This window comes from Chenopodium quinoa, unplaced genomic scaffold, assembly GCF_001683475.1.
Source record: "Chenopodium quinoa cultivar QQ74 unplaced genomic scaffold, ASM168347v1, whole genome shotgun sequence".
NCBI lineage: Eukaryota > Viridiplantae > Streptophyta > Magnoliopsida > Caryophyllales > Amaranthaceae > Chenopodium > Chenopodium quinoa.
Genome location: NW_018743792.1, coordinates 2,202,842 through 2,274,930, shown reverse-complemented (window position 1 = coordinate 2,274,930; position 72,089 = coordinate 2,202,842). Strand labels below are relative to the sequence as shown.

General features: G+C 39.2%; 1 protein-coding gene across 2 annotated transcripts; it reads right to left on the bottom strand.

Moving 5' to 3' along the window:
• Positions 1 to 20,493: 20,493 nt before the first annotated feature.
• On the bottom strand, positions 20,494 to 51,507 carry LOC110685197 (two pore calcium channel protein 1B-like). 2 transcript variants are annotated; one of them, XM_021861678.1, is made up of 24 exons: positions 51,393 to 51,507; positions 47,081 to 47,224; positions 46,821 to 46,928; positions 46,632 to 46,727; positions 45,675 to 45,805; positions 38,157 to 38,217; positions 37,787 to 37,953; positions 36,518 to 36,623; positions 36,343 to 36,420; positions 34,681 to 34,742; positions 31,958 to 32,030; positions 31,763 to 31,828; positions 31,521 to 31,664; positions 31,344 to 31,401; positions 30,119 to 30,226; positions 29,575 to 29,638; positions 27,142 to 27,310; positions 26,563 to 26,627; positions 26,317 to 26,407; positions 24,391 to 24,477; positions 23,066 to 23,143; positions 21,250 to 21,284; positions 21,047 to 21,152; positions 20,494 to 20,880 (listed from the first exon to the last, which is right to left on the bottom strand). In XM_021861678.1, exons 1-23 carry the CDS (start codon positions 51,504 to 51,506, stop codon positions 21,047 to 21,049), a joined length of 2,211 nt encoding a protein of 736 aa, XP_021717370.1. In that variant the 5' UTR covers position 51,507; the 3' UTR covers positions 20,494 to 20,880. The 2 variants fall into 2 exon arrangements, with proteins under 2 accessions (XP_021717370.1, XP_021717371.1); XM_021861679.1 differs by having other exon boundaries at positions 20,494 to 20,769; positions 51,393 to 51,506.
• Between the last annotated feature and the right edge of the window lie 20,582 nt (positions 51,508 to 72,089).

The following is a 72,089-nucleotide window of genomic DNA, read 5'->3' as shown; positions in this document are numbered from 1 at the left end:
AGCATGAGCCACAACAGACTTGCCGTGGCGCGGCAAGATCCTCCATGTCGCGGCAGACCTTCCGTGGCACGGCAAGGTGCACCGTGGCACGGCAAGATCCACCGTGTCGTGGCAGACCTCCTGTAGCTCATGTTTTGCCCACCGCGGGTGCAGCTATGTTCACCACGGGCACAGTGCTGCTTTTTTCTATATTTTCCTACTTTCCTGTAGATGGTCCCCAACCACTACAGGCGTAGTTTTCTAGGTTTTCTTCGCGTTTAATCTCCGATTTTTTTCCTTTTTCTTCTTTTTATATAAATAGTGTTCGACCCTATTTCGAAGGGGGACTTCTTTTAGCAGATTTTTACACTTTCTCTCTCCTCTAATTAGGATTAGGGTTAGATTAGGAGTTTCTCTCTATAGTTTAGGAGTAGTTTTATAGAGAGAAAGCTTGGGATTTCAATGGAGATTTGAGAGCTTGAAGAAGCAATTATGTGGATTCTCTTCTCATCTATTCAATGATCTTTTTTAACTTTCTCTCACCTTTATTTCTTTCTTTTATTCTTGTTTTTTCTTAATTATTTGTTGATTAGAATAGATAATTAGAGTATTAGGTATTTGATTCTTGCTTTAATTCTTGTTTTACTTTGTTTTCCATGTTTTTATTTTATTATGATTGCTTAGATTTTGTTTTAGGGAAATGGATGAAGGTTATGTTGATGAATTGAATGATTGATTATGATTAGTATGCAATTGATTCTTGATTATTGTGTGTGGATGATGTTTTACATTGCTTAGAGTCTTTTTAGCAATTGATTCTAAGTTTCTAATTGTGCTTTCAATCAATTGTGCGGAAGTGAGTTGATTGAGAGTCTAGATCCTTCCCTACCTATGCTAGGCTAATTACATGGGAGTGAATTAGCTTAGTAGGATAATTACCGGAGTGAGTTGAGTGTGTTAATTGTTCCTAATTGAGTTCATGATCATCAAATTGCAATTTGTTGTTGAATTCATTTGTAATTGGATTCTCTTTCCCTAGTATTTTGTTGATTGCTTTAAGTAGTGTTTTAGTTATTCCTCTCTCTATCTCACAACCTTCCTACTAGTTTAATTAGCTCAAATTGATACACTTAGTCCTTGTAGTTCGACTCCAAACTTGCCTCTATGCTTGCTTAGTGGTTAGTCAGGAATTTATAAATATTGTTTGATATTAGGAGGTTAGTCAACGACCTAATTATTACCTTTTATCAGTCTCAGTCTAGTATAGCCTTGTAATGTTAGTTTTCATTTCTTACCCCTTGTCGGCCTAGCTTAGTTGTTGATAACATTTGGTGGTGTTTAATCGTTCCCTGTGGTTCGACCCCTATGCTTACCTTATACTCTTATTAGGTTTGCTTAGGTTTTATAAATTATATTTGATTTAGGGATATTCGTTTGACGATGCGTTTATTCCCTTATTAGTCTACCAACCGGCCCACGTAACAGCAGCCCCGCACTAGTAGGCCACGCATTAGTGCGAGCTGCTGTGTGCTACTGGGCGGTGTTATCGCAAGCCATGCCCTTGCAACGCTGGCAGACTGCTGCTTGCTTGCGGCAAGGGCTGCCCGCCTAGCCACGCAATGATGCGTGCTAGTGCTTGCATGCGAGCGGCTGGGCGTACCAGCCTGCATGCACTTGCTCGGGCATGCTAGCTTGCCTTGCCTGCATGGCTGCTCGGCCAACTCGCCCAGTTAGAGCATGCGATGCATGCTGGGCTTGCAGCCAAGCCTAACCTTGCGGCAAGGAGCCCGGCTAGGCCATTGGGAGGCTAGGATTTTCGGCGCGTTGACTTGTTGTTTGACTAATTTCTCACCTCTTCAATTGCATAAATTGACTCGATGTTCAACACTTGGCTTCGACGCTCTAAGCTTGGAATCCGATGTCTTAGTTCGTGAAATCTCTATCAACTCATTTAATCCTTCGGATTAATTCATCGCCTTGGTTCGGTTACACGATTGGGTGTGACCCGAAGGGTTCAGTCAAGAGCAAGCTGTAATATTAATTGTACATTAATATTACAGATCGAAAGCGGACTCTAGCTAGGCATTGCGATCACTTGACCTCACTGAATAATTAGCTTTCCTAATTCCGAACACTCTATCGGAATAATACACTTGTTCGAAGGACACCATTCCTTTCAATCTAACACTTATCCTTCCGAACAAGTGTGATGTATGCGTATAGCCTTTTTTTCTATGTCACTTTATGCCTCTTCATGAACTATAAGGTAAGATTCTTCGTCATCCTTATTACGTCCAGGAGTGTTTCTCGATTTCCGAGTTCGACTGTCAATAAGCAGATGATTTTTAAAATCCATCTGAGCACGACCATGCATTGTCATAGTCTTGCTCTTCAAGAGGCCTTGTAAACAACAAAGACATGTTCCCTACTGTTAATAGGGGGACATTCCAAGTCTTGCATTGTTAGCTTCCCTTACTAAGAGGCTCTAGCCGCCTGAGTGTTGCCTTGATAATGCCCTTGTTCGGCAGACGTTTGACAACATCAAAATGGACTAGTACTCAAACAAGAGAACTTACAATACTCATGGTTGAGGAAAGGGGTTCCGATAGCCATAATAAGTGATATACTTATGATGATTGTTAAATCTCCTAAAATATTCTCATAGGTCGATCTGGTATAGTTCCAAAATAATACATGTGCAAATGATTCATGACAATCTTGTCCTTATAGCACAAGGAAATGTGCTATAAATCATACTACACACTAATCTTGCGCGGTCATTAGTCATCCAACTTTCAAATGACCTCGATTAGGGATAATTTCGATATGACATTCAATGTTCACTTAATAGGTGTTTCTTTATCCAAGACTTGTCTTGATACCTATTTTGAATGTCGTCAAATAGAATGGACTCATTATTTAATTCTAAACCACAATTAAATAGTTTGTGGAATAATCAATAAAATTTTACTCCACTATGAAACTTTCCAACGTTTCATCTTATGATAAATGGTCTTCCCAAACGTTTTACGAGTAATACTCTTTACAATCTCATTTATAGAAATCACACCCATATCTAATATACTTGATTTCTTTTATGCAATTGTGAATGTTGTGGTTCACTTATTGCATAGGTTTAGTTACATTACTTTGCAAATCTTAGCACCTTCATTATCGAACACTTTCATAATAAGATGATAAATTCTAGTGTGTTATGGATTATATGTGATTTAGGATTTATTGTCTAAGTGATGGCTCCCACTCATTTTCATGATCTGAGATCTTCAACTTGACAACCTAACATCATCAATGTTCAACAACGAACTATCCATTGAACAAGTTCCTTATTATTGCCTTTAAGGCAACAATGTTCTCAACATATATTTTAGTAGACTTCCTAATAATTCTTTGCTTGGATTTTACTCCAACCGATTCACAATGATTTGGGATCATTTGTGATTATGGAAATTTACCTTAAATTTCCATACATCACACATGGATGCGATTCCATGTTGCCATGCTCAAGCCACGACGCATCTAAGCTCGTACTTATAAACGACTTTCTTATTAAGGATCCAATCCATGCTAAGGTTGTGCTTGCAACATCAAACTCAAATTATATTTGTTTCCATGCATCAAGAACTCATCATCTTTACTTATCCAAGTACTTTGGATGTTCTTGATCATAATCTAACGATCCATTTCTTAGATTCAAGTTGATTGGTACTTTATATTTCACACTCTCTAAGCATGCAAGTTATGTGATGATTCCATATTGTAGCACACATGATGGACTCAATTGCAGATTATACCCAATTTTATTCCATTCATGTGACATTTTTAGCTCATTCAATTTCAACGGGTTTTGCTAAACTATTTGCTATATGATACGGTTCAAACTTTATACTAGAGTCTCTCTTGTTTGACTCAGTATTTGCCTAGCTTATACTTTGTTCAAGCATATACTTAGTTTTATACATATGAGTCAAAAGCTTTTCAAGACCTTCATGTTTAACACGGTAAATTCATTTACTCGTTCAAACATTTTATTAAGCCTATCCAATAGATCCTAATTCCCATTATGTACTAAGTATCGCCTTGGCTTGGTCTGTTGTCTAAATTACTTTCAAATCTAAGCATTTAACATTTGATAGTCATTTCACAACAGAGTTCGTAAACTTCTTGTTTGACCTTTACAAAATTGACTTTTTCTCCCACTAAACTTCTTATCTAAAAGAATTTCTATGTTTCTGAATAAGCCAATCCTTCTATTAACTTTATGAGAAAACACGTTCCAATTCCTATATGCAATGTTTCCCTCAATCCAACAATGGATTTCTTGAGCTTGCTTCAAAACTAGCATTTTTTCAGATTAATCAAAACCCTTAGACTACATCCATAGTCTCTTCCAAAATCTTATTTTAGGAAGGTGGTTTTGGTATCTATTTTTCCATATTTTATATGCACAATTTTGCTAGAATAATCACGAAAATACTTAAGCGTTCCGATTGGTGAATAGGTTTTTATTAATCAACGCCGTGAATTTAATTGTATCTTTTTCAACCAATCTAGCTATGTATGCATATACATTTCCATATTTGTTAGTTTTCTCCTTGAAAACTTATTTTCAATTGATGGGTCTTTACCCTTCATGCAAATTAATTAAGTTCCAAACCTGATTTTCAAATATGGAGTCTACTTCGGATTCTATGGTCTCTAACCATATTTCGGAGTTTGGATTTGTTGTAGCTATCTTAAAAGCACTATTCCCTTACTATCCAATAGTAATTAATATGCTTGTAAGTCTTAGGTTTATTTCTAACTTCATAATAATTATAGAATTCAATTAAAGCCTTTGGTGAATTCTATATCTATACGAAGTAATTGCATCAAAAGGCGCTTTTAAAGTCCTTTGATTATATTGATCTTACTCCAACACTTCTAAAGTTTTGTGAGTACTGAATTCTCATTTAAGGCACTTGTAAAGTCCTTTGAGTATTCTTGATCAATCATTCTCATGAAGCCTGATTAGGGGATTTTGCTCCCACCAATCACCATCTGACAAGTGGACCAATCAGGTTCCGCCATGTGTCCGTCACATGGGCCAATAGGAGCCTGCCACGTGTCAAGCAATGATTCATCCACCTTGCACCAATTACGACACGACACGTGTCCTTCCCATGACACCTGGGATAACCAGTCACCTAGGCCCAACTTCCGAGGGAAGCCCAATCAGCCCAAGGTTAACCTAAACCTAGATTGTCACGTTTCCCGAGGTTATAAATACCTCCCTTAATCCTCATTAAGGGGGATTACATGTTGAACATGCTAAAACGCAGATTACCCACAGTAAACACTCTCACCTAGAGAGACCCAATCACTTTAATTTCCGCATTAATTACTCCTTAATCAAGTACTAACTTGACCGTCGGAGGCGGATCTCCAACCATCCGGAGCATCCGTTTGTTTTGCAAGTACAGGCGTCCGGTTCCAGTCTCGGAATTGTAACTCTCCCGCAGGACATCAGAAAACCCCGAAACATTTGGCGCCGTCTGTGGGGAGAGTACTTCTGAGATGGCATCCACATTTGTACCGACTCCTGAAGGGAGGCGTCCCCTAGACGACCCTCAAGTTCAGTCGGACCATGATACTGAGAATGAATTTGAAGTTGAAGCTCACACAGCTTCAGACGGGACCCTAAGGGCCCGACGTACCCGTCATACCGAAAGGAGGGAACGGGAACATCTTCAAACTGGTAGTGAGCCAGCAGGCGCACCGCCTGTTCGGCAGCAGCCGATTGATGGGTCTGCTCCCATCACAAGGAACGAACTCATGACCTTCATGAGGGACTTCAAGGGAGAAATTCAAGAGTTGATCAACAAGAAGCCGCCTGCTCTGGACAAGGAGCAGTCGGCTAAGAAACCCTCCACTTCACAGAAGAGGAAGCCAGTTCAAGGGCGAGAGGCGACTCCTCATCCTAAATCTAGGAAGCGGGAGCCGACTGCCCTTGATTTCACAAAATACCGTTTTCCTACTTCAGGAACTAGGAAACCTGTTCGTCATATTCAGGCGGACGGGTCGAGGAAAACATACACAGACGCTCGGCTACTGCTAGAGCAGAAGAAGAGTGACCGATTGTCAGAGTCGGCCTCTACTTCAAACTTCCAAGACAGTCTGCGAAATACCTCAATGAGGCATACTCAGTCGTATCATGAGAGTCAGTCAGGCGGCACCTCCCGTCAGTCCGGCTTTCATAGCGACCAGGCGGTACCAAACTTACCGTTTGTACCGCAACAACGGTATTTTTTACAGCCACCTCCGTTTGGTGGACATGCAGCAAAAAATGTCCAACCTATGGACTGGCAGTTACGGTTACTTAGACTTGGTGAACAGCCGTCGGCCTTCTCCAAGGAAATTACTGAAGCCACTCAGCCGGCCAAAGTGAAAAATGTATTAGTAGGCGCCTATGACGGCCCTACTAACCCAGAAGTCCATCTGATGGCATTCACCAACCTGATGTACCTTCAAGGGTTGGATGATCCCACTTGGTGCAAGTGTTTCCCAGCGACTCTCAAAGGAATCGCACAACAATGGTTCGGCAACCTGCCGACTGGTTGTGTAAGTAACTTCAGGACGCTTGCTTACTTATTCACCTCCAACTTCGCCATGAACATCCCTGCAAAGAAGACGACCCTTGATTTAGGAACAATCCAGCAGGGCGAGAAGGAGGGGCTTCGTTCTTACATCAGGCGGTTTAACCTGATGAGAATACAGATTCAAGGGTTACCGGATGAAGTAGCCTATACTGACTTTTTCAGAGGTCTCAAAGACGGGTCGACCTTCAAATTTGATTTGGTCCGAAAGAGGGTGGCGACTCTTCAAGAGGCCTTGATTGAAGCGGAAGCCTATATACAGGCGACTGATCTTTGTAGTACGGTAAAACAGTCAAACGGGAAAAGGTCTGACAAAAGAGAAGGACGACAGAAGCAGTCATCAAACAAAGATGAGAAGAGAAAAGAGGTCTGGGCGGCTGATTCCTCTAAACAGCCGGCCCAGAAAAAGAAAAAAGAATTCAAACCATACTCCTCAAAGTATGCGTTTAACAAGGATAGCCAATTTATCCTAAAGGAAATCAAGGGACGGATCTCAATTGAGAAGCCGGTCCCCATGAAGGGTTATGCAAACAACCGGAACCAAGAAAAATTCTGTGATTATCATGAAGATGTTGGTCATCACACCAATGAATGCATCAGTCTCATGTGGTATCTGGACCGCCTGGCTGAGCAAGGTGATCTTGACACTTATGTCAAGAAATCTACGAGGAACACTTCCTCAAAAAAGCAGTCGACCAAAAGGAAACAACAGGCCGACAGCTCCGATACAGATGATGCAGTCGTCTACACCATTTCAGGCGGCTTCTCAGGAGGCGGCCCCACTATTAGGGGCAACAAAGACAATATCAGGCGGTTAGATGTAAATTCCGTTCACCAAGAACGGCCCTCCAAATATTCATTTCCTGAGATTGTCATCACTAAAGAAGATCTAGGAGGGGTAAGAGGGCCGCATGACGACCCTATCGTTATTGAATGTAAAGTGGCCAACCAGAGAGTTGGCCGAATCCTCATAGATACCGGAAGCTCCTCAGATCTCATCAGTAGCAAATGTCTGTCGAAACTAAAATATCAGACTGATTGCATACATCCGGCATCCCACCCTTTAGTAGGGTTTGGAGGAGGATTCGTCCACCCAGTGGGACGAGTGGATTTACCCATCCGCCTGGGCGAAAAAGGGGAAGGACGACACATGGTAGTCCGGTTCCTGGTAGTAAAAGAACTCTCGGCCTACAACATGATTCTGGGACGACCAACCTTGAATAATTCCAAGGCTGTTATAATCCCATCTCTTATGTTGCTCAAGTTTGAGAGGGATAATGGAACAGTCGGGTCCCTAAGGGGAGATCAGAGGATGGCCCGAGAGTGCTATCTCTCGGATGTCAAGCCCACTGTTATGGCCACTGGGTCAAGTGGTGGAATAACAGACCTTGACAATGTCAAGGAGAGTGCGCCTGTTCAAGAAGCAGGCGGCAAGAAGAGAAAGGCATCCTAGACAGAAGCTCAACCTGGATGGATCTAATCAGGGCATATCTGACAAACGGTACCCTGCCGAATGATCATATTTCTTTTGAATGATGTAAATAGTCAAGGGCTACTTAATAAAAGTTTGCATACTTAATATTCAATTTTGTACTAAGAGGGGCACGCCTACTAACAAGCAGTCGGCTACTCTCCATACTCAGTTTTTATTCTTACTTAAGAGGGGCAGGCCGCCTATACATTTACAGTCGGCTACTCTCCATTGAGTATTTTACTGAGGGGCATGCCGTCTGTACCTTTACAGTCGGCTACTCTCCAATGAGTATTTCACTCTATCTTCAGAGGGGCATGCCGTATGTACCTTTACAGTCGGCTACTCTCCAATGAGTATTTCACTCTATCTTCAGAGGGGCATGCCGTCTGTACCTTTACAGTCGGCTACTCTCCATTGAGTATTTTACTCTATCTTCAGAGGGGCATGCCGCCTGTACCTTTACAGTCGGCTACTCTCCAATGAGTATTTCACTCTATCTTCAGAGGGGCATGCCGTCTGTACCTTTACAGTCGGCTACTCTCCATTGAGTATTTTACTCTATCTTCAGAGGGGCATGCCGTCTGTACCTTTACAGTCGGCTACTCTCCAATGAGTATTTCACTCTATCTTCAGAGGGGCATGCCGTCTGTACCTTTACAGTCGGCTACTCTCCATTGAGTATTTTACTCTATCTTTAGAGGGGCATGCCGCCTGTACCTTTACAGTCGGATACTCTCCATTGAGTATTTTACTCTATCTTCAGAGGGGCATGCCGCTTGTACCTTTACAGTCGGCTACTCTCCATTGAGTATTTTACTCTATCTTCAGAGGGGCATGCCGTCTGTACCTTTACAGTCGGCTACTCTCCATTGAGTATTTTACTCTATCTTCAGAGGGGCATGCCGTCTGTACCTTTACAGTCGGCTACTCTCCATTGAGTATTTTACTCTATCTTCAGAGGGGCATGCCGCCTGTACCTTTACAGTCGGCTACTCTCCATTGAGTATTTTACCATAGGGGCATGCCGTCTGGACATATAGTCGGCTACTCTCCATAGAAGAGGGCCGACTGGTTCCAAACACACAACCACCCCCCTTATACTTAACTAAAAATGATCAGGGCCTGGCCGACCCTGTGCCTAAACAGGCGGCTACCCTCCTTTTACTTAGCACCTACGTTCACCAAGAACTAACCAAGGCCACAGGCCGAATGATTAGACCAGGCGCCAAGCCAACTGATCAAATCTTCAAAACTAATACGACCTGTCCCAACATCATAGCAGGCGTCCGACGGCATCCCTCCGGATGAAATTCGTCGCAGAGAGCAGCTCCCTTTTGGGTGGAACATTTCTCTATAAACTAATTACACGGCACCTATACGACTGTCCCCAAGGGCAACCACGTAGCCGTTTTTGAGACAAGGATAACTCTATCACTAACCAAACCAGTGGTAGCAGTTGACATCTGAGTCAGATGACCGCCAGTATTACTTGGGATAAATGCAGGGGGTACCTCTTGAGTTAATAGACAACAAACATTGGCGAATCAAAAGGATCAGCCGGTCTCCGCCGCCTGGTACCTTTACTACTCAAGCAGGAGTGACGGCGACTGAGTAACTCCAAAGTTAACTCATAGTCACTCTCTCAAACTTAGTATGGAGCCTAAAAGGTATGAGTCGTCCGCCTGTTTTTAGCAAACAGGGGCTCTCAACCACTACTCCTACTAGGTTAACAACTTATGAGTTAAAAGCCAACAAACATTGGCGAATAAAGGGGAACAACCGGTATCCACCGCTTGATACCTCTACTACTCAGTTACTTGGCGACTAGGTAACAACCATGTTTACTTGGTCAAACCACTTTCCTACTTGGTTAATTTGACAAATGACAGGACCGCCTGCCTAAAGGGGATCCAGTCTTTAAAATGGTTCGAATACTAATTGGATAAATGGCCGACTGATCGTCTAGCCTGGAAACAGGCAACCAGTCGTCCAGGGGCATAGGCGGCGTGACTAACTATCCGTACCTATCTTCAACTATCGGCCATGTAAAATAGTCGGTATAGTGTACAATTGGATATCAGAATATTCAATACTTAAACAAATTTGAAGCAAAACAAAAAATTCATTAAAAAGAAGCCGGTCATCAAAGACCGGCAAAATATTCAGAGCCCTGGCCCCCTGGCCGGGTAAATACAAAACAAACGGCACGCAGGCCGTGACAAGAAGACATAAAGCTTAAGAAGGGGGCAGATCTTCAATATTAGCAGTTGCCGCCTGGTCAGCACTCTTCTTGCTGGACTCGGCTTCAGCTGCATCCTTCTTTGATGCATTACCCCCAAGCGGCACAAGCGCCACTACCGGCTGCTCCTCCTCCTCCAACGCTTCCTCCAACGCCTCTTCCTCAGCAGCCGCCAGGATCTCTTGATTATATGTATCAGAACACTGGCGGTACGTTTTTTCCCATGAGGCAAAGTCGGCATTAGGGAAGAGGCGGCCCCAAGTCATGCGCTGGATTTGAGCAGAGTCTTCCATCATCTCCCGGACCAGCTCTTTATTTTCTTGCTCGGCCTTTTCCGAGAGCTCCTGAGTAAGACTCTTCTCCTGGGTCACCAGGCGTACCTTTACGCTCGCCAAGGATTTCTCCAAGGTTTCGTATGAGGACATCTTTTGGCGAAGAGGTCTCAGCTCGGCCTTGAGGCTGTTGATGGTCGCCTCCAGCTCGCTATTCCTCTTCTGGGCCGCCTCTAACTGAGCCCGGATAGCGGCGGTAGCCTGCGCCTGATAATAAAGAATATCAATGGTCAGAACTTCATTTTGGGCAATTTGAAACATTGCCTTATCACAGTCAGAGGCGGCCATAGCTTTTGCAGCCTTTACCTCCTTGTTCTTCCGGTCAAGCGGCTTGCGAAGGCCGTTCACTCGGAGCAGTGCCTAAGTAAAAAGGGGAACAGGCGTCAGTTTCCAAACAAAAAAGAAAACAGGCGTCCTGGAATTCAAATACTCAAAAATATGCTAAGTATACCTCAGCAAGGACCCCCTGCAATCCCGTCTAGGTCAAGGGTGCCGACACCCCTGACCGCCTCTCTTTCAGCTGGAGGAACGGCCTTGATCATAGACTTGGCCACCTCGACCAAGTCAGGCTCATGAGGGCCGGTTGCATCAAGCATAAACAAACGGATTAGACCTAGTAAAGAAGGGAGCAAGTCTAAAATTTACAAGGACAATTTCATACTTCTAGGTGGCCCAGCTGGAGTTTTAGAAGAAGTGGCCGGCTGTTTCTCAGCCGCCGCATGTTTCCTGGCAGAACCAGGAGAGCTCGCAACAGTCGTCCTCCGGGCCTTGGGGTCTGGCTGTTGGGAAGAAGAAGCTCTTGGAGCGCCCGTCTAAAAAAAAAAAAAAAAAAAAAAAAAGAAGAAAAAAGTCAGTATATGCATAAACACAACTCCAAAAAGAGGGTGAAAGGTTTGAAGCCCACCAAGGGTGCCCCCTTGTTGGGGGAGTCGGTTGAAGACTGTTGCATGATGGAGGCCCGCAACATGGCCGCCGCAGTCTTGGAGGCGGTAATTTTGCTCATGGCGTCCGCTGCAAAAACAAATAGCAAAGTTAATAAAAGTCATAACAAGAAATGCATGGAACAACAGAGTATTCGACAGGCCGGCTACCTCTGGAGCACCGACTGCTGAGGCCACAGGCGGCCAAAAAGTACTCGTCGTAGAGCCATTTGAAGCTCGGGACGCAGTGCAGGGGTACTTGCTCTCGTACCCCTGAAGTAGAGTTCACCTTCGACTCTACTTTAAAGAGTCCTTTATCTAGGATCTCTTTCTTAGCCTTGGGGGGAACAGGCGGCATGCTGCGACCGCCTGCAAGAAGGGGCGGATTCCTGTTCCACCTGTTGAAGCGCTTGTTCAGCTCTGTTTCTGAACTCTCAATGATAAGGAAGGTGCTCCGCCAGTCCTTCCATTTGTTTGCTTTACCTCTCGTCATGAGGTAGCCCCTGTGGCTCGTCAATTGATACTAGCCGGTACCGCCTGCCTTAGGGGTCCGGCTGAGGTAGTTCATGTGGGCGAAAGCCTCGAAGCTCGGCTCCACCCCGTGCAGTTCGCACCCGGCCACATAGCCGAGTACGTTGACCCAGGAGTTCGGGGCTAACTGCCATAACCCCAACTCATACCCATCCAAGATCCGCTGAACAGCCAGATGTAGTGGTAAGCGTAGCCCAGCCTTGATGGCCGCCTCGTAGCAGCCAAAGCAGGCGCTATCATAACTGGTACCAGCCGGCCAGACGACTGTGTCTTCTGGATCCGGCACAAACACTAAAAAGCCGGGGCCCATTGTGTGGTTTGCGATAAAGCTCTCCACTTTCTCTTGCATGGCTGTGATCCGGCCCCGAGGTACCGTGCAGTATTAGGGGGTATTTTGCTCTCGGTGAGAGGCGGATGGCTCCGCCCAATCGTCCCCCTTCTCAACTGCGTGAGAAAGCCTCGCCTCCTGCATGCGACTTTTTTTCTCTTCTGTGTCCAGAGAAGCATGGCCAGAAGAGCTAGACTCGGAATCGTCCTCTGACGAGTCCAAAGAGGACGACTCTTCCCCTCTCCCGGAGGGGCCCGCCTCCTCTCCTTTAAAAGGAGCAGGAGAGAATGAAGAATTGTCAACTGTAAAATGGGAAGGGGTCACTTTGACTCCTCCCTCAGAACTGCCGGCTTTCAAGCCGCTTTGTTTCACCTCCACATCTGGCGCCTGGTCAGATGTTTCACTAATCGGCACCCTGTGGGAGGAGCCGTCTGAGTTTGAGATCTTGGCAGTCTTTTTTGTCCTGGCCATCATGCTCTGCATAGACACAGATACAGTCGGACTTTGTATAAAGGGCAAAGATGGGTCCAGAAAAGGGCAGGCGGCACTCCTAGTCCTAGATTCAGCCGTCCCCGGTGACCGGCTGATCACTAACCTAGGCCGTGTCGTGTGCTTCCGTGGTGCCATTTCAAAAAAGAATAAAGTAAAGAGAAAATTAAGAGTAAGAGAACCGACGGTTACCTGAACGAGTGACGTTGATGGAGTTCTGAAAATCCTGTGACGTCGGCTTGTCAGAGCAGGCGGTAGGCAGAAAGGGTCCAAAATTTCAGAGCAAGTTCAGGGGTCCGAATGTTCTCTCACAAAGTTCTCAAGTGTGAAAATGACCGAAGTCAACACTCCTTTATATAGGCAAAGTGAGAAGGCGAAGGGTCACTTCCAGAATTCATAATTTGGGCGGGAGAATCTCTCGGCCTTTCGCCGAGTGACACCTGTAGCAGGCCGTCGCCTGTTACAGTGCGACACCTGTCACAGGTAACACGTGACCAGTCACGTGCCACCTGTGAGGGGCAAATGATTAGGGGATTTTCCTCCCACCAATCACCATCTGACAAGTGGACCAATCAGGTTCCGCCATGTGTCCGTCACATGGGCCAATAGGAGCCTGCCACGTGTCAAGCAATGATTCGTCCACCTTGCACCAATTACGACACGACACGTGTCCTTCCCATGACACCTGGGATAACCGGTCACCTAGGCTCAACTTCCGAGGGAAGCCCAATCAGCCCAAGGTTAACCTAAACCTAGATTGGCACGTTTCCCGAGGTTATAAATACCTCCCTTAATCCTCATTAAGGGGGATTACATGCTGAACATGCTAAAACGCAGATTACACACAGTAAACACTCTCACCTAGAGAGACCCAATCACTTTAATTTTCGCATTAATTACTCCTTAATCAAGTAATTACTTGACCGTCGGAGGCGGATCTCCAACCATCCGGAGCATCCGTTTGTTTTGCAGGTACAGGCGTCCGGTTCCAGTCTCAGAATTGTAACTCTCCCGCAGGACATCAGAAAACCCCGAAACAAAGCCCTTCTGAAGTCTTCCGAGATTCTCAGTTTTAGTTTGTTGCTAATCTCGATAGTCATCGAGTTCATTTTCCTCCCACTTGTCGTTTTGAAAATGTTTTACTTTCAAGAAAGACACCACTTAGAGCAACAAATACTATGTTCTCAATTAGGTTGTGGAGGTAATGCCCGTAGTCTCACTTTAATGCTTACAAAGAGACATATATATTGTCTTTGGGTAAGAGTTCGTTGTGAAACGAACAATTACCTTCCACTTGAGCTTCCCTAGCCCTTTTGAGCCACTTAGCTCATTGAGCCAATGAGCTCCCATTGAGGGTAAGAACCTTAGACATATACTTGAAAAGACTTTAGAAACTATTTCTAGCCATAACTGAATATGGTGTCCTTTCTTAGCTTTGACAATTTTGTTTAGTGTCACATTAGTTATTTGTGCAAATCTTTAAGAACTATATAGGAAGGGATGTGATCCATCATCGTTCGAGTCATTTTCACATGGCATCAAGGTCTTCGTCGAGACATACTATATTCTTTGTGGAGCTAATTATGAAATTCCGATTTCATAACTTTGAGATGATCACTCTTGGCTCAAGCAAACATCGATTAATCTAATCTACACGTTTTGATATCTTGCCTAGTCGATTCTATACTTCATTGATCTTTTGAGCTACTTAAGATCCAGTTTGTTCATATTTGATGAATATAGCCATATTCTTCAAATTCTTGTGATATTCTTCAAATTCTTGTGATAACGTTGAAGTAATGGAATCCTCTTTAGCTTTTGGAGTCAATTGTCTATACCAAGCACAATAGCTCCTTTCTTTGTCGGTTTCAACAAGTAAGACTTGCTTGCCTTAGAACGATTCTGAATCGATCAACTATCAAGAGTCTATCTAATAGAGCCTTGTGTACGTTCTTGTCGATGTGACATTGCTAAAGATAGTCAGAACACAAATTAAGTTCATGACTTGAACCTTGTGAGTCTATGTTAAAGAAATGTTTGTTTATAATCAAGCATCCTTGACTCATAGCTTAAACACCCATGTCATTCAAATAAAACCAACAGCTATTGCTCTTTTACTTTGAATGTGAGTCTTTTCGTGTGTAAACTTATCGTTTGCTGATTATGGAACACGATAACCATTATTTGTTCCAGCCTTAGCTTTAAAAGGTCTAATCAGCTCGCACACCACTCACACACCTGGCTCGGCAGCAACACCTGCTAGCCGAGCTTGGTGCTCGAAGCTCAAGGCTTCGATTTTATGCTCGTGCTTCGGAATTCCATTCCGATTTTGTGTGTGACTTTATAATTAATTCTAAATTTAATTTTAGAACTAATATTGAGCAATATTGAAATTAAAACAAGTCTAACTTAAATAAATTCAATTTTAGTGCACAAATTAAAATTAATTCAAGAATCATTCTTTAAGTTATTTTTGGCTCAACTTGATGTAACAAAATTGAGGGCTAGTCTCACAATTAATTTAACCAACATAAATTAATAATGAGATTTGACAGGAATAGTTGAATAAATAAACAATCATCCAATGAAATAATTTATCCAACACTTACTTATGCAAATTTGAATATTATAATCTTCCAATATGAAGAGCAATAATATTTTAAGCACAAGTATGAACATTTAAGATTTCAATTAACTTCGAAAATGATTAAAACCGAAATTTGTTCATTATGGGTTTTAATAAGTTTAAGATTCAACCATTTAAACCGTGAAAGATTGAATCTTTAACATTTTAAGGGCTTCAAAAATCATATCCACCATAAACTTTCACACTACAAGCAAATTATTTGCAAGAATGAGAAATTCCAAGTTTATGTGAAATTAAGAGCTAACCAAATTAAGGAACCAATATGACTTCATAAACATGCTTAGTAAAGAGTAAAATTGCAGAAGATTAATGGTATAATCAAACACATAATCCAACTATTGCATGCCATAATTAATCAAGGTTTAAAGATTTAAAAATTTGGTTCCAAACGAAAAACCCCTCGGTAAACCACTTTCTAGGCGGATTTTGGCTTTTGGAATGTCATTTTTAATCACTTAGTGAGTAAAGAATGATTTAGAACATCAATTCCACCAAAGAAAACACACTATTTTTGGGTCGAAATCTGGGTTCGTAGGCCAAAATTAGCAAAAATACGATTTTAATCCAATTTAAAACGAGGTCCTAATCTAATTAGGTTGCTAACCAAAAAATTTCAATCCATTTAAATCACCTTAATTAATTTTTAGTTGTAAAAATTAAATCCAAGAGGCTCTTATACCGCTGTTGGGTTTTGTAGTGTCCGACACCGCGCGGAAACAAAACCCGCAAAATGGATCGCATGCATAATAATTACAACATAACAAAATAGCATGCAATTAAGGAAAGCATAAACACATATAGAGAAAAGAGAGAAAGAAGCTCACCCTTGACGCGTGCTTCGCTCGTAACTCGAGCTCGGACTTAGAAAACTTAAAGCCCCACAAATGCAAGACCTCCAACGTCTCACACCCTCGATCACCGAACCGGCGCCTACCCCGTAGCTTAGATGGGGCTAGACCAAAAATACTAGAGTTGTACCAACTTAAGGCTTTCTCAATTATTAGGAGATTCCTTTTGAGTTCTACTCAAGTGAGTATTCCCAATACCCAAGGTGGGTATTTATAGGGAAATGCTCCCAAGAGTATCCATCAACTTTCCATGTGGGAGAGTTGGTGAAATGAGAAAATGAATGAATTAATTTAATTTTAAATTAAATTAAAATAACAATTCAATTAGCAAACAACAAGTGGCACAAAGGGAAGGGGAGGGTAGGTGAGGACCACATGGCCTTCTTGCTCCCCAAGCCAACCATTCCACAAAACCGGCTCCAATAGAGCCGCGCCAGCTAGCGCCTTGCCTTGGGCACCAAGGCTGCCTTGCTGGCGCCTGGTCCCTCAGCTGGGCCTGCCAGCCGACCTACGCAACAGCAAGCCCGCACCAGTAGGCCAAGCATCAATGCGGGTCGCTGTGTGCTGCTAGGCACTACTATCGCAAGCCATGCCCTTACATGCTGGAAGGCTGTTGCTTACTTGCGGCAAGGGCTGCCAATCTAGCCAGCAATGATGCGTGTTGGTGCTTACGTGCGAGCGGCTTGGCGTACCAGCCCGCATGCACTTGCTCGGGCATGTTAGCGTGCCTTGCCCGCATGGTTGCTCGGCCAGCCCGCCTAGCCAGTGCATACGATGCATGTTGGGCTTGCGACCAAGCCTAGCCTTGCGACAAGGACCCGGCTAACCATGCAAGCCAACCTAGCCCTCACTTGGCTAGGCCATTGCGAGGCTAGGATTTTCACGCGCGTTGACTTGTTGTTTGACTAATTTCTCGTCTCGTCGATTGCATAAATTGACTCGACGTTCGATGCTCGACTTATCGACTTATTTAATCCTTCGGATTAATTCGTCGCCTTGGTTCGATTATGTGACCGAAGGGTTCAGTCAAAAGCATGTTGTAATATTAATTGTACATTAATATTACTGATCGGAAGCAGCCTCCAGCTAGGCATTCGGATCACTTGACCTCACTAAATAATTAGCTTTCCTAATTCTAAACCCTCTATCGGAATAATACACTTGTTTGAAGGACACCATTCCTTTCAGAACAAGTGATGAATTGGAGCCGAGTTTAGAGGAAATAAAAATTGCTCTATTTCAAATGCACCCTAATAAAGCCCAGGTACGGATGGAATGCATGCCTTCTTCTTTCAAAAATTCTGGAATATTATTGGCTCTGATATTGTTACTCTGGTGAAAAATTGGTGGAAAGGTTTAGTTGATATTTCGGAGATTAATAGACTTTGTATTGTTTCCCGATTCCTAAATGTAATGATCCGAAATATATGACTGAATTCAGGCCGATTAATTGTTGTAATGTGATTTATAAAACAATATCGAAGACAATGGCAAACAAAATCAAGCCATTTCTTAATGATATTATTTCTGAGAATCAAAGTGCTTTTATTCCAGGTCGGCTAATCACTGTAAATGCTATGATTGCTTTTGAGATCTTCCACTCTATGAAGCGAGGGGGAGAAGGGAGGCATGGTACTGTGGCTTTTAAACTCGATATGAGCAAGGCATACGACAAAGTAGAATGAAATTTTATTAAGATGGTAATGTGTAAGATGGGGTTTTCGGATTCGTGGATCCGTCATGTTATGGAGTGTATCTCTAGTGTCTCCTCTTTTAAGGTGAATTATGAGATTTTTGGCTCATTTACTCCGACTTGTGGTCTTCAACAAGGGGACCCTATTTCACCTTATTTATTTCTTTTATGTGCGGATGCTTTTTTTTGCTTATTGTCGCAAGCTGCTCATGAAAAGAAATTGAGTGGGGAGAAGATTTGTAAATCTGCTCTAAGAGTGTCTAATTTGTTTTTTTGCCGATGACAGTATTTTGTTTGCAAAAGCTACTCTGTAGGAATGCTTGAAAATTGCTGATATAATCAGGAAGTATGAAAGAGCATCTGGCCAGAAAGTTAATCTTGATAAGACGGAGGTTGCTTTTAGTAAATATGTTACTGTCAAAAGGAGAAATGAGATAGTTGATACACTTGGGGTTAGAGAGGTGGACAGACATGAGAAGTATTTAGGGTTGCCGGCGGTCATTGGGAAATCAAAGAAGTATACCTTTGCGTGCTTAAAGGAGAGAATTTGGAAGAAAGTGAATGGGTGTAAAGAGAAATTAATGTTGAAGCCGGGAAAGGAAGTGTTAATAAAGGCGGTTGCTCAAGCCATCCCTACTTGTATGATGAGCATGTTTAAAATTCCGGAGGGTCTAATTGATGAAATTCATAAATTATTATGCCGGTTTTGGTGGGGTTCGACGGTGGATCAAAGGAAGATGCATTGGCAAAATTGGGAGAAATTATGTTTGCTAAAGGGGGCTTGGGATTCCGGGACCTCAAATTTTTAATCAAGCTCTTTTGGCAAAGCAAATATGGAGGCTCCATTCAAATCCAAATTCGCTGATTTTTAAGATTCTTAAGGCTAGGTACTTTAAGAATTCATCGGTGATGGAGGCTTAGAGAGGTTATGACCCGAGTTACTGGTGGAGGAGTATTTGGGGTGCTAGGGTCTTCTTCAGGATGGTTTGGTATGGAGAGTGGGCAATGAGTAGGATATCAAGGCTTAGAAAGATGCGTGGGTGATTAAGGATGGTCGACCAATTTGTTTGCCTCAACCTTCTGGTGTGGATGATGATATGTCAGTGAGTGAACTTATAGTGGATGGGGTCGTGGCTTGGGATGCAACAAAGGTTCGGGGTTTGGTTGATGCGGAGTCTGCTACTGCTATTCTATCTACTCCGTTGTCCCTTTACTCGAAGGCAGACAATAGGTATTAGTGTTGTACAAAAGATGGTAATTACACAGTTAAGTCTGCGTATTGGCTAGCAAGAGGGGTTAGTGATGGTGCTATTGCGAATAGCATTTCAGATGATATTTGGAGTCGGTGTGGCGAATGAACGACCCACCAAAGCTCAAGCACTTCTTATGGGCTGCGGTAAAGGGCAACCTTGCAGTCAAAGACAGATTAGTACATCGTATGACAGAGGATGCATCATGCCAAGTCTGTGGGGTGCCAAGAGAGACGGTCATTCACTCCTTGTTTGAGTGCTCTGCTGCTGCTGAAATATGGGCGCATAGTGGAATGCTTGACGTGCTAATTGATGCGCCTACTGACTCCTTTGCTGCTCACTGGAATTGGCTTCATAGTAAAGTGGATGGACATGTGCTGTAACGTATGGCAGCGTTGATGTGGGCGGCGTGGAGGTGTAGAAATCTAATTATCTTTGATAATGAAACGCCAAATTTCGTGATACTCGCTGTTAGGTTCTGTAAATTGGCGAGTGACTACGATGATTATGCAAAGAAAGTTTTTCTCCCTACAGCACAATCGAACTGTGGCAGCATCTTAAGATGGTTGTGCCCACCGTAAGGATGTATCAAGGTGAATGTAAACGCACATGTTCCGAATGGTGGCGATGTTGGACTTGGGGTAGTCTTCAGAGATGATGTGGGTGGCATTATCTTGACAGAAACGAAGAAAATTGTTTCCTCTATACCGGAATGTGTTGAAGCTCAAGCCGTGAGATATGCTCTCCTTCTCGCAAAGAGGTTCGATTTCAGAAATGTGTGGGTTAAATTGGACGCAATTAATGTGATCAATGCTATTACTTTGAGTGTTACCAGCTTTTCTCCAATTCATGTTATTTATGATGATATTAGTTTAGATAGAGCTTGATTTAATGTTTGTTTGTTTTCTCATGCAAAGAGAAGTTGTAATACCGTGGCACACTTAGTAGCAAGGTGTGATACGGGTGATAGTGAAGAACTTGTTCGTCTTAGTTCCTTTCCCCAAAACATTATTACTTTGGCGGAATTGAACATCTCTTTGTAATTTATAAAAGCTCTATCTTTCTATCAAAAAAAAAAATGAGGCTTAGTACCTTATCTACCACAAATGATTCATTTTAAATTTCTTTAGGATAAAAAATTAGAGCTAACCAAAATCCTCTATTTTCATTTTCAACTACAGTCCATTCAAGTGGCGTCAAGATTATCACAGTATACTAACGAACAATAATGATCTCCAGTCCAAAGAAATAGAGCACTGCCTGTATAGTTCAGGGCACAAGAAATAGAGCATGTCTTCATGTCCAAGGACACAATCACACGAGAATGATATGTAACAGCAATTGACGTTGAAAAATAGATACACGAATCTTGAAGCGCCGTCGGAACTGCATACATGATACATCACATGTTTTCAGATTATTCACTATGCAATGGTAAGATGTTGCCTTGGCATTAAAGGTTGTTCAATTAACAGCAAAGACAGTCTGCAGGCTCTTCTGCATTAAAATTTAGGACAAGTTTCAATTTTACAGGGATATATCACAAATCACAATTGTAGGCAATGAGATTTGAGATAAACTGAAAAACCCCACATCCATTTCCCTGATCCTTTCATAAGAAATAAGAAAATCGAAAGGAAGCTTAAGGGGGTAAAGGAAGGACCTATGCCTCAGAAGCCCCCGAAGCCTCACATGCCTCTGATTTGTCCAGCTCTGAACTCAGAATACGATGGAGTAGTATATCAACTCTTTGGCTTCGTGATTTATGACTGTACCAAATCAAATAAATAAAATTATTTCATAATCACGCATTCTGTCTGCTTCTGAAATAGAAGAGTTTTCAATAGGCTATTCGTAGATACATACCCAGTATATCGACGATGATATTTTTTTCTATTGTCCTGGAAACAATAATAAAACAATGATAGTTAGCGTCAACTAATACTGTTCTAGAGCAAGGTGCAAACGCAAGGTTAAATCAAGCAGCAGCTTAATAAGTTAATAGTAACATGGTGCTGTACAGCATATAAGTAATCATTCAGCAATAAGAACAGCCAGGAAAATGGAATTGCCTTCAAATTTTCCATCCGTAATCACCAACCAAAGTTAAGAATATGCATAATGTACAACAAATTCAGTAATTTTACAGATGTTATCAACAGTTACTAGCTAAAAGAGCAAGGTAACACTTTCATCCGATGTAGTCGCAAACTAGTGGTCACTATGCAATTAACTCAAGGACAAAGATCAGCAAGAGATCAACATAATCGCCAACTTTTGATTACACATGCAAGGCATGGCGATATAAAGGCAAGTCTGGAACTATACTTAAAAGCTACTTACAAAGGATTTTGGTAAGATCCCAATAAAGAAGTTTGCATGTATGGTGTAATAAGTATTGAGTTAAGCCTTCGACAAGAGTCCAGAATTGAGAAGTGAAGTATTGTTGAGAGTAAAGCAACCTTTTCAATATGGAAGATTATATTTGCTTGATCAAGTTGATTCTACAATACGCAGTATATCCCTATCTTTTCTGCTTTGATTTTCCTAAACTTGGATCCCATGCTCTAAGTTAGTACATAATCCTAATCACTATAACTAAAAATATTACTTGTTTAAAGTCCAAAAGAATAGTTCAGTTCGAAAATAAAGATTTATGCTCTATGTAATTTTCAACATTACAACCATCCTAGAAACAAAATACGACATGCCAAAACCCTGGAGCACTTCAAAAGTTCAAATTCAAAATTCTTTTTCACCAACAAAATGAAAATAGATAGAAAATCGATACTTAAATTGAATATTTCATTTGAACGTAAGTCGTAAAAACAATGTGCAGCCCTACCTCTTAAATTTGTTGCTACATCTAAAATAAGACACCACTAAAGTGGCTAAAGCACTAACTTTGACAGCAGAATTGAGACTTAGACAAGGGCAACAACAATAAGGAACTTTGAGGAGATTATGTAATGCTTTTACTAATTATAGTTGTGTTCATGTTAGACGGGCGGGAAATACTATTGCTCACCCAGCAGCTAGATGGGATACGAGCATTAGCAATGATTGGATTTGTACGACTTCGTTTCCCCAAAGTTTTCAAACTTTGGCGGACCTTGATTTAATAATATAATTTCCCGTGTTTGTCTTCTAAAAAAAACAATAAGGAACTTTGAGGTATCCTTTAACAAGTACTGCCTCTGTTTCATGATAATGGTAACACTTTCTATATGGGTGTTTAAAAGTAATGGTTACACTTTACTTTATTTCATTCTACTTTTGGGTAGATGACCCACCTTTTCAAATGCATTTATATTCTAATATTTCTCAAATTACTTGCAACTTTCCACTTAACCTATTTTAAATTTTTTAATTGCTCGTTTCTTCAACATTCCACTAAATCTATTTTTACACTTCTTTTCGCACAACATTCAATTTTCCCCATAACCTATACTTTTCTCATACATTCTAATCATTTCTCCTAATTATTCATAACATGACGTGTTACCATTATAACAAAAACGAGGGGAGTATATTTAACCAGCTCATACAGTGATGTACTTCGACAAATATAAATTCTAATCAATTATTAGCTTCTTATCCATGTTATATTGACACAAAAAGTAGAATGTGTCACAATAAGAAAGAAGTTGAAAGGATAAGTTAGTTCGTGAATGACACTGACCTTTCTTGCTTCAGGTTCTTCTTCTGACTCCTCAAGCTCCAATTCTGAGAAGAATGCTTCCAACACAAAAGCAATGATCTGAAACCATAATCAGATAACAGTTTTCATTAGTTTAGTCACAATATAAAATACCGAGAAATGTCAACATACCAATGATAGGAAAGAATAAAATTCTAGGACACTGAGCAATATTTAGTTCATAAACTAAACATTGGACTTAACTTTTTTATGTTCTAAGAAAATTAAAATCAAGGTCTACTGCATATGCAATACTATTTCTGTTCTTAAAGGCTCTATAAGGTTACAATTTGCACACAATCCAAAGATAGAGACAGTGTTATGGGGGGGGGGGTAACATGTGGGGCAAAGTAAATTGGCCAAAAATTTGAACCTTCTGTTCAGGGTAAGGGGTAATTGGGTAAAAATGTAACAAATTCGTAACCAATGGAATAAAGGAACAGCGTAGAGAACAAAAAAGAACAGGCAAATATGGAAAATATAAAAAATATCAAGGAACGGAGGTCTTTTGACAACAACCAACCTGTGTTTTTAGAATATGGACTCAAAAAGCTTGGAATGCTCAAGTAATTTAGAACACAGGCCTTCATGTTATATCGTTATTGATAATTTTCTCTCGAAATAAATCCCCTTCCTAGTTCCCTACACTTGTTATCTTCTTTCTTAGAGCCAAATAAAAACCCAACATCCTTCAATTCTTTTAAAGTCAATTTCTCATAAATTCTCTGCCTCTCAAGTAAAACTATTTCCGGTGGTTTATAAGTTTGTGATAGCTGATGTAGAACGTCAATGTTGAAAACAAGAGTAAGAGGAAGCTGAACTTAGTCTTTGTTGGAGAGAAGCATGTGTTGCACAGGAAAGACGGGGATTGACGACTTCAGTTGATTGTCAACAATTAGTAATAACGTAAATAACACAACTGTAGAGAGTGAAAAGTAATGGGGCAGAGTGAAGTAGGGCATCAGAAGAAATTAGCTGCAAGATGTTATGAATGGTGAATGAAAGGCTGAGATAAAACCAGAGGTGTAATAAATACTCAATCAACCAAAGCCTTAATCCCATAAGTGGGGTCAGCTACATGAACCAAAATTGATTTTCCGTATAGTTATCCACAAAATCTTCCAGGTGTAATAAATAAGTTTGTACCAAATTGCACATGTTGATCAATGTTCTTAAATCAAAGGGAATGCTAAGTATACTTCAAAAAAGAGCTGAGGCTAGTGCTTACTAAATGTAAAATAAGCAACATTGTGGAGAGAGGTAAAAACTAACCAAAAGTGGAAAAAAAAAAAAAAAAAAAGACTTACCAAATTCAAGATAAGCATCACCGTGATGAGGTAAAAACTGACAAAGTACATCAGGCTCCATGAAGTTCTTGTCAAGTCCCAGTATGTCTGAGGAAAAAAACAAATAAAAACAAAATAAAATAAAATAAAATAAAAAAACAATCCCCTTTAATAATAAGTATGTTGCAGTTTTTGTTGCTCATACGATGATAATATGCATGGTACATCAATAGATGACTATCCTAGATTTATCGTAATCTACCATATAACCTTTCAACACTTTGAAAGACAAAGTAAAAAAGTGTCATAGGGCTAACCAACATCAATCACTATTTCAGTATTATCTGTAGAAGACAAAAAAAGTTGCATAACAAACATAGCTCATTCAAAAATCCCATCATTCTTATGATAGAGCTAAGGGGAACATAATAAGCTACAGCCGCAGCAACATTTTTAAGTAGCCTAGTGTGGGTGACAACTTACAACAATATATGCTGAGTACATAACCTCATTTATTGCATCAACAATGCAACTTTACATAAGTGCACGATTAAAGTGTTTTGATAGTATTTCTTATTGTATTAAACTGTAAGAAATATTACAGCACACCCATTTAATCCCAAAATCAGTTGGGCGATCCATGTGGGAGAAAACTCACTTGCTGTTTGTCCATGAGGCCATGGGAAGTTGCTATATGAAATATTATCTTTACAATGCCCTTGATAAGTGTTTGTTCATTCAAACTAGAATATGTGAAAGTTTAAGGTACCCTGATTCCCTAAGGGCTTTTTCTTCATAGGAAATCAATAGGCATTTACTTTTTTTCATTATTGCATCGATTGGCTCGATGGCCTTAAATATGGAGTTTATGATGCGGATTTTAATCCGAATTAGCAAGAAACTCTGAACTATATTGATGAATTCAATGAGCTTTGTGACTAAAGTTTAAAGAATAGAACTCTAATTTCCGCAAGAATAAAGGGTCTCTTCCTAGTCGCAACTAAAAGATGATCACGAGTTGCAACAAGTCATTTTTTTATCATCATTCAAACAAATTATTAGATAAGAAAACAACTAAGTTTCCTACAATACATAAAATTTATCCTAAAACAAATAGTCATTAATGTGCTTGAAACAAGAAAAATTCACTCAAGTGAATGGTATAATGAGTGAGCAACCATGGTTTCTCTTACTTAGATTATAAATTAGGACTAGATTCGACTTACACATTTACTTGAGTGGGTTTTCAGTTTATAGGTACAGCATATCATTCACAATCCAAATTCGAATATAATATCATTCAATTAATTCGTATCAGAGGATTTTTCTAAGGAGAGAGGCATTAAGGCAAGATTGAAGCTATAAGTTTGGAGTTGTTTGTCTGAAATCAGCTTTTTGGGAAAGTTAATGGCAATATATTCGGTGAATATTGGAGTTCCGTAGGTGCAATCTGGCTAGATATTAATAAATTCATCACTTTCCAACAAGAGCAAAGAATAATCACCTTATCTAATTCTTGCTTTAACTACTGCAATAACATTATATGAACTTTAGGCTACTAGAATATGACACCAGATTTGGTGGGGTCCTTGCAAACACTGGTAATTTGATTCACAACTTACCCTCTTGGCAGAAAATTAATATCATGGCAAGTCTTCTGCAAGTGACAAGAATTTTAAATTCTGGGAAGGGGGTGGGGGTGGGGGTGGGGGTGGAGAAGAAAAGCATTTGGCATACTTCCAAAAGTTGCATATAAATATCAGATTTTTTATTGAAATAGATCTAGAGTGCCATCTCAGTATAAGTCTATCACCATGACAGTCAAGGACCATCCAGAAGACATATAAATGCACCACAAATGGAACGGTTCTGCTACACTTATGAAAATAAGGAACTCAGGTAAGCCTTGATTCTTTAACAAAACATGGAAGACAAAAGAAGTGATACCTGCATCCAGGCTTGCCAGTTCCCCATTACTACTAAATTGAACGTTGTCACCATAGCATTCGGATAGTCATTAAAGTTGAAGAGCAAATAACTGTTCTAGTTAAGAAAATCAATACATAAAAAGTATGAACAAAAATTTAGGCAAGGAAAATAGCAGATGACTAGTTCCTGTCCCATTAACATTGAGAATCACACAACTTTCAAACAGGTGACCAAAGTTCTGCACAAATTATGGGAAAAGGATACTCGTTTTCAGCAAGATCAGATCCTTCTAGTAAAGCATTCCCTGCGTTAACAATCCCGCCAAAAACCTGTCAAACAAGAAAGAGTATGAGATTATGTAAGGGAACCAACAGAAGATGCTGCACTGGGATATACTGAGGCAAATCTAGCAAAAAAAAAAAAAGGAAAACCATTGGAAGAAAACAGCAGGAAAAAAGGACAAAACAATATTCTAAAGGACATGCTGAATTTGCTGATTTCCAGTACAGAAAAAAGAAAAAAGAAAAAAAAAAAAAAAGGTAGCTTTTATATAGCACTTGTGAGGAAAAGGCTATTCATGAAGCTATACCAATATTCCTTATAAAGAACAAGGAATACCTGTATTGGCAAAGATTCTAAAATACCATTCGTGGATAATAGAATAATACTTTATGCAATAATAACTCACACTCTCTAACGTATCTTTTACATTTTAGAACCTAATAGCCAATCTAAATATGAATTAAATTATTAATATTTCAGAACTGATATTGTAGAGAGATGGAAATTACAAACATTAGATGGATCAGAAGACATGAAATTTCAGTAGACAGAATTACACACCTGAACACCAAGAGAGCTATAGATGCACATGACGCAAAAAACAGTCCCCAGATATGGCATCAAGCTAGGAATCAAAGTCAAAAATGTTGCTACAAAGGCCCGATAACGTTTGACTCGCATCGACAGTCTTACTAAACGTAAAACTCTAGCAAGGATAAGATAACGAATCCTGTTTATATATTAGGAAGAAAACAATGATCCATCAAAAATCAATATTGTGAAAAAACATTATAGCAAGGAAGATAACAATAACTTCACAGAGGAAAGGGAACAAAAAGATCAGGAACAATAAAAAGGGATCCTACACTTCTTTCAGCTAGAAATGGACTACCCAGTTCACCACACTTACATCTATTATATCTTAAATGTTCATCAAATTGAATAAAACCATACATACTGGTACGTAACATATATACTGCCCCATCAGATATTCATAATATATAGTAAAACCCCACTCATCTAGTCATCTATAGGTCAAAACATCAGCCCCACATCTTAAGCACTTACTGTGTAAAATTAATGGTCATGAATTTGAAAAAGAAATAAAAAGAGAGTGGTACTAGTACATTAAATTCTAGAATAAAAGAAACCCAAGTGTCTCCTGGTGGAGCATAGCATACGAAGATTACAGAGATTATTGTGTCAGAATAATGTCCTTCAATCAAGGTGATAAATAGTTTGAAGTTTCAATCACAGACAGTTAATTTATGTCAAGTGATTGTAATATTTAGTTGTAAACCACTTCCAATCAGTTAATTCAGCAAGTAATTTACGACACACTCCTAACTGAATCTATTGGGTCACACACAATAGCAAAGAATGAATCAAGTGTACAGGTGGAATAAAAGCCCAATAGTCACACACCAAAATAAAGAGGCCTAGGGAAATGTGCATGTGCACAGTCTTCAGTGGCGGATCTAGTATGGATTCAGTTGGTTTAGCTAAACCCATATCGGATCTGGAAAAAAACTGATCAGTTTTTTAATTATTGAAAAACTGAAACTAGTTAAGTAAAATATGTTTGCTATTGCAGCAGCAGCGGTAGGAGCTTGACTTACCTAACTAATAGGTCGTGGTTCGAATATGCCAAGCTCTCTTTTTTGGTTACATTTTTTTCGTACTATTTTCTTTATTTCTTTTGCTTACACGTATACCCAATCACCAATTACCCCGAAAATGTTAACCCTTTGAAGTTCAACCACATTCTAACAGAATCCATTCCTAATTCCCTCTGTCTCTCTCTATTTTTTTCTTAAAAATTTTAACTTCTAGTCCATGTCATGTCGGGTTCAATTGTATTTTTTTCGTAAGTTGTTTTTATTTTTACATGTGCACACCCATATTATTATTTATAAGTTGTATTTTGGATTATGCCATTGTAGTAGATTTTACTACTATATATGTGTTTAGTGACTTCAAACCTATAACAAACAATTTTTGGATCCGCCACCAATGATCTTGGAACTTGTGTGGCAGTGTGCAAGAGATGCGCCTAAGCCTCTAGTATTTTTACCTATGCTAGGGGAAAGCATCAGAAGGGCAGCAAGGTCAATTGATGGTGCAGGGGCAGAGATGACAATTAAGCAATATTAGTTAAGAGTTTCTTATGGAGAAAGAATGAGTGGTGAAGCTGTTAACAAGTTGTTAGAGGGAATAATTGTATTTAAAGAGGTATCTCTGCTAATTTGGGTTATGAAAAAATATTGTTAAGCTAATGCTTATTTTTGATAGTTTCTTTCCTCTCGAATGAAGGCGCTTGTATTGAGTTGATTACTTTGATCTATCAATACAAAACTATCCTATTTTTCCTCTAATTGCTGTTTCTGTAGTGTTTCTGCTTGTGTTAGTCTAGCACAGTGTGCATGATTTCCCTAAGGTGGTTTTCTAGGGTTTAGAATCTAACCTGAGGCTTCCTAGGAAGTGAAAACATACATTTGCATTCATTTACCTATCAAGGCAAGAACCCTAAAGCTAAACACCACAAGTAGATTGTATATTGTTTCATAGTCATTCTAAGCTAGCAAACTCAACAACGATTCAATATTTGTCGTGTGAATATCAATAGAAGGACAACATTTAACGTCCACACACTGCAATTGATTGGATCGGCAAGGAAGAATACACTAGGTATAATCAATTTTAATAAATCCACGATCAATACGTGTAGATCCTTTGATGTTATTTCCCCGCACAATCGCATATATTATTATATAAAATCCCAACACATTGAACCAATGACCTTAACAAGATACATAGAGCATCCAGCCTGATTAGATAATATGAGAAGTATAACACATAGATTTGGAAAAAAGATTTAAATGAAAGATAACTAGATAAGCATAGTGAAACTACTATGTTCCAAACTCCAATGTACAACTAGGGCTAAGAATTTGCAGAATAATGTATTCACACTCTGGAAACTTTTAATGTTACCATTCTCCATTGGATAGAAAGCTTTGGCCTTCTGGTGTAGCAAGGGTCACTGTTTCGCCAACAACTGCAAACATTTTACAAAGATTCAGGTGAAGGGTGTTGAATAAGTTGATCAATTAAAAGATCATGTATCTAAGTAACTTTGATCCAGAAGAAAAATGTCACAGCACAATATGAAAACTCAAAATACATTGTTTTATTTCCTCTTTGGACTGCCCAAAATTAAATATAGATGCTTCAGCGGTGTTCTGTTGTACAAGTCAGGAATGTAAAACATGGTTGTTCAGCATGCCAATTTTCCAAATCTATCTGTCAGAATACATGTTAGGCATCAAGTCACTGAAGTTTTACAGCTTATGATAACCATATCACTTGTGCAGAAGTGACCTTGAGATATGCAATTAAAACTTTGGCAGATTCTCCTACTAAGGGTTAGGGGTAGGGTCAAGGTGGAAGGTGCCCAAATGCAATGACAGATAAATCATGATAGATAAAGAAATAAATTAAGTATGAAGCAAAACAACTTTGATCATCAGAAGATTACCTATCACACAAGTTATGACAAAATCAAAGCGGTTTTGACCATCCCTCCAATAATTCACAAAACCATGTGCATATATCTTCAAACCCATTTCAAGCACATATATCCAGCCTGTTACCAAAAAAAAGGGGGTTTTACCAATAATTTAGGAAACCATCATAAAGGAAGACAGTTTGCAGTTTAGATAAACATATATGGATGAATAAAAAAGGTTATGATATATGATCAATAAAGTATAGTATATTTATAAATGAGCTATTAAATATGTGCATAGTTTACAATTGTCATTTATCCCTTAATTACAGCTTTTTAAGAGTAGAATAACAAAACTTATGAGCAAAGAAAACAAGAGCAAGATGTATGATAAAGTACTGGGTTAAAGAGAGGATGAGACTTAGATAGTGTTCTTTTCACTTGAATCTCACTTATCTTATTGGCATTGAACTTGTCTTATTTTGTTTGAAATGAACTTATTAACCTTTACTTTTATCTTTTTGGACCTTCTGATTAGGCCTTATTAGATCTTATTGGAATTTTTTTTTAGCTCTTATCTTTTGTGAATTTATCTACCCTTATCTTACTTGTAATTATCAGACCTTATTTATCTAATCTAAACTTATATGAACTTAATAGCCCTTATTTTATCTTACCTGGACTTATTAGGCTTAAAACAAATATATGTAGCTACCGTTATCCTTTAAGTAGGTGGGCTAACTCAGTGAAAATAAGGTGAGGAGAGCAGAGCCTTAATGTCGTAAAAGAGAAATAGTAAGAAAAAAAAAAAAGTAGTCTACATTAGTGTCTTCAGCTCATGATAGAAGTATCAAGAATCTTTTGGAGGACCTATTCTTTCAATTGATTTAGAAGACTATCTTGTGTGTTGAAGCAGTCTCTCTACTGACATAATGTTGCATACATTTGTGCCTCCATTCATACTGCCTGGTGACAGCTTGAAAGCATATTGGTGAAAAAAGTCTTAACATATTTGTAATTTTGTTGACAGATTTTAGGTTTTATTAGAAGTTTAGTAAGGAATGATACTCCTATGTCTACTTATCAATCTCTAACTTCACTGATTTCCAATGCAATAAGCCCGCAATTCATAATATAAAATGACATTTTCAATAGAAGCTACACTGCAAAAATTTACTTGAACAACATGTGGAACAATAATTTCACATAGGATCTAAATTAAACGTAATTCGTTTAGGTTGTTCTAAGTCCATACCAAACACAAATTCTACCACTTGCCAGAGTTGCTGAGATGAACTATCAGCTATGTCAAGCTGCACAGTTACCATCATAAATGCATTATAAACTCAAAGCATCACCAATAAAAATCAAAGGAAGTTAAAAAGAAATCAGAAAGACATGAAAGTGCTTCAGCTTCAGGAATTATTTTTACCGTGGTTTCAATGATAACTGCTATCAAATTTATCACAAGGATGATAACAACAATGTTTGCAAAAGTATCACTCCGAATAAAGGTCTTCAACTTTTCAGAGCAAGGAGAGTAGTAAATTGACGGAATTGCCTCAAAACAGGATGGCTGCATGAAAAGGTAATATAGCATATGACCAGAAAAATAGTGAGTTGCTCATATAAGAATCCAATATTAAAATTTGGCCAAAGGTCAAACAAACTTACACAATCTTCCTTTGCAAACTTTGTTGCAATGGCATGACATAAATCGTCAAATTCTTCTTCATTAATCTGCTCAAGAATAGGAATATAGTATACAAGTTACTGTAAAGAACAAATTTCCATCACGACTGTTATTAATGATATCTATTATGGCATGTAGAGCAACTTAAAATGAAAATTTAGTACCATAAAAACAACCTTAAAATCATGACTATCATCCAACTCTTCAAATATCAGTTCAAAGTCTTCTTTTGATATTTTTGGCAGCGACCTGAAAACAGCACAAATTTACACAGGATTTATCACACAGCAGAATCAAGAAAAAGGGTTAAGACTCTTAAGATGTATGCCAAAGTAATGTGTACTGATTCCTTAGATACAGTATGTTGACTCCAGTTCACTAAGAACACTGCGTGATCAAAAAAAGGGCTGAAAAGTAGGACCTAATTCTTAAACTGACGAAATCAAGAAGAAAGAGAAATAAGCAAAGTTGAGATTGATTACAACTAAACGCGATGCAGAATCTCCAATACGGTGCTTAGGGGATCAAAGTACAGATTTACATCCTTTTTTAATCATCAACATGTACATATCTTTGAATAATGCAAAACAAAAAGAAAGAAAAGGAAAAAGACCAACAATTCTATATTCTGATGAGGAATTAAGTCATAGAATAAAATTCCAAGTCATTTGATGATACTAATCTCAATTATCTCTAACTGACTATTTTCATTCCAGGGACAATGCATCCGCCCCACGTAAGCTTCCAATCACTTAGATCGTTATTCTTCCCTATAGATGGCCAAAACTATTATTGGGTTTTATATAAAAATCCAAGCACTTAATCCATCCTTAATTTCTGTCCCTCTTTCACATTTAGCATTTGAATAGCAATTTTTTATTTAATGTAGCACATGGCGCCTAAATGTTTGAGTGGCCCTATATTAATCTCTGTTTTACTTGTAAAGTTTTATTCTTAATTCCTTATTAGGGTGTTCCCAAGAGTTATGATTTTTTTTTGGTGAAGCTTTCCACTTTGGGAATTTTTACCCACACTCCCTCAAGACACCCATTTTTTTCTAAATTTAACACTAATAGGAGAGAGCTATGTTACTCAAACTCTTCATTTTACCTCAAGTACCCGTGTCAGATCCTCGACATTCAGACATGAGTATGACATTTAGACACTGCGTTTTAGATCAAAATCACATAATTTTCTCACATAATAGCCGAGTCGAACACTTGGACACGTACCCGTGTCGGTACTTGAGTCTGAGTAACATAGGGAGGGATAGTGTTTATAAATAGAAAATTTTGTTAGAAGTAACCTGTTAAGTAGCTCTTTATTGAAAAATGTCCTTTCGTAAAAAAAGGTGAAAATTAGGACCTTTAATAAAAAGTTTATTGTAAAGGGGGATGTAGACAAATCACTAGTGTTGACTTGTTTACATATTTTTACTTTGTTTTCTGCCCTTTCTCCTCCTCAACCACCATGCCAACTAGCCCACCACTAGCTTTCATCCACTGCCACACCAAAACGCCTACTTCCTCCTCCCTCGCCTTAACTCTCACACCCCAAATCTCATTCTTTCCTTTATCATCTGAAACAACCGCTAATCGCCCCTTCCCACCTACTACAAGCCATCACCATCCCCGCTAGATACCGCCCATAGACTCCTCTCTTCTCTCACTTATTTTTTCTCTCTCTTTCAACTCTACCTCTATCTTCTCTTCAAACCCACAATTGTAGCCACATTGTGCTATCTACTAGCGACCCCCTGCTGCCCAGCTTCCACCCACGCAACTCTCTCATTGTCTCACCCCTTTATCCCCAACTGATTGTGATTTTTAATCTTTTATTCACATATTTGTGATGAACCTACTTGACCCACCAAGTCAACAGCCACCTACTCAAGTGTATTCAAGGAGTAAACACTATGGCAAAGGAGACAAACAGCAGAACAGTCAGCAGCAGGGTGAAAGGCCGTTAGACGAAGGAGACGAGGAAGTTTAATGAATCACTTGGTGGAAAGGCTACACACAAGAGCAAACTGATTCTCTGATTTCAGTAGAAGACATATAGCAATTAAGACTAGGATGCTTTTTGAGTAGTGTTTGTAATATATAATGAAAGGGAATGGTGGGAGGAGGGTATGTGAATTTTGTGAAGAGAACAGAGAGAGTAGCTTCCTAAAGCGGCTATTTGGAGATTAATAGCCTCAAGCTATTATTATTGTAACCATTGCCATTTTCAATAAAAATTAATAAAGCTTCCTGCTATCTTACTTCGAATTCTTTATCAAGTTTCCGTCGACTATTGAATCCATTACAATTATTCATGTAGCTCATGATAGAAAAGAAGGGTTTAATTTATTCAATAGAATTTATTTGGTTCAGGCGAGGTTTAATGGTGGGATGGAAGAAATTGGAAGAGATAATGTTGAAAGATGATAGATATGGTGATGGTGGAGGGAGAGTGGCGTGATGGTGATAGAATGGTGGTAGATGATGGTGGATTGCTTGGCATGATAGTTAGGGAGGAAAACGGGCAAGAATTCAGGCAAAATTCAAGTTATGTGCTGCACACGTGAGGGTCAACACCAGAAAAACCAAGTTAATGCTCAAAATCTGGCTAAAGGTCCCCTTCCACAAAATCTAAACAAAAAAAATAACCATTTAAAGCCCTAATTTGCCACTTTTTTATATATAAAAGGAACGTTCTCACAAAAGGTCTACTTAAAAAGGTCACTTTTGTCAAATTTTCCTACAAAATACATTTAGAAAATAGAATTACGCAAATTGGAATCAACTAGTGATATTCCCAAGCAAGACTAAAGCATAACCACCAGTCCACCACCCAAGGTACAAATCACAAAGGAAAGAAGAAGAAAAAAATAATTCTAAAGGGTTAAAAGATATACCTATATTTGTTCAATTCTTCAAATAGACAAAGACATTGCTCTTGATTAAGGAATCCAAGATTCTGCAAAGATTAGAGAAGATGCTTTAGAATTACACGTCAATAATAAGCTAATGATTTAGGGAAGAAAATAGTAACATGAAAGATGTAAAATCGCTGACGGAAGGTTATGAGAGAGATACACATAACTTCTTTGCTTCTAGCAATTGCTGAGTAATTTAAAAGTGGTAGATCAGCCCCAACAATTTATCATGCAATCCACCCCCTTGTGTATATTAAAAGGAATAATGCTGTAACATTACTCTTGCTGAATCTAGCATTGTACTCTAGTTTATTTTTCAGGAAATTTTTCACTGAAAAAGCAGCACCTAACAAGTAACGCCTTCGTAAATCAGGAAGTTACATCTATCTATGCTTGCTTTATTTGACATATAGTATATGGTGATATAATTAAAAGAGCAAGACCATGAGACTGGTTGGGATTTGTGCAAAGAGGTAAAGTGATGTCTGGACTATAAAGAAAGATGGAAAGCCAGAGGCAAGACATAGTTGGAGCAAAAGCATACCAACCCCCCCCCCCCCCACTTGAAAGGCCCAAGTGCCCCATTAAATATCAAAGGCAGAGAAGTAATCATTTTTTTTCTTCTTTTAAAGTTTTCTATGGGTCTGACCTTTGCTATAATCATCTGGCACCCTTAACAACCAAGGCTAGCTTCGCCCGTGATGGAAACATCCAAAATGGATCAATAACGTTATAAAGAAGGCAAGCATCATAAATTTTATAAAGGGGATTAGCCAGAGTTCTTTCATGTAGCGCATCCCAATATTTGTTCTTTATTTTAAATCATTACTAATCTCTCACTGCTCTACTGATAAGTAACATGAACACATAACGTGGAAATGATATCATGAGTTTATGACATACTACAAAATGAGAAGGATGCATGAACACTAAACTAATAGATTAGGTCGCTGATTGGCCTACTTACCAGCCTTTATACATATGTAATGGAGAGGAGAAGGATGAAAGTGAATCTGGACCCGACCCGGATCCGTAGATCCCTTTTTTACGGATATGGGTCTTCGAATTTGAACCCAACAGATCCGGGTTGGATCCGGGTCCGTTGAAAAAAACGGATCTGGGTCAGGTTTAATAATAATATCTGGACCCAGATCCGTTTACCCGTTTTTTTATTTCCCCAAAAAAATAAGTTTGACTTGAACATTATTGTTTGTAATGGGTCTAAGTCTAACCATCAACATTTTTTCGTTTGCTCATTTGTACTTGTTTCATTGCTATTAATGTTATTTTTTCATAAAACAAGTGTATAAGTTAGTTGTTTTATACTTTTGGATTAGTTGTATAACTTATAATTATCCTTGACGGAACCTTGAAATGCATTTTTTTTTTTACTTGAACATTATATTAGTCGTAAAAAATTAGGCAAAATGTGCAAGACCCATTTAAGACCCGAATCAGGTGGACCCCGTCAGCTCTGGATCTGGATCTCCATTTTCCAGATCCTGGTCGAATCTGGATCCTGGGTAGAAAAACGGATCTACCCATGAAACGAATCCCCCACTCCCATCCAAAATTGAAAATGATATTTGTCAAGTCTTCCAGCACATTATAATGGAGAAAAAATACAGGTATTACACTTACATATCTATCCATCAAACGAAAGGCTTTAAGCAGTATATTTTTCCTCATACTGTCCATCTCAGAAACTTGTTTGGCAAGCTGCAAAACCAATTATTTCACGACATTGTGAAGCATGGTATGATAATCAAATAAATAAATAAGATAATAGCTATAATTATAAAGCGGGTCAACACACCTCACTTTTAAAGCTGTCGTACACAACGGCAAGAATCAAGTTTGTGACGAAGTAGACACCCAGTAAGATGTATAAAACAAAGAACAGGGAATACCAACGTGAAGCCCTGAGGTAGAAAATACAATAAAATGCAACAAAAGAGATATGATCATAGATGCTAAATATAAAAAAATTAAAATAAATATACAAAAAGGGAAATTAATGTAATCAAAATTCTTGATGACCTTACTGCAAGGCTAGAAACAGGAAGAATATGAACCAATCACCACAAACCAACATGAAAATATTACATAACCAGCTTTTAAAAATTCTATAATATAAGAAACTACACTAATGCTCATATGCTTTTCCCTTTGTCATTTTTCTTTACCGATTCAATTAATTTATAGTTAAAATTTAAATTACCTGTTGACATCAAATCAATATAATCCTTTGCACAAAGGTATGTTTTTCTCGAAAGACTAATAACATCAAGCATGAGGACTCATTGGGAACCATGGATGAGTGAAGCAGAGATAAATTCATATATTTCTAAAACCACTAAGCTAACTCTAAAGCTGGAAAAGATATCTGAGCCTTGGAGGAACATATATTTTTTCATGACACTTGTTCTTCTTTTCCCTAATCAAATTAGTAATAATTCATGGATTAACTACAGATCTTAAGGGCTCGCTCAAGACTTAAAAAATTAGAATCTCATCTAAATGCAATGTTGTTTAAAGAGATACTGAAAATATTTTATATTAAAGATAAAGTTCTAACAAAAACAGAATGAAGTTAAAAGCCCCTCAAACCATCATGATCTTTCTAAACTCTCTCTTCTTTTTTCTTATTGCTATTGGAGCCTTAGATTCAAAAGGTGCAAGATGCACCAAGGCACAAAAGATCCCTAGAGCCTAGGCACAAAATTCAAACCAATGAAAAAGGCAAACCACGCACCTACTAGATACGAGGCACCCATTTATTTCCATACTGTAAATTGTTTTTTCTCATCTTTAGACTTGCATACAAAAATCATCACCATCAAAATAGGATTAAAAGCCCTAGCATTTCACAAATTGTTATTAGTTGCTGGTCGGAAACCCAAAAACAAGATCTAAAGTTTACAAATCAATACTTTGTTTTAACAAGTTGGGTTGTATGCTAGAGGATGAGTGCTAATGAACTTATAAACATTACACCAGAAAAAGAGCGGCATCTAGAGAGTTACTAGTTATTACAAGATATCAGATTATAAAAATGTAAACCATTCTGAGAAGTCAATCTTACTTGTATGCAGGAATCCAAACATCAGGACTGTTGGAAGTTGTGAATAGAATGAACATTTGATACAATGTAGTACCATATGACGTAAAAACTTCAGCCCCCTGTTGAGTATCTTCAAACATAACATAAGCTATCCAGCTTGAGAACAAGAGAAACACAAGTGTGAGTGCCTGCATTAATTGATATTACCATTAAATGAAAGATTAACAAATTTAGAGGTGATGAGGATTTAATACAAGGCATTCAAAAGAATTAGCAGATGGGTAACCTAGAAGATACCTGCAATAGTACTTTTAGGCATACATGATTTAGGATCATATAAAAACAATTGGTTAATAAAACAAGCAGATTTGCCAGATGTTGGATTACTAACCCAGACATTGAGATATGTAGGAAGCATCCCAACTAGAACGACAACACTTCTTCTTAATTCCCTACAAACAAAAAAACAGAATTTAGAGAATAGAATTTTGACTCTCATTATAACAAAACGTCACTGTAACATTGCAGTTACAAAGCAACACATTATTTATCCTTTGGTTTACATGCAAGGACAACACTACTAAACACACTATTAATTAAATTACTTCCTCCACTTGTTTTTTGTCAACACATTTTGACTTTCGACATTATTCACAGAAGTTACTTTGACTTCTTTCTGTGATTTATCCTTGAAAAACATACTCATGTAGGGTCTTGTTAGATACATCTCGACGTCTGTTATTCAAATAAGAGTAATTATGTAACAAGAAACTTTTTTATAATTAGTAATACTTATGTTTCGTAATGTTCTTAACATTTACTGTTTGCACAAGAATTAAGGCTTAGGAGAGAGAGAGTAAAAAGGTGGATGAGTGCAAGAAAAAGGAAAATTGAAGTAAAGGAGTAATAAAGTGGATGGGTGTAAGAAAAAAAAAGTTGGATAAAATAAGAGAAAGTGAGTAGAAAGGTGTAGATATTTTGGGGTAAGGGGTTAAAATGGTGAAAGGGATTTGCCAAATATACAATAAAGTAGATATATTAAGAAAATTATGAAATAGAAGTAGTATATAATCGTTGTCAAAATGTAAAAATGATTTAAGTGTGTTTTACATAAATTATAAAATTTTGCTTCATCACCTAAACCAAAAGTCAGGTTTTTGCTCATGCACTACTAAAAATAAATAATAAAAGAAATACTTATCATCAAAGCAAGAGTAATCCATGTTTCATGTATTTGATTTAAATCTAGAACATATCAAGCTCTAGTAAGAAAGTAATATGAATCCATATTAAAATTGTATAGAAGATTCACAACCAAAAATAAGCTTAATTAAAGAAGACGGTAATCTCTAACTCTACCACTATTGCCTAATCTTCCTTTAGGGTTTTTTATTCAAAAATAAATAAATAGGCAGTTGTGTATAAGATGTCCCAATGTAAAGTTTAATCTCGTATTTACTACTCCTTTATCAAGGGCCAATTGACTCCAAGAAAGTGATAACGCTTGGACAAAAAATATAGAGGTTTCCTAGGTGTCCTTTATCGTTTTCTTCTGTGATGCTTAGACTTGTAACTTTTTTTTTTTTTTTTTTTTTTTTTTGAGAAAAGCCGGAGCTAGCATTATATAGATAGGGAATCCATAAGAAGATAAGGAGCGATTTCTTGGGGGCAATGATTCTCCCAAATCTGTTCGACTCCAAACGGAACTAGCTTAGCGACATGGTGGGCTACAAAATTGTCCTCCCTTTTAACATGAGACCAACAAACATAATTAAGGCAAGAACTCAAAGCTAGGATATCTCCTAAGACTGTGTCCAGGTCAAAAGGAATATATTGCCCTTTGAGAGACGATTAATCAGCAGTTAGCAGTCCGACTCAGGAATTACATTCTCCAAGATGCAGAGCCATGGAGACAGCTTTAACCTCGGCAATTTCAGAGGACCAGAAGGCCCTGTTTCGTGACCAGAACACTGCCCTCATGGTTTCTAGCTACGATCCCAAGACCCACCCATCCTTCCACCTGCAGCGACGCATCCGCATTAATTTCAATAGTACCTACAGGGGGAGCGCACCACTTCTTCAGCGGGGGAAGGTACTCTTGTAGATGCTTGCTGTATATTTCCCGTGCTTTTCCACTAGTCGAAATATACGTTCAATAATCTTAGCATTTGGGGTAGTATTATCTTTGAACACATTTAAATTTCGCTCTCTCCAGTGCACCCAGAACCATTCCTCTTTGCTTTACTTTAGGCTTAATAGAGTTCCAGGCTTCCAGCTAACTATGAGATCACACATCAAATCAGAGTCCCTCCAATACACCATAGCCAAGCAGCCACAGCTCCCGCACTCTTCCGCAACTAAAAATAGCATCCTTCATTTGAGCAACTCTCACACTAGTAACGTCCCCGTACAAAGGCGCCAGAAAAAATGACGAACCTTAGGGCTCACATCACTCTTCCAAATATCAACCCATGCTGATGAAAATCGTCCAGATTACATCCTTTGCATAGGAGATAAGCTGTTTTGACATTGTAGCATCCATCATTTGCAAATGCCCATGTGAGTTCATCTGATTGTCCATTAGAGCTAAGGGGAATGGCAAGAATGGCATGAACATCGCTATTCACTAAAATTCTCTTCAATTAAATCACGATTCCACTCTATTCTCTCCACATCAATTAAGTCCAGAACTGAATCAAGCTCTTCCACTCTGTCGCGCTAACAAACCAGCTTCCACCTTTAACTAGCCAAAGATCATGCCAAATGTTGATTTTGTCACCAAATTTAACCCTCAAAGCATCCCTTCTTCAATTAAAGCCTTTGAGCTCCATATGCTTTTCCAGGAGAAACTACAAGAGTAGCCTAGAGAAGCATCAAGTACATTACAATTCGGAAAATACTTCACCTTCATCACCATTCCAAGCAAAGACTCAGGGGCCTTAATCAAGCGCCAACATTGTCGTCAAAGCAACGCATCATTAAAATCAACGAGGTCACGAAACCCCATCCCCCCTAAACACTTCGGGGAACATATTACCTCCTACCTTTTCCAATGAATTTTGCGTTGCAATTCTCGTGAACCCCACCAAAATCTTGCCAAAGCTGCATGTATTCTTTGAATAACTGACTCGGCAGTTTATAGACACCCATCAAATACGTCGAATTTGCTTGAATGTCCGATTTAAGGAGTACTTCCTTTCCTGCCGAGATAAAAAAATAAAAATAAAAAAATTCCTTTCACCCACAAAGCTTTTTCCAAATTCTATCAACTAAGGCTACAGACCAATTTTTTCGACCTACCCACAATCGTCGAATTCCCAAGATATTTCTCATGTTTGTCGGCCGGCCGCATACCCAGAAGATTCAAATCTCTTCATTTTGCTCAGAATTAACCCCTGTACTAAACGGCACCTCTGATTTTTCATAGTTAAATTTTCTGTCCGAATGCTACTTTATACTAGTTGAGAAAATCAACGATAATTGAGCATTTCTGTTGATTTGCCTTTGTAAAGAGGTGAATGTCGTCTGCAAATAAGAGATGAGAAGTTTCTAGTCTATTGCGGCTAGCTTTAGCCCCATGAATTTATCGATACCGGACTTTATTATGCAACATTCTAGAGAAAACATCAGCTACCAAAATAAAAAGATACAGGGAAAGAGGATCCCTTGTCGTGAGTCACCGACCCACAAACTCCTCCATTAATAACAAAAGAGTATAAGACAGTAGAATCACAGTCCATGATCAAGTTCAACCAGCGTCCATCAAGGCCCATAGTAAGGAGCATTTTACGCAAGAAACCCCATTCAATCCTATCATATGTCTTACTCATGTCAAGCTTCATAGCAATAATACCCTTCCTCCCCTTAATCTGTTCTTTAAGCGTATGAAATAACTCAATGGCAACAAGAGCATTATCAGCGATGAGGAAGCACATTTTTCAATCTCATGACAACAGTTTTTGAAACTAGCTTATAAAGTACATTACAAAGGGCAATGTGTCTAAATTCAGAGGTAATAGTAGGGGTTTGAACTTTCGGGATCAAAACAATATTTGTATTGTTAACACATCGGAGGAAGCAGCGCCATTTAAGATATTGCTCACAAATAATGTCGCCTCATCACCGATGATATGCCAAAAGCGTTGGTAGAAAATTGCATATCATCGGGATGCATTTGCTTGAGCACACAGAGAATCTCATCTCTTGTAAAAGGTTTAAGCACCTCAACATTGATATCATGAGAAATAACAAGGCTCACGTTGCGAAGAACTTCCACAGACGGATTATCTAAGTTGCTGGAAATGATATCTTCAATCTGAACCTCATCAGTTCACCAATTCCTACCCGAATCAAAAAGCCCATCAATGTGATTTCTCTTCTTTCTTTGAGAAGCTTTATGATGGAAATATTTGGTGTTCTTATCTTTATCTCGAACCTCCGACACACGACTTCTCATACACCGGAATGCTTCATTTTTTTATGCAACTCATCCAACACTTGTTCAAGTCTAGCGCACTCCCTACAACTATCTTCTGAGATCCCGCGAGGAATTTTTTTTGCATTCCAGGGATAAGACCCCGCCAAACAGCACTAATTTCCCCCATAGTTGACTCCCCACAAGAGTCACCCAATAGCAAACTCGGCTCAAACTTTGGCTCCTTCCACTTCGCACTTCTCCTTCTTGACATAGAGATCTGATCTATATCATACTAGATGCTCAACCGTAGCCTGAGGAAACAAATCAGTCCAAGAGCTGCTAACCAAGAGCCGGTCAAGGCGTTCACGAACACAAGTGTCAAGAGAGTGGACTCTCTCCCAAGTGAACCTGCTGCCTACAAAACCCAAATTCAAGAGACACAATCATCTACAGCATCCCAGAAATGCGGCACCTCCCTTCTAATTCGATCAACCCCTCCCTCCTCATCATAGTAAAGTATCTCATTAAAATCTCCGCCAAACAACATAAGCACATCGACATCCTCACACAAATGTCGCATCAACCTCCAAGTTTTGTGTTTATCTTCCTCCTTCGGCCACACATACACCCCTACAAAAACAAAACGCCATTTAATATCACCGTTCACAACATCACCACAAATAAGATTTTGGGAATAAGAAATCAAAGTAAAGTTAACATTTTTCTCCAATATAAACATAAACCTCCTGCCTTCCCTCCACTTGCCACACCAAAAGCATGAACAAAGCCTAGCCTCTCCTTCAAATCCTCCTCTCTCTTCTTTTTTATCATAGTTTCCGACAAGAAGATAATGTCGGGGCGCAAAAAGAATTGCTCCGTCTACGGAGCTGATGAATTGCCAAGGTCCCTCGGCAGTTCCAACATAAGATACTCATTGATATTGGTGGGGTTGGTCCTCCGGCGAAATGTCAGTGTCCATTATGTCAATAGTGTCCATTATGTCAATTATGTCAGACAAAATGAGTCTAGTGCGTTTTCCCACGTCTTTTGAACTCACACAATCTACCATATCTATGCCACATTTTTTATGAACAGTGGTCAAACTCACCTCATTCTTTTGGAAACTGCCTCTTTCAATTTTCTTGTATTTTTGATTTTTCAAAGCCTTAGGACAAAAATCCTCATGAGCATTCTGCCCTCAAAGATAAAACTGGTGGGGGGAGTACTTTGGGAAAAGAGTGTTCTTTATTCTCAGCATAAAGAGTGGGGGTCAACTCTAAGATAATGGTAGCTTTGTCCTTATTCGAAGGGGCAATAAAACAAGTCCGATTGTTCCACACAAGCCACTTCAAGATTCTGATCGGAAGCACTCTGCTTTCTACCCACGAGATCCTCCTCCTCGGCTTAGTAACAAATACAATACTCTTTTTGGCCTTCAAGTTCTCCACCTCCTCTAATTCCTTTGCCCTTCCCTTCCTAGGAGTAACTTTGAGAGCCAATCACCAACCAAACTTATCCTTCTCTTCCTGTGGTGAATGAACCATAATTAACGACCCATAATTCCACAATCAAAACAAAAAAAGGAAGATGTTCATAAGCAAAATCCACTCGCAAATCCCTCCCCTTTTTATCTCGTATCATCTGAAATAAGAGGCATAGCAACATCAAGCATGATTTTGACCCTTCAATACCTTTCGATATCTAAGGAATCCTCCTCAATCTCCAAAACATCTCCAAAACCTTCGGTTAGAGCACGAACAAGGGCATTGTTTCGGGGCTTTTTGGAATCCCTCGGAATACTGGTCGTGAATATAGCCGGACGGTCTTCGACGCCTGCAAAATAACGAATATTGCGGTATACGGAAATTTCGTCTCCGACGATCAAGTTAGTGATCGGAAAGCGAAATAAATGTAGAGAGAAGTTGAGCTTTGAATGCTCTTAGAATGATGTCCCAATCCACCCCTCCCATTATAAATGATTGGGGTATTTATAGGGGTAGGAAAGTGTGCTCCTTTAGGGTAGTGCCCTAGAATTCCGTGCTCTGATTGGCGGCGCAATCAGGAGAAGGCACATGTCCAAATAGGGGCGTCGTTTTTGCGGCTCTCTCGGGATTTGGGCCTCCTGATGTTTGGAGGCCCTTTGCTCTCATTTTAGCGCTCTTTATGTTTCTTGACACGTGTCATCTTCCTATAGGGACACGTGTTGCCCTTTACCTGGGCCACGTGTCACTATGGGATTGGACCAGGTGTTGGGGTATTTTTACCCTAAATAGGCATCTAAACGGCAATTAAAAGAGAGGTTCTTAATTCGAATCCAAAAAGGTGAGTAAGGGTCACTTGATCCGGCTGTTCATCTCCATCCACTTCTTTCAAAATTGCCAATTGATTGTCAAAGCACCACGGTTGGCCTTTCAGCACCTAGTCCATATCAAGCCCAAGGGCGGATCCAGAAATTTTTTATAGACCGGGCCGAAGTTATAAAGCATTGCAAATAATAAAGCCACAGAGAGATATGAGTTTAAGAAGCCTACACGAAAAAAAAAAAAAAAAAAATCAAATAAACAAAGAAATGTGCAAACAAGGAGAATTGAACCCTTAACCTTCCTAATCAATGCAACAAGTAACTAACCAACTAAGCCTACTATAAAACTTGAATATTTATACAAGCTATTTTATTTATATAATATCAAAATCTGGGCATTGGGGGGGCCAAGGCCCGGGTAGGCCCCCCCTTGGATCCGCCTATGATCACGCCAATGGAAGAATTAGAACATATACAAATTAGGGCTTAGAACCCTAATTACCAGACTATGATTGGGACCTATGATTGGGACGAGACACTTGTCATAGTCTGTAAGTAATCTTCTGACGAGCATCAAAGAGAATTTATTGTCCTCATCACTAGGGTTTATAGCTCCAAGGTCAATAGATTTCTCTTCCTCCTCTCGAATGCGTAGTTAAGCATAATTATTAGCGATCTCTTTCGCCATGAGTAGAAGAAAAATCCGGTAGAGCAGTCGTAAATCGGCAAGAAATGCTATCGCAAAGATAGAGATCGCCTCGGACTTGTCACTTAATCTAGCCTTACTTGTGTCAACGCGGCCAAACACAGTGTGGACACAAAATATAGGTAGGACCTCGATGGAGCAAAATGACCAAACATCCTACAACAAGTGTTAAAGGAAAGCACTTGTTTCCCCTTTACTATGCCTGTTTGAAAGTAAATAATTTTGCAAAAAGTTGTTTAATAGTATAGATAAGGACCCCCTTTGCTCAAATCATACTATATATCAAATTTTGGCCAACAAGATGTTACAATTATCTCACAATGTAGCAATTTCAACCAAAAGTAACCAATGAAATTCATACACACCATAACAAGAAGCTACAAGAACCAATTTCAAGTGCATTACATTTGTGAGCATAACAGTCGTACAGAATTATGTTGTAATGATAATTTAAGGAAATTAGAATAAGCAACACAAGTAATACCTGATATAAAGAATGAAAAAAAAGACTCGTATATAAGGAGCAATCCTGAAAGGAAGAAAGTTGAAAGCCAAAGGTGATAGATAGAGCCCAAATATCAGCACATCAGCCGCCAATACAATAAGGAATATGACCTGAAAGAATTATAAAAAATTACAAAAATCAAATAAAAGAATGCAGTCTCAGTTCATGAAGTCGTAAAACATTCCTTTAAATTAAGCCAGAGCCAAATTAGGGTAGATATTGATGAAACCCTTTATTTGTGGAGGATACCATATAAGCCTGGAGAAGGCCACAAACATGTTTTTGAGCTCCATAGAAAAAATATGGATTTTGAGGTGCACATAACATAGATACTAAAACCCATAGTGTATCAATCCCAAAGTATTAAGCTGATAAATAAGAAAGGTGATTCCGCTGATAGGAGACTTTTGACATAGATACTACTTAAGCAGCTGAATCGTGTTCAGCTACAAATGGATTTCAGCTATTAAATTGCTGGCTTTTCTGGTGGAGTTTCATGATTTTCAGTTATTGGTCAAACATGAGTTCAAATTTTATTGTCCTCTACTTAAAAAAGATCTGTCAAAGTAAGGGATTACTACCAATTTATCACCTTACAACTGTGTTGGTAATATATAAAAGACAGGATGAAGTGGGTATTTCTAGATGATGTTTTGATGAATAAGGATTTTGGTAAGTTCGCTTATCGTACGATGGTAACCATTGTATGTGTTGATGTAATTGATGCTGTAATAGGAGCTCCATTTATTTAAACAATAAATATACGCAGTATTAATTGAAAAGAAAAAAAAAAAGGGGGGGGGGGGGGGGAACCTAAAATCTCTAAATGACAATATTGATTAGTCATAAATAGGACTCAATCTTACTCGAGAAAAACTGAAAGAGGAGAGAAGCAAAATCGACAAAAGATTGGAAATGACAGTGAAGCAAAAGTACCTGTAACTTATTTAGAGACTTCTTCCAATAGATAAGTGGACCTTCATATACAATTGGAAATAATATGTGAACTAGTAGCAATACTAAAGTTATAACCTGCAAAATGATAGAAGTTCCAAAAAGATTTCAAAAACTTTGAGATGTTAAAGTCCTCAATTTAAGCAACATGGGTCAAAATGAAATTCATACCTCAATTATAAGAGATTCAACGCCAGTTAAGTAAGGCAGTTGACCAAGGAAAAAATAATCCCTATCATTACAAGAATGTTCACTGTATCTCCCGCACCATAAAGGTCTCTGCAAAGGTTTTGAGCCAAGAAAAGCCAGATTTCAGAAGTGAAAATCCTCACCAGTCACAGCATTTTTTATTTATTAAGTTATTCCCTACTGATCATATATTAAAAACACTGAAAACAATATAGATGAGATTAAAGTAAATAATTAGTCACCTCAATAAAATTTAAGACTATCAATGCGAAATAATTGAGCGTCCAAAGAAAATCGAAGCGAGTGTAAACAAAATACAACTTTGCTAAATTTTCAAAGTTTGAATCATCTAGAATCTCCTCTGGTAGACCAACACCATCTTCTGCCTGCAAATTTAGCAATATCAGATGACATTTAAAAAAAAAAAAAAGTTAAACTGCAGAATTTGTCACAATTCGTTAATAGACAGATAAATTTATTGATATGTGAAATGGAAACCATATCCAGAGCCCAATTTTTAAGGTAGGAAAATTCCATGGAAAACAGAAATGGTACACATATATCTACTGAGGATGATAAATCCTTCTACCTAAGATGGGAGAACAAGAATGAACCAACAAAAAAAAAAATTATCTCACAAATAGATCTATGAGAAGTAATAACCCATCACTCTGCACTACAAATATTAAGTATCAATTACTCTTATTATCCGACTTTTTTTTTTTGTTCTCAAAGAAACAAATTGAAATTTTTTTTTTTTTTATAAACAAAAGATCGTTACAATTAATCCATCATTTTGGGATGCCAGAGTGAATTGAATTTGTAGGTACTAATGAAGAAGTATTTTGGTGCCAGAGTACAACTACACCAATGTCTTATTCCAAAAAGGTTGGATAAGTTACATGAACTAAGAATGTATATATTCTGGTTATCTAAAAAAATGTATTTCCTCCTTTCCTTTTGTAACTTACACTAGAGTCTCTAGCAAGGTTGTTATCTTTAAGTTGTTTAAAATTCCCTCCATCTAAGTCATTTAAGCCTCTTAGGCTTCCTTGACTTCTTATAAAATTCTCACCATCCATTCCCTTTACCTTCCTCAACGGCGCGTCTAACCGCCCAAATTAACATAAAGGCTTCTCCCCTATCTACAAATTCCTCCAAAAATTAAATTCCTAATTTTATCCATTATAATGTTGCCACACGTCCATCTCGATGCATGATGCATCTCTATTGAGTTCATCTTCTTTATAAGCCACTTTTCAAATGCCTAATATTCTAAGCCTGTATTACAACAGTGGTCTGATAGCCATCCTATAAAAATTTTCCTCAAACTTACAAGCACACTATAATCACAAAATAACCCAATCACTGCTCTTCATTTGAGCAGGCCAGACTTTCCGAATTTGTAACTTCATACTTCTTCCTTTTTTTGTTATACTTGGAACACTTTGACTTCAGTACTATTCACATATGCTAAGGACTATCTTTGATGATTTACTCACTCCGTTTTTTAATATTTGCATGACTTTGACTTATACAATATACACACTCTCTTTGACTTAATTTTTTTTACTATCATAGAATGAAAAAAGATTAGTAATATATCATTGGATTAGTTAAAATTTCTATCTTCATAATTTAATTTTTTTCTTACAAAGTTTTACTAATAGACAAATTAAAGATATTAATGGTCAAATTTATGTCTCGACAAATGTGGTCAAAGTGATACAAATATTTTTAAAACAGAGATTTGTCTTAATATATAGTTTCATAATATCAAAATTTTACACATTGCTAATAGGAAATATGTCCCAGTAGGCATGAAATAATTGTGTTGAGTATAAAAAAAATAAAAAACTAAAAATAAAAGGAAGTATGTAATTCAATAGTGAAATTTTTGACATTAATGTAATAGAAAATTCAGCTTTATTTGAAAATAATAGGATGCAATTAACTTTTGTAGCAAAATTAGACCATAAGTTATACAATAACACATGGAATTTAACGAAAAGACACCATCAAAAAATATTTTTAAAGATGAATCTTAAAATCTTCTCTCTTAATACACTATAATTCTACAAGTATATGAATATTGTTGGAATTGTCCTAGTAATCTTTGAAATGAAAAGTGAAAACCTAACCACAATCCAATAAAGTGTAGTGTATCTATGCTTAGTGTTTCAAAATAAAACAATCTCCATATTAAAGTTTATAAATGTATTTCTGTGAATAATTTACACAAATAGCTAACCTTACAACATTTATAGAAAACATGTGAGCATTATAGACATCTTGTATTGATACCCCAAATTCTTTGTAGAAATTACATTATTTTGAGCTATTGATTTGATTCCTAAACAATTTTTATTTTTTTTAAAAAAAATAATAAAAAATATGCAACTACGTTTCACATAATTTTTTCCTTATTGGACAAAAAATATGAAAGTCAACTAATCCCTCTTATCATTTTGTTCTTCGTATTTGAAACCTTAGCAATATACATAAGCCGAGAAAATTTTCTAAATTATTCTCAATATATAAAACATAACATAATCATGTTGGATTTTTATTTGATTCGTCTTATTGAGTAGTTTTATTAATATCCAACTATTACTTTTTTATTAATATACAATTATTTAGTCAAACTAATGTATTAACAAACATGTACGGTTAAATGGGAAGAATTTAGGATCGAAGGGGGAATTAGGCATTGACACCATGGCTTATTATTTTTAATTGGAAATAGTTAAAAACTTCACTATATCAAATACTCGCCCACACATACACAATATTTGAGCATAATCTACCCTTTAGGCCCATTCTCTTGACTTGAAGATCATAACTTATGCTTTTTTTTTTACTTGCAAACACTTTTATTTTCACGCTTGCCGATGTATTATTTTAATCGTTTTACCAGTATGTAAAAATTATAAACATTTGATATTAAAATAGTATAAATCAACACGAATCTAACAAGAACTCATATGATTATATTTTGTCTTAGCTATAAATCATCACTGCTAGTCAAAAAGAAGCAAATGAATAATGTAAAAGTCAAACTGTTGCAAGTATAAAAAAAACGGAGGAAGTATGAAACTTATTAAATTTGATCTAAACTTAAGTGAAGCAACTTTAATTATGATGTAATTCAGTCCCATACTAGGCTTTTTTCCAACTGAATTTAAGTTATCTTATCATACCTAAAACTAGACATCATCTTAATCCATCTCGATTCGTTAGCCAGATCTTATTTCAACTTAAAAGACCATACCACATAAATATAATTGGGCCTTAGATAGTCAAAAATCATAATCTAACACTTGGCCTTCTTATAATCACAGACAAAGTGATGCTAACTAGTTTAAATGGTAAAGTTTTGTTGGATTTTCTAAGTGTTTCCCCTTAGTAAAACTCCAAGTCTAGGTACATTTTCTAGAAAGATCAATCACAAAATTTGCCTTAATTGAGTGATATTAATCGGTTGACTTTTTCCCATACCAATATTTCTTTGTGCCATATTACACTAATACTTCCTTATTTATCCTAGCCGTTTGCATCTTGATTGAAAGGATAAATTGAATTCTCTTGATTGATTAGTGGTGATGACTTGATTATAGGGAATTAAAATTCTCCTTTGACTAATCATGTGTCCAAGTACGTTATGCACATCATGTTTATAGAAAACTTAATTGCCTTCCTTTTGTGGTTGGAGTGGACTACTACTATATAAACCAAGCCTTTGCACTTCATTTGTATACACAAAAAAGGATATACTTCTTTTCTTTACTCCAAAAAATGTTACAACAAAATAGTTTCTTGTTTTGGGCATTGATCATTGTGTTCTCAATCTAGCTCTTCGTAGTACACCGGAGAGTTAGAGTCGTGTAACCCTGGAGGTCGATTGCTATGAGTTCATGTGTACAAGTACGGGGCAAATTCGACTTTAGGGCAGTGATGTTATGTCACGCCACGACATTAAATCAGATAAGTTTGCTCTAATATTAGCTGCTATTAGTCATAATTCCTACAAGTTTTACCGTGACTACTCAGCTACGTAACTACCTTTGTGTCACTTTATAGATCAAAAATATACTTTGATTCAATCTCTGAAAAAGTGATGCTAATTGCTAACTAGCTTAGTTGGTAAAGTTTTTCCGCGACTACTCAGCTACATAACTACCTTTGTGTCACTCTATAGGTCAAAAATATACTTGGATTCAATCTTGGAAAAACTGATGCTAATAATTAGCTTAGTTGGTAAAGTTTTACCGCGACTACTCAGCTACATAACTACCTTTGAGGCTTTGTGGAACTTTATAAATCAAAAATATAATTGAATTCAATTCAATCTCAGAGAAATCATCATCCGAATAAACCCCGGAGAGAAGTTAATCACCCCATCAAACAACGAAACAACAGACCTACATTGTTACTGTGCAAATCATCTCTGCAATTGGAAACAATACTGCTCGTTGAACTACTCAAATCTAAAATCCAAGTAATTAAATTAAATCAAGAACAATCAAAAATGAATAAATAAGGAAAAAGAAGTACCAGATCAACAAGAGCAGCAGCCCTTTCATAAACAGAGCCACGAGTAATTGCTGACCTCCGATTCAACGCGGGCGTGCGACTGCTACTTTCTCCTTTCAGAAATGGCGTATCCATTGTTTTTTCCAATTCAGTTCAGCAGGAAGAAGCTGATTGATGGAAATTGTAGAATTACAGTTGATAAAGGAGATTTGGAAAAGAAAAATATGGGAAAAGTGGGAACACTATAAACAAAGGGTTGGTTATTTTATTCCGTACTAGAGATTTGTTTTATTGAATATGAATATACTATTATACTGTACTATTTAAATATTTTGTTGAATTTTCTTTGGTATGAAATTGTCATTTGATGTGACGGCTTACAAGTGAGGATTTGTTTTGTTGACAAACAAATTCATTGAAAATTAATTTTTTTGGAAATGAATTTATGCATGCTTGTTTGGTCGATAATAATGTAGAAATTGGGATTTTTTTTTAGGAAGTTTCACTTCCCACAAAATGAAGGAATTAACTTACCTAGTCCCCCTAGGTAAGTGGAACTTCCCATGGGAAATGGAAATTCCTACATCCAACCAAACAATTTTTGGAAATTATTAGGAATTATAATTTCATGGGAATTTCTACTTCCCACATCCAACCAAACAAGGCCTGAGAATTTAACACTTGGATAGGGAAATATTTCCTCCGTTATATAATACTCCACTAGTGTGTGGTTCGGATGATGCCCCGGGTTGCTAGTTTGTACTTCTTTAATTTGATAATTATACTCAACATTTTGTATAGCTAGTGTTTAGTCTGAGCATTGTCTCGATTGTTATTTTTTTTTTACCTCATATGTAATTTATTTCTAATGTTGTGAAAAATAAATAAATCATATAACCTCTAATTTACTTAATAAATGTTTGTCAAAAAAAATTATAAATAAATAAAAGAAATATATAATGTTATTTAATTGATAACATTACTAATAAAAGTTTGTTAAGACGGTAAATGTACCACCTTTATGTGATGGAGGTTACGAGTTTGAATTTAACTCAAAACATAATTAAATTTGTTAAATGAAGTGGCAAGCTTACGTGACGCATATAACTTCAATAGTGACGTGTGCATATACTTTGAAAAGTTCCACATGGAACTGTTCCTTTGAAAGGAACGTTTTTTAATATATAAACTAGTTATTGGCCCGAGCGATGTTGCGGATCACTATAAATTTTTAGGTTTGATAAACACTAACTTTAATAGGTTACGTTCAACAATATTTATAAGTGAATAAAAATATAATAATAAATTTAAGATTAATGGGTGCTAGTTTTTATTCATTTTACTTTACATAATAAAGTAGTGAAAATTTTGACTTTGGGTACCTCAAAAATGGCCTCATCTGACTTTTGATACCCATCTAAAATTTTATTTTATTTTAGTACCCATCAAAGTTACAAAATATAGATTTTGGTACCACTTACCAGAATCCGATAGGGTTCCGTTAAATGGGGCCTGTTTCGGGGTTTTCTGATGTCCTGCGGGAGAGTTACAATTCCGAGATTGGAACCGGACGCCTGTACCTGCAAAATAACGGAGACTCCTGAGAGCTCCGCCTCCAACGGTCAAGTTAGTACCTGATTAAGGAGTAACCAATACAGAAATTAAAGTAATCAGATCTCTCTAGGTGAGAGTGCTTAGTGTTGGTAATCTGCGTTGTTAGCGAGATTAGCCGGTTGTTAATAAGTCTGTTCTTCTCTGCTTGATCTCTTAATTATTCGGTTGTTTGATTAATGAGGATTAATCGAGTATTTATAGCCTTGGGAAGCGTGCAACTCTTTAGGTTTAAGGTAAACCTAGGGCTGATCGGGCCTCTAGACTGAATTGGGCCTTGATGGCCGGTTGTCCCACTTGGCATGGGTGGACACGTGGCGTGTCTTAAGTGGTCCGTGGAGGACGTATCTGTGACTGACCCGTGGCAAGCTCCTGTTGGCCTTCGTGAAGGACACGTGGCGGAACCTGGTTGGTCCACTTGTCAGACGGTGATTGGTGGATAAAAATCCCCTAATCATTTGCCCCTCACAGGTGGCACGCGACTGGTCACGTGTCGCCTGTGACAGGTGTCGCACGGTGACAGGCGACGGCCCGTTACAGGTGTCACCTTGTAGACGGCCGAGAGATTTTCCCGCCCAAATTTGAATTCGGAAGCGACCCTTCGCCTTCTCATTTTGCCTATAAAAGGAAGTGCTGACTTCGGTCATTTTCACATTTGAGAACTTTTGCGAGAACATTCGGACCCCTGAACTTGCTCTGACATTTTCGGACTTTTTCTGCCTACCGCCTGTTCTGACAAGCCGACTGACCCGAACTTCCAGGACTTCATCAACCGTCACCCGTTCAGGTAACTCAGTTCTCTTACTCTTAATTTTCTTTTTATTTTTTGAAATGGCACCATGGAAGCACACGACACGCCCTAAGTTAGTGATCAGCCGGTCACCGGGGACGGCTGAATCTAGGACTAGGAGTGCCGCCTGCCCTTTTCTGGACCCATCTTTGCCCTTTATACAAAGTCCGACTGAATCTGTGTCTATGCAGAACGTGATGGCCAGAACAAAAAAGACTGCTATGATATCAAACTCAGACGGCTCCTCCCAAAGGGTGCTCCTTAGCGAAACATCTGACCAGGCGCCAGATGTAGAACGAGGCGACTGTCAAGCTGACAGTTCTGAGAGAGGGACCAAGGTGTTCCCTTCTCATCTAACCGTGGACATGTCTAATTTTCCTTCTGCTCCTTCTAAGGGAGAGGAGGCGGGCCCCTCTAGGAGAGGGGAGGAGTCGTCCTCTTCGGACTCGTCAGGGGACGAGTCCGAATCCAGCTCTTCTGACCATAGTTCTTCTGGCTCAGAAGAAAAACATAGCCGCCTACAAGAGGCGAGAAGTTCTCATGCAGTGGAGAAGGGGGATAATTGGGCAGAGCCGTCCGCCTCTTACAGAGAGGAAAACGCCCCCTACTACTGCAGGGTGCCCCGGGGCCGGATTGCAACCATGCGAGACAACGTGGCGAGCTTTATTGCTAACCATAAAATGGGCCCGGAGTATTTACTGTTTGTGCCGGATCCAGAAGATACTGTCGTCTGGCCGGCTGGTACCAGCTATGGTGACGGCTGCTTTGGCTGCTATGTGGCGGCCATCAAAGCTGGACTGCGCTTCCCATTACATCCGGCTGTTCAGCGGATTTTAGATGGGTATGATCTGGGGTTATGGCAGTTAGCCCCCAACTCTTGGGTAAACGTACTCGGCTATGTGGCCGGGTGCGAATTGAACGGGGTGGAGCCAAGTTTTGAGGCTTTCGCCCATATGAACTATCTCAGCCGGACCCCTAAGTCGGGAGGTACCGGCTGGTATCAACTAACAAGCCATAGGGGTTACCTCATGACGAGAGGTAAGGCAAACAAATGGAAGGATTGGCGGAACACCTTCCTTATTATCGAGAGTTCAGACACGGAGCTGAACAAACGCTTTAACAAGTGGAACAGGGATCCGCCTCTTCTCGCAGGCGGCCGCAGCATGCCGCCTGTTCCCCCAAAGGCTAAAAAAGAGATCCTAGACAAAGGACTCTTCAAAGTAGAGACTAGGGTGAACTCTACTTCAGGGGTACGAGAGCAAGTACCCCTAAATTGCGTCCCGAGCTTCAAGTGGCTCTATGACGAGTACTTTTTGGCCGCCTGTGGCCTCGGCAGTCGGTGCTCTAGAGGTAGCCGGCCTGACGAATACTCTGTTTTTTCACGCCTTGTTTACTTGGGATTTTTACTAACTTTGCTGTTTATTTCTTTCAGCCGACGCCATGAGTAAAATAACAGCATCTAAGACTGCGGCGGCCATGCTGCGGGTCTCACTAATGAAGCAGTCGTATGTCGACTCCCCCAGCAAGGAGGCACCCTTGGTAGGCTTTGAAAACTCTTCTCCTTTTAGTTGTATTATGCATATACTAACTCTTTTTGTTTTCAGTCTGGCACTCCAAGGGCTTCTTCCTCGCAACAGCCGGACCCCAAGGCCCGGAGGACGACTGTTGCCAGCTCTCCTGGGTCTTCCAGGAAAACAGTGGCGGCTGAGAAGCAGCCGGCCACTTCTTCAAAAACCCAGGCGGGGCCGCCTAGATGTATGGACCCTCACTTGTAAAAAACTCACCCTTGCTTCTTTCTTGATTAAGTCTAACTTGTTTTATCCTTTTACTTAATGCAGCCGGCCCCCAGGGACTTGACTTGGTTGAGGTAGCCAAGTCAATGGTTAAAGTAGTTCCTCCCTCTGACAGGGAGGCGGTCAAGGGTGCCGGCACCCTTGACCTCGATGGAATTTCAGGGATCCTAGCTGAGGTATACTTAGCACCTTTTTGAGCTTTTGAGTTCCAGGACGCCTGTTAACTCTTTTGATTGGAAACTGACGCCTGTTTTTCTTTGTACTTAGGCCCTGCTCCGAGTCAACAGCCTTCGCAAGCCGATTGATCGGAAAAACAAAGAGGTAAAGGCCGCAAAGGCTATGGCCGCCTCCAGCTGTGATAAGGCAATGTTTCAAATTGCCCAAAATGAAGTACTGACCATTGATCTTCTTTATTATCAGGCGCAGGCGACCGCCGCTGTTCGGGCTCAGCTAGAGGCGGCCCAAAAGAAGGTTGACGAGCTGGAGGGGACCGTCACCAAACTTAAAGCCGAGCTGAAACCCCTTCGCCAAAAAATGCACTCTTACGAGGCCATGGAGAAATCTTTGGCTAACGTAAAAGAACGCCTGGTGAACCAGGAGAAGAGTCTTACCCAAGAGCTCTCGGACAAGGCCGAGCAAGAGAAACAAGAGCTCGTCCGGGAGATGGTGGAAGACTCCGCCCAAATCCAACGCATGACCTGGGAACGACTGTTCCCCAGTGCCGACTTTGCCTCATGGGAAAGAACGTACCGCCAGTGTTCGGAAATATATAATCAACAGATCCTGGCGGCTGCTGAAGAAGAGGCGATGGACGTTGCGTTGGAGGAGGAAGAGCCGGTTGTGGCGCTTGTGCCACTTGGGGGTAAGGCATCAAAAGATGATGCAGCCAAGGCCGAGTCCAGCAAGAAGAGTGCTGACCAGGCGGCTGCTGCTGATACTGAACTGCCCCCTTCTTAAGCTTTAAGTATATTTTTCTTTTCACGGCCTGCGTGTCGTTTGCTTTGTAATTACCCGGCCAGGGGGCCGGGGTTTTGAATATTCTGCTGGCCTTTTATGGCCGGCTCATTTTAATCAAATATTTTGTTTTTGTTCAAATTTGTCTAAGTATTTGAAATTTGCTCACTTGACCGACTGTTGTGTATGGCCAAACGTTAAGACAGGTAAGTATGCCGCCTATGCCCCTGGACGACTGGTTGTCTGTTTCCAGGATAGATGATCAGTCGGCCATTTTATCAATCGGTATTCGAACTCTTTATTCAATTTGACCAAGTAAATAGAATTACCTAGTAGCCAAGGAATTTAAGTAGGAAAACAAGCGGCGGGTACCGGTTGTTTCCCTTTATTGCCAATGTTGGCTTTAAACTCGTTATTTTTTAACCTAGCAAGAGTATTGGTTGAGAGCCTTTGTTTATTAAAAACAAGTGGACGACTCATACCCTTTAGGCTTCATACTAAGTTTGAGTGACTATTAAGTTAACATAGGAGTTACTTAGTCTTTGTCACAATCTTGATTGAGTAGTAGAGGTATCAGGCGGCGTAGGCCGGCTAGACCCCTTGATTCACCAATGTAAGCTATTAACTTAATAGGTTATCCAGTAGGAATAAGGGTTCGAGTGCCCTTGTTTGTTAAAAACAGGCGGACGACCCAAACTTTTTAGGTTCCATACCAAATTTGAAGGAGTGACTATGAGTTAACTTTGGAGTTACTCAGTCGCCGTCACTTTTGTTTGAGAAGTAGAGGTACCAGGCGTCGTACGCCGGCTAGACCCCTTGATTCGCCAATGTTTGTTGGCTATTAACTCAATAGGTACCCCTGCATTTATCCCAAGTAATACAGGCGGTTATCTGACTCAGATGTCAACTGCTACCATTGGTTTGGTTAGTGATAGAGTTATCTTTGTCTCAAAAACGGCTACGTGGTTGCCCTTGGGGACAGTCGTATAGGTGCCGTGTAATTAGTTTATAGAACAATGTTCCACCCAAAAGGGAGCTGCTCTCTGCGACGAATTTCATCCGGAGGGATGCCGTCGGACGCCTGCTATGATGTTGGGACAGGTCGAATTAGTTTTTTAGTTTTGATCAGGTGGCTTGGCGCCTGGTCTGATCATTCGGCCGGTGGCCTTGGTAAGTTCTTGGTGAACGTAGGTGCTAAGTAAAAGAAGGGTAGCCGCCTGTTAGGTACAGGATCGGCCAGGCCCTTATCTTTTTAGCTAAGTATTGTGAGTAAAATACTCGATGGAGAGTAGCCGACTGTAAAGGAACAGACGGCATGCCCCTCTACAGATAGTGAAACTCAATGGAGAGTAGCCGACTGTAAAGGTACAGACGGCATGCCCCTCGTAATACAATATTGAATAGTAAGTGCAAACTTTATTAAGTAGCTCTTTACTTTACATCATTCAGAAGAAATATTTTTTAAGGTTATCTACATTCCAGGTTCGAGGCAACGGTTGTCCGTCTGGTGTTTCCAGACGGTAGGTACCGTCCCTGACTTCCGCATAGATTCGGTAGGGTCCTTCCCAGTTGGGAGTTAGTTTTCCAGACTCATTGGCCCTACCAACTGCTTCCATTTTTCTAAGTACAAAGTCCCCTACTTTGAGTGGACGCCTGTGTACGTTGTATGATCTAGTCATTCTTAGGCGATAGATCTCATGGCGCAAAACAGCATTGCCCCTTTTTTCAGGAAGTGAGTCTAATGCCAGGCGCATAGCTTCCCAGTTTGCCTCTTCATCATATAGCATTACTCGAAGAGTCGGCTCGTAGTGTTCTATTGGAAGAACAGCTTCTGCACCATAAGTTAGGAGGAAGGGAGTTTCTCCAGTTGCCCCTTTTTCAGTCGTCCTAATGGCCCAAAGAACATGTGGTAGTTCATCCGCCCATAGGCCGCCTGCTCGTTCAATCTTTTTCTTGAGACCGTCTGAGATGATTTTATTAAAGGCTTCTACCTGGCCGTTTGCTTGTGGACGGCCGACAGATGCAAAGTAATGTGCAATTCCTTGGTCTCCCAACCAGCTTTTGAGAACAGGCGTCTCAAATTGGGGACCATTATCAAAAACCATAGACATGGGAACCCCGAACCGAGTGATGACGTTTTTCCAAATGAATGAAATTACATCTTTCGTCTTGATTCCCTTTACAGCCTCCGCCTCTACCCATTTAGTGAAGTAGTCAACGGCAACAAGTATGTACCTTCTGCCGCCTGTAGCAGGCGTATATGGCCCCAGAATGTCCATGCCCCACTTAGCAAACGGTAGTGGGCTGTGAATGGTAGTGAGGTCAGTAGCCGGACGGTGAATTAATTTGCCAAACCTTTGGCACTTGTCACATTTTTTCACCATCTCCATTGCATCTGCTTCCAAAGTAGGCCAAAAGTAACCCTGCCGCCTTGTCCTTTGAGCAAGCATCCTACCACCTATATGGGAAGCGCAGAAACCAGAGTGAAGATCATCTAGTATCTCTCGTCCCTTTTCAGGAGTAACACACTTTAAGAAGGGTTGAAGGTGCCCCCTCTTGTGAAGTTCTCCCTGTATCATTTCAAAACAGGAGGCTCGTTTTTTCAGTGCTGCCGCCTGTTGAGGATCATCCGGCAGTGTACCGTTTGTCAGATATGCCCTGATTGAATCCATCCAGGTTGAGCTTCTGTCTAGGATTCCAATAGGATTTTCCTCGATGCTTCTCTTCTCCATTACTTCCCAAAACAAAGTCCGAGGAGTATCGGAGGAGGCGGATGATGCTAATTTCGAAAGTGCATCTGCCTGGTTGTTTTCTGATCTCGGCACTTGGATCAGATGGAAATCCTCAAGGGAGCCGACTGCTTGCCGGACCGCCTGTAAATACTTGATCATGGCCGGATGTGTTGCTTCGTATTCGCCATTGTACTGACTCACTATCAGTTGTGAATCAGAACAGGCGTCTATTTTCCTTGCCCCTGCCGCCTTACACATGCGGATCCCGGCTAGTAAAGCTTCATATTCTGCCTCATTGTTTGAAGCCTGGAAACTGAAGCGTAGAGCATACTCGAACCTGTCGCCCTCTGGAGATTGACATACGACGCCTGCTCCACAACCGTTTGAAGTGGAGCTTCCGTCCACATATACCTTCCAGACTTGGTCTGGAACTTGAGAGTCAGGAGGACGGGTCATCTCTACAATAAAGTCAGCAAAGGCTTGCCCCTTCACTGCTTTTCTAGGCTCGAAAGTAACTTCGAGACTCTGCATTTCTATGGCCCATTTGATCATTCGTCCGGAGGACTCCATGGTGGTAAGGGGCCGCTTGATCGGTTGGTCGGTATACACGACGACTGCATGTGCCAGAAAGTAGGGCTTCAATTTTTTAACAGCCATGAAGAGTGCAAGACCAAATTTCTCCACTAGGGGATACCTCAACTCGGCATTTTTCAGTACGTGACTGACAAAGTAGACCGGAAGTTGACAGCCGTCCCTTTCAGCAAGGAGCACCGCGCTTAACGCATGATCAGAGACGGCCAGGTACATGTACAGATTTTCTTTGGGCAAAGGGCTGACCAGCCTCGGCAAGGAATGCAAGTGAACCTTTAATTTCTGGAAGGCGGCCTCAGCATCCGGCCCCCATTCAAACCTTGCCTTTTTCTTAATTGCCTGGAAAAAGTATAGGCATTTGTCGCCTGATCGGCTTAGGAATCTTCCCAAGGCCGCCAGACAACCTGTTAACTTCTGAACCTCTCGAACGGTACGAGGCGACTGCATGTCAATGACCGCCTGTACCTTCTCGGGGTTCGCCTCTATTCCTCTCTGGTTGATAAGGAATCCGAGAAATTTCCCAGACTCAACTCCAAATACACATTTCTTGGGATTGAGCATGACATGGTGCCGCCTGAGTGTGGCGAAAGTTTCTCGGAGGTCCGTCAGATGATCTTTCTGAAGTTTAGTCTTGACAATCATATCATCAATGTATGCCTCGACGTTTCTCCCAATCTGATCAAAGAACACTGTGTTTATCATTCGTTGGAAGGTAGCCGGAGCATTCTTAAGACCAAACGGCATGACCGTGTAACAGTATAATCCCTGATCAGTGACGAAGGCCGTCTTCTCCTGATCTTTCTTCCACAAAGGAATTTGATGAAAACCAGAATAGGCGTCCATAAAACTCATCAAGGCATGGCCGGCTGTTGAGTCGACCAGGTTATCAATTTTAGGCAGAGGGTAACTGTCTTTGGGGCACGCCTTGTTCAAGTCTGTGTAGTCTACACACATTCGCCAGGTGCCATTCGGCTTTTTAACAAGTACCACATTTGCAACCCAATCTGGGAAGTAACATTGCCGAATGAACCCTGCATCAAGTAATTTTTTGACTTCGGCGGCTGCCGCCTGACCTCTTTCTTCACCATGGTTCCGTTTCTTTTGTCGTACCGGCTTCTTTTTCGGATCCACAGCGAGTTTGTGTACTGCCAGATCAGGACTAATGCCTGGCATTTCATGGACTTCAAATGCAAAGATGTCCTTGTATTCTTTCAACAGGTTGTGAAAGTCGTCACCAAGGTTTCTCAGAGCAGTCGTCCCTACCTTGACTGTTCGGTCAGGATGGGAGTCGTCTAATATCAGGTCCGCATGTTCACCAGCCGGCTGAGGGCGGAACTCATCCGGCCGGTCCTCTGCCAATGATTGCTATTTTCTTGCTTTTCTTGCGGACTCAGTCTGGAGTGCCTTTCTCTTTTTGTCGCCTGTTTCTTGAACAGGCGCACTTTCCTTGACATTGTCAAGGTCTGTTTTTTCTCCACTTGACCCAGTGGCCATAACAGTGGGCTTGACATCCGAGAGATAGCACTCTCGGGCCATCCTCTGATCTCCCCTAAGGGAGCCGACTGTTCCATTGTCCCTTTCAAACTTAAGCAGCATAAGTGACGGGATTATAACAGCCTTGGAATTATTCAGGGTTGGTCGACCCAGAATCATGTTGTAGGCAGAGAGTTCCTCTACCACTAGGAACCGGACTACCATGTGTCGTCCTTCCCCTTTTTCGCCCAGGCGGATGGGTAGATCTACTCGTCCCAGTGGGTGGACGACTCCTCCCCCAAACCCTATTAAAGGGTGGGAGGCCGGATGTATGCAGTCCGTCTGATATTTCAGTTTTGATAGACATTTGCTGCTGATGAGATCTGAAGAGCTCCCGGTATCTATGAGGATTCGACCAACTCTCTGGTTGGCCACTTTACATTCAATAACGAGAGGGTCGTCATGCGGCCCCCTTATTCCTCCTAGATCCTCTTCAGTGATGACAATCTCAGGAAATGTATATTTGGACGGTCGTTCTTGGTGAACGGAATTTACATCTAACCGCCTTATATTATCTTTGTTGCCCCTAATAGTGGGGCCGCCTCCTGAGAAGCCGCCTGCAATGGTGTAGACGACTGCATCATCTGTATCAGAACTGTCGGCTTGCTGATTCTTTTTGGCCGACTGCTTTTTTGAGGAAGTGTTTCCCGCAGATTTCTTGACATAAGTGTCAAGATCACCTTGATCATCCAATCGGTCTAGGTACCGCATGAGACTGATGCAGTCATTGGTGTGATGACCAATGTCATCATGATAAGCACAGATTTTGTCTTGGTTCCGGTTGCTCGCAGAACCCTTCATGGGGAGCGGCTTCTCAATTGAGAGCCGTCCCTTTATTTCTTTTAGGATAAACTGGTTATCCTTGTTAAACACATATTTTGGGGAGTATGGTTTGAATTCTTTTTTCTTTTTCTGGGCCGGCTGTTTAGAGGAATCAGCCGCCCAGACCCCTTTTCTTTTTTCATCCTTGTTGGACGACTGTTTCTGTCGTCCCTCTCTATTGTCGAACCTCTTCCCGTCCGACTGTTTCATCGTACACAGATCAGTCGCCTGTATATAGGCTTCTGCTTCAATCAAGGCCTCTTGAAGAGTCGCCACCCTTTTTCGAACTAAATCAAATTTGAAGGTAGACCCGTCTTTGAGACCTCTAAAAAAGTCAGTATAAGCTACCTCATCCGGTAACCCTTGAATCTGTATTCTCATCAGGTTGAACCGCCTGATGTAGGAACGAAGCCCCTCCTTTTCACCCTGCTGAATTGTTCCCAAATCAAGGGTCGTTTTCTTCGCAGGGATGTTCATTGCGAAGTTGGAGGCAAATAAGTAAGCAAGCGTCCTGAAGCTGTTTACACAACCAGTCGGCAGGTTGCCGAACCATTGCTGTGCAATTCCCTTGAGAGTCGCTGGGAAACACTTGCACCAAGTGGGATCATCCAACCCTTGAAGGTACATCAGGTTGGTGAATGCCATCAGATGGTCTTCCGGGTTAGTAGTGCCATCATAGGCGCCTACTAAAACATTTTTTACTTTGGCCGGCTGAGCGGCTTCAGTAATTTCCTTGGAGAAGGCCGACGGCTGTTCACCAAGTCTAAGCAGCCGTAGCTGCCAGTCCATAGGTTGGACGTTTTTTGCTGCAGGTCCACCAAATGGAGGTGGCTGCATAAAATACTGTTGTTGCGGCACAAATGGTAAGTTTGGTACCGCCTGGGCACTATGAAAGTCGGACTGACGGGAGGTGCCGCTTGACTGACTCTCATGGTACGACTGAGTTGGCCTCATCGAGGCGTTTCGCAAACTGTCCTGAAAATTTGAAGTAGAAGCCGACTCTGATAATCGGTCACTCTTCTTCTGCTCTAGCAGGTGCCGAGCATCTGTGAACGTTTGCTTTGACCCGTCCGCCTGAATATGACGAACCGGTTTCCTATTTCCCGTAGGGTAACGGAATTTTGTGAAATCAAGAGCAGACGGTTCCCGCTTCTTGGATTTAGGATGGGGAGTCGCCTCTCGCCCTTGAACTGGCTTCCTCCTCAGTGAAGTGGAAGGTTTCTTGGCCGACTGCTCTTTGACTGAAGCAGGCGGTTTTTTGTTGATCAACTCTTGGATCTCTCCCTTGAAGTCCCTCATGAAGGTCATGAGTTCGTTCCTTGTGATGGGAGCAGACCCATCAGTCGGCTGTTGCCGAGCAAGCGGTGCGCCTGCTGGCTCGCTTCCTGTTTGAAGATACTCCCGTTCCCTTATTTCAGTATGACGGGTACGGCGGGCCCTTAGGGTCCCGTCTGGAGCTGTATGAGTTTCAACTTCAAATTCACTTTCGGTATCATGGTCCGACTGAACTTGAGGGTCGTCTAGGGGACACCTCTCTTCTGGAGTCGGTACAGACTTGGATGCCATCTCTGAAGTACTCTCCCCACAGACGGCGCCAAATGTTTCGGGGTTTTCTGATGTCCTGCGGGAGAGTTACAATTCCGAGACTGGAACCGGACGCCTGTACCTGCAAAATAACGGAGACTCCTGAGAGCTCCGCCTCCAACGGTCAAGTTAGTACCTGATTAAGGAGTAACCAATACAGAAATTAAAGTAATCAGATCTCTCTAGGTGAGAGTGCTTAGTGTTGGTAATCTGCGTTGTTAGCGAGATTAGCCGGTTGTTAATAAGTCTGTTCTTCTCTGCTTGATCTCTTAATTATTCGGTTGTTTGATTAATGAGGATTAATCGAGTATTTATAGCCTTGGGAAGCGTGCAACTCTTTAGGTTTAAGGTAAACCTAGGGCTGATCGGGCCTCTAGACTGAATTGGGCCTTGATGGCCGGTTGTCCCACTTGGCATGGGTGGACACGTGGCGTGTCTTAAGTGGTCCGTGGAGGACGTATCTGTGACTGACCCGTGGCAAGCTCCTGTTGGCCTTCGTGAAGGACACGTGGCGGAACCTGGTTGGTCCACTTGTCAAACGGTGATTGGTGGATAAAAATCCCCTAATCAGGGCCCATTATCTATTTAATTAATTAAAAAAAAATCTTATAAAAAAAATCCCAAGCCACTGCCACCTCTCCCCCCTCCCAATCAGCCACCCTTCCCCCTCCCCGTGCCGACTACCGGTGCCAAAACATTCCACTGGCTTCGGCGACCCCCACCTCATCCCTTTCCATCCTCCAATCTCAGCCGCAACAGCAGCAGCACCTGCCAACACCAATTCCACCAACTCACTGCCATATCAGCCTGCAACAACAACCAACAACAGCAATTAAACAGAGTAGCCTATTCGCACAACCACCGCAACACAGGCAGCCCCAATTGGCCACTTATATTCACCAATCTGCCACCAATTCTCACCCTGATTACACACTTCATCAGCTACGCCTCCAAACCACCAATTCCGCCACCACACGCACCATCAACAATAGCAATTTGTAGCCCACCTCGCTAATTGCAACGCGTATCACAGCCTTCGATTGAGTGGACAATTTTCTGGGTTGTTTAAAAACCCTAAATAGGTTTGGTTTTTTGGGTTGTTTCAAGTGGGGCTTAGGGTTTCGGGGGCCGGCGAAAAGGGGAGGGCGGTTGTTTTAGAGAAGGACGATCAATTTTGTGGTGGATAAGGGTGGATGAATTGGTTGGAGGGTGGCGTCAGGGTGGGGAAATTGGGGATGCGATGTTCGGGGGAATTTGGGGATGCGATAGGGGATGTCGGCTTGTCGCCGATGGGGAAGGGGGGCTGGCAGTGAAGGTAACTAAGGAGGAAGGGGTGGATGGAAGGAGGCAGGATGATGGTCGGGCCCCACTAACGGAAACCATAACAAAAGTTAGATGGATGTACCAAAAGATATACTTTTAGAATTTGATGGGTCCCAAAATAAAATAAAATTTTAGATGGGTATCAAAAGTCAGATGAGGCCATTTTCGAGGTACCAAAAGTCGAAATTTCCTAAAATAATACCTTTTTGTCAAAAATAAAATAAAATAATAACTTATGTAAATATTACGGAGTACTTTGTATAATTGCTTGACTGGTATTGAATCTAGAAAATTAGTATCCAAGGAATCAACAAACATTAGTGTGTGATTAATGTCTTATAAATTAAATTGTAGTTTATTGTGCAATTATTTAGAAGTTACATTATTCCATGAGAAAATTAAGTATAAAAGGTTACACATATAAAGAGTTTTAGGGTAATAAATGATGGCACATAAAGTGACACATAGTGCTCTGACGCCAAGTCATATGGAAGGAACAGTGACACATGGCGTTAGCATGTTATCCCTTTGAGTTTTAATAATATTATAGATATAGATTTTTTTTAAAGCTAAACTAATACGAGTATTCTTATTTTAATCTCATGACCCACTAAGTTATACTATTAGTATTTCACTCCATTTTAAGTGTATTAAATTATATTCTCTCCGTTTTTATTTGTTAGTCCCATTTTGATTTTTTAGACTATAAAAAATTAGATGAAATTTCTCTCTATATATACAAAAAAAACATAGTCATATGAGACCTAGTTTTATTCGTTTTGATTAGTACATTATTAATATCTAGTTTTTATAAATTTTGCTATCATGAAATTAAAAATATTTGCAATAAAAGAGAGTGAGGGATAACTCAAGTGTTTAGAACTTTCCTCTTGATTTCAGATGATCTTCGGATTGATTCTCACCCCCACTCTTGTGGCTCTCAAAACACCAAAAAAAAAAAAAATTGCATTAAAAAATTTATATCGAAATACGTAAATGAGACTAACATTATAAAACAGACAAAGTATAAATATCGTGAAAAAATGTGTGTTATAACTTGTAAGTATAAAAAACAGGGAAATATTTTCTTTGTCTTTTTATAATGTAGTTGACCAGTATAAATTGTTAGGGATACCTAGATTATTCGACTTAGATCCAAACTTCACGTGAATTAAAAATTAAAATTATGTTTTTTTGCTTTTATAATAAGAATGGATCAGTCTTTAATATTTCCAATAAATCATTTTTCCTAGTTTCCTACTCTAGTATGATTTGGTGGTGAAGAGTATGGAGACTGTAGATTGAGATGCGAAAATCTTGCGATAACGTGGACCTGCAGTAGACTTGGTTCGGAGAGGGAATTAATTATGGATTTCTATTTACTCCCCTCTCATCAAAATAAATGTTTTATGTTGACTTTTACCCTATTTATGTATTCTAAATTTACATTTTCTGTTTTATAATTATCGCAATACTTTAACTTTTATATTACTCATATATTTATTTTCACTCTAATTTTTATCAATATAAAAAACACATTTTGCCATATAAAATTTGACCATATGAACTTTGACCTATCACTTTAAGTAGTGTTGTACAAATTCTTAAATGGATCTGGTTCACACTAATTTATTGTAGATCATCAACATTAGAGACACTATGATTGTTTTATTAATAATAATATAAAAAATGTCACTATATAAAAATAAAGGTTATTATGTTGAAACAAAAGTTATTGTGACATTAAAAGACTCTCCTTTCTCCTCTTCTCTTCCAGGATTTATATTATTTTGGCCATTTAGGTCGGAAATAGTCTAATTTCTTCGGATATTAGACTATTTTCGGCCCTTTAATCTTGTTTTTCTATAGGATTACTTTTTAGGTTTCAATCAATCTACACGAGTAGTGTAGATATTCGTCCGTCTCCCTATGACGGAATGTCTCTTTATAGTGAATCATTAGTTTTTGTTAGTTTAGTTGTTTGGTTTTCGTTAATGGTTTTTTTGTGTGTCATGGCTTATCACAAAAGCTATCATCATTTGCCCTGTTATCGTTCGTTGGTAAACATTTGTTTGAGATTGCAACGGTTGTCGAACTCTTAAATGCGTTTTAGCAAATCATATAATAATCATCCTTACGACTACAACAAATCGTTACACCGTCTCTCCAAAAAGAGGCTGCATTTTTCAGCGATGTAAGCGAGGGATGTACCACAGTGCAAGATATGTTCAACGATCGTAGCTTTGATGAATGAAACCTTTATTTGACTCTATTATGTGTATTTGTTAATTTAGATTTCATTTGTGGATGGCGGATGACTTTTTATTAATGAATTTATTTTGTTAAAAAATAAGCTATAAGAGGTTTTTTTTTTTTTTAAATTAAATTTTTAATATACGGTTCAATATGAATAATAAAGGTCACTATGCTAAAATTAGGGTCACTATATTCAACATAACATTGCACTTTGGGATCACAATAACATTAAAGGTCACACAAGTTTTAATAAAAGTTAATATGTTAAAAAAAAAAGGTTACTATGTTAAAATTGGGGTCACTATGTTCAATATAATGTCAATTGTGTATATAAACCTCAGGTCCACAATAATATTATTGTGGGCCAGATCCACGCAAGATTATGGACTTGTTTACAATAAATTACTGTAGATCCAATACTTGACATAAATAATATAGTCACATTTTGGATGTATAATCACTTTTTTAGATGATATAATTATCTTGTTGTGTGTCATATTTTGAATGATATAGATGTATTTTAAATAAAATTAGTCAGATGATATAATTATCTTTTGGATGATATAATTACTGTTTGATACTTTTTTTTAATAATAAATTCACTTTTTGAATGATACATTTATATAATTAGTTTCTAGATGATATATACTTTTCAAATAATATAATCACATTTCGTATGATATAATCACGTTTCATATGATATACTAGATGGTTGGGTGCACAATAAGTTATTGTGCACCGGGTCTATTCTAGACTTTAGCATCAATTTATAAAAAAAACTCAAAAATCGAAATAAGACATTTATTTTGAAATAAATAATAAGAATTATTTCCCTAATACACCCTACTGACCTAGTACCTCTCATAGGTTGTATATCTCTATTTATATACCCGTGAAATTATAAATAAAAAAATATTAATAAAATATACAATAAGATGAATCTAACAAGATTTCACATATGCAAATGCAAAACTTTAATGATCAATAATTTTAATTTTCCATAAGTAAAAATTATAAAAGTTATACATTATGATAGTACTTATTGAGACGAATTCAAAAGGATCCCACGTGAATATGTTTTTCATTATATATTATTCACAAAAGACGGTCAAAGAAGAGATCATGAATAGTGTAAAAGTCAAAGCTAATTAAGTAAAAAAAAACGAAGAAAGTATATATTACCGAAAATTTATGGTCAAATTTTTTACGATTTGACTCATATATTGTCAATACCAATAAGGCAAAAAAAATAGGAACCCATGGAATACTCCAATAAATAAGTGTAATTGACATTTGTGATGTAGACTTTAAATTAAATAAATGAATGAATTGTCAATCAATAGAAAAACTGACATCAATCATCAATCTATATGTATGCCTGTATGGCGCACCTTGTACCACTCATTTTGTTTTGGATTTTCTTATTTTATTATTGCAAAATAAAGTATGTGTAGTATATTCTATACTATAATGATTAATTTGTAATTGGATTATATATATTATTTCCGTTATCAATAAGTATGGAGTACCATATACTAAAAGACACATCAGCAAAAAAAAAAGGTTTTAGAACATCTTCAAAAACAAAGTACAACATATTGTAGCTTATTTTGTCACATCGGATTTTTAAACTACAACGGTTTCAAGCTTTAAAGTGCCACATTGGTTAGCTACAACACCTTGTAGGTTATAGACTTATAGCTTGCCTCATAAATCATTGTTAATGTTCAAAGTTTGTATTATTTTTAAGAAATTTTTTACGAAATTAAAAAAAACCTACTCGTAAAACCCAAAATCAGTAGGAATCACCACCCCTCCTATATATTGGCTTGTTTTCCGACTAAAGAATCCACGTGTCATCTCCCTATTGACTTAAATTAACAAAATTAAAATAAAATTAAAATAAAATCAATTTTTTTTTTAACAAAAAAATTAAAAAAAAAAAAACCCCCAACTCTGGCAACCACCTCGTCCCCCTTCTCTTGCCACTCTCCACCCATAACAACCACCTGTCGGACCACCCCACACCCTAACCAGCCACCTCCAACCACTACCTCTTCCGGCGGACCCCACCAAGCCCCATACCTGCTCGCCTGGCCACCAAGCCCCCTCCAATTTCTTCCCCAATGTTTCCCTTTTCTCTCCTCAAAACCCTAGATTTTTAGGTGTCCTATAATTCGCAACACTAGCCACAATTAACCACTGTCGGTGATTCATCCTACCTCATGTAACACCCCAATAATTCTCTCTTCAAAACCTGTATTAACCAGTAATAACTTGTAGTTACCTGTAAATACTTTTAATAACCTGTGAGAGAATTACTGGCGTGCTACCGCCACGTGTTCAAACGTTAAGGCTAGTTTCAAATATCAGCAGCGGAAAACTAATTTAGTTTTAAAAGAAAATGTAAGTTTCAAAACTAATAATCAAAACCAAATTTAGACTTACAAGTTGGAACCATAACGGCCCTTATTCAAAACCCAGTAAAATAGGAAGCGAGTAGAGTTAGAGTCAAAATGACATCAATTTATGAAATGAAATAAGCTAAGTGATTAACCAACGTTCCACTAAAATCCCATCACCCTGATGCAAGTTCAGTTTATGCAAAAACCTGTGATTAGTCTGCTCCCCAATATTACAAGTATAAAAATTGGATCATTACAGGGTCATTGAAAGGCGAAGGCCATGACCAAGAAAAGACACACAAAAGCACGCAATCAGCAACGCTGAGTACATACAAGCTACGAAATATAGCAAAGAATTCCTAGCATAGTACTAATAAGCAATCAACACACACAATATAATCATTGACTCGAACACATGACTCAATTGTCGATCATTACTAAGTTTTCACTAAATAGCATTGATCATTTCATTAATTTGATCGGATTAAGCAATTGACCAGGTTGTCCCCCTATGCTCCATTCCGGAACATTAATAAAGAAAACCCTATGCCTCCTTTCGGAAGACACTAATAAACATCTAATGGCAGACGGGCGCGACTCCGTGGCCATAGCTAGTATGAGATCTCATCTAACTCATTATAATTTTTAAAGAATTTAAAACAAGAGACTCGTAGATCAGACAGCCTCTAAAAAGTACACGGCTAATACCCCGTGGACCCCAACCCCTGTTTGTTATTACTCTAGATGTGCACAAATCCAGAGTTTTATTGCTCATCCTTCTTGCACTTTACGTGATTTACCGGTTTAAACTTGGTGATGACTCAAATGCACACAACACAACCAATCATACATCAATCACTCAAACCATTCAAGTTTCCAATTCAATTCTTAATTTATTAGTCACAAACAATATTTATTATTGAATCCTTTAACTACCTCGGTGTATAAACACCTTAAGTGCATAAGGCACCTCAAATCCTATCCCTCAGTGTTAGAAACACCTTAAGTGCACATAGGCACCGCAATATAATTTATCTATGTGTACGAAGACACTTAAATAGCTCCTTTTTCATGCTTATAGCATCAATAAAAATTATATGAACCATAATAAAATTCCTTTTTCATATTCCAAACCAAATTAAACATTTAGTTTAATCAAACATGCTCTCTAACATGCCAATAATAAAAGTATGGTTCACAATCAACATGTCATTATAATTAAATCCAATCACCAATTCACCATAAATAAATCATACATCACCAATCATTCACCAACATCAATCCAATCAATCAATTCCATCCAACATCTATCATGATACTACTTGAAATTAATTTAACAAAGCCTAGCATGCTTCTATACACTTAAACTTTACCAAGTACGCGAATGTACCTTAAGTCATCTTTCCAACTAGCCACAATTGCTAGAAATTACTCAACTTAAAGTCTCCTATAATACCAAATACATAAACTCAATTACTTCCTTGATTACACAAATTTCCAGCAACTTTTAAACACTTTAAACCTTCTCTAATAAGCTGAAATTTTGGTTTAAAACCTTTAAAACTCTTTCTTTAAGTGGGTAATTAAAACCACAACATAAAAACTCATTAATGGTGTTTATATAAAAATTCCAGCACACTTATTAAGATTTAAATCCCTCAAATAAGTCTGAAAATTATTTTTAAAACATTAAACCTTCGTCGAAAATCAAAAACTGTCCGAAAACCCTATTTAGAGGCTGAATTTGGCTACGAGACGGTGGTGATCACTACCAAAGGTAATGAGTTCTGATTAGAACGTTGTTTACACACGAAAAACACTATTTTTTTTTGTAAAAATCGGACGAGTTAGAATTTCAACGTGATTAAAACGTGATTTAAAATAATTAAGAACGGAGGTCGGAATTTAATTACCGAAAATTTGTTTTTATGATTAATTAATCTTTATAAATTCAATAGGAATGAAAGCCCTAATTTAGTTGATTATTAGAACCCTAAAAATCAACACTTTAATAGTTAAAACCCTAGCTTTTAATAATTTATAAAATCATAATTTAAAACCATACAAAATCTGAAATTTATACTCTTTTAGTTGTCAAAACACAATTATAAAATATACTAATCATATTTCAATAATTAAAATAAAAAATCCATAGTATATAATTATAGGTTTAATAATTAAAACAAGAGGAGAGGGAGAAGGGTGGCTCACGGTGGGGGGTGATTGCTGGCCGGTAGGTGGCTGGTTGCCGGCAGTGACATGGCAGCGGTGGTGAGGTGGCAGCGGCGATTGGTGGGCGGCAACTTGCGTGGGTTTGCACGCAT

Coding starts and splice junctions, on each gene's coding strand:
- LOC110685197 (XM_021861678.1), bottom strand. CDS start 51,506: ATGGATACGCCATTTCTGAAAGGAGAAAGTAGCAGTCGCACGCCCGCG. Junction 32,031..34,680: donor GAAGAATTGAACAAATATAG/GTATATCTTTTA, acceptor TGCTGTTTTCAG/GTCGCTGCCAAAAATATCAA. Junction 31,665..31,762: donor AGTTTGCAAAGGAAGATTGT/GTAAGTTTGTTT, acceptor CTTTTCATGCAG/CCATCCTGTTTTGAGGCAAT.